The following is a 72,089-nucleotide window of genomic DNA, read 5'->3' on the forward strand; positions in this document are numbered from 1 at the left end:
CAGTTGACAGTCTTTTGTATTGAGTTTGTGCTTAAAATGTACTGTAAATTCTACAAACTGTTAATAAATATTTCAATCAATCAATGAGAGTAAGAATAAAACCTTTTAAACAGAGAGACTATATACAGGACAGGCGTACCCCCGTACTGCCTGGCGACAGTGTCCAGGACTCGGAGAAAGACCTCACCTTCGGGGCACGAGCGACGCCGAGCGACGCGCCAAAAATCCGTCCCAGCCAACCCGCCACTTGATGCGTATGCAAATAAAACAGCAGATTTGTGCCTGGTTTGCTGGGACCAGATTACATAAATGACCATAATTCTTAGGTCATCATTGAGAGCTAGTCATACATATACACACACCATGTACTCTGGTCCCAGCAAATCAGGCACAATTTGCTATTTTATTTTACAAATTACATATATATGTATATGTATGACTAGCTCTCAATGATGACGTAAGACATATGGTCATTTATGTAATCTGGTCCCAGCAAATCAGGCACAATTTTGCTGTTTTATTTGCATACGCATCAAAAGTGGCGGGTTGGCTGGGACGGTGCATATGGACCGGGCGAAAATATTACTTGCGCGCTCTGCTTGCGCAAGTAATTCAAATTCAGATAGCTGAAAAATCCAGCGTCTACTGGACCTATAGCATCCACAGAGTCTACAGAGTTAACACCATCAGCTGATCTAGGGCCTTTTCTAACACCATCAGCTGATCTAGGGCCTTTTCTACAGAGTTAACACCATCAGCTGATCTAGGCTAGGGCCTTTTCTACAGAGTTAACACCATCAGCTGATCTAGGGCCTTTTCTACAGAGTTAACACCATCAGCTGATCTAGGGCCTTGTACTGGGAGACACGTGCCATCTTTCCTCATACCGCTGTATTGTTGATATTCTAGAATAGATGATATGTAAGGATGCTTACATTTAGACTAAAAGGTTCTTTCAACGTTCTTTCCACAGATCACTACAGGTTGAGTTCTGTGGTATCAAGAGAGATGACCAGAAGTTATTCAATGCTGTCAGCTGAACCGCGAGAGATGGACCAGGGACTGATTGATGCAATGCTGCAACCCGTACTGAAGTTATGCAGGATAGGTATGTTTTAGTGGTGGTTATCACTGATGACTGCAGAGAGGGTTCTGTGTTAACAGACACACTGATACTGTATGTTTATGTTCATATTGTGATAAATGCAGGTTTTCTGCTTTTCTACTGATACTGCAGTTAAAACTCAGAACCTGGAATAACCCCAGACGACACAGTTAAGTACTTGCAAAGGAAAAGGCTTGCAAAGCAAACCCATTTAAACCCAATGTAGAACAGGTAAATGGAAACAGGAATGTTACATGGTGCAGCTTGAAGCGATTTGTAATCTACATAATGGCAGCATAGTAACAGAAGTGTTTTCTACTGGTGATTTTCACAGATCCCTACAGTAAGAGATTTACGGTATCAAAAGTCATTCAACGTTGTCAGAGGAACAGGGAGAGATGTTGATGATGATGTAATAATGAATGCGGAGGAATCACTTGAAAAAAGGAGTAGGATATGCACATCCATCCCCACAGACTTTTGAGGGGCGCCTCCTATGCACAGCTTTGTGTGTGTGTGTGTGTGTGTGTGTGTGTGTGTGTGTGTGTGTGTGTACCACATAATGTGATAATCTGAGCACGGAATGTGATTGTGTATGATGATGATAAGAGTGCCCCTCACTTAACAAAGGGTGATTTTTCAAGTAAAGAAAAAGGAAATGTCCACACAACATAGGTTGCTCTCCCGTAGACGACCATTCCATTCCGGTTTCCCATGTCTCCCTCCCTATACCTTTGAAAGTTAGAGACTTACCAGTTGGCAATAGAACACAGTTTGCATGTTATTTCAAAACAGTTTATACTAATATTTCATGATTAATTTCTTCTCTCATTCTGCACCCTAGATATCTGTTCTGCCCAACTACCACTGAAGAAACATGCCTACTGTGACCAGTGTGAGAAAAACTTCTTCACAAGGGCGAGACTCAAAATACACCAGAGAACACATACAGGAGAGAAGCCCTTCCACTGTGACGAGTGTGGGAAACGGTGTCTTACAAGTGGTGATCTCAAAGTTCACCAGAGAGTTCATACAGGGGAAAAACCCTACCAATGTGACCAATGTGGGAAACGGTTCACTAGATCAGACCATGCCAGGACACACCAGAGAATTCACACTAGAGAGTACTTAGAGAAGCCTTTCACTTGTGATCAATGTGGCAAGAGATTTAACCACTATGATTACCTAAAGTCTCACCAGCGCAGCATCCATAGTGGAAAGAAACCCTACCACTGTGGCCAGTGTGGGAAAAGGTTCATCAAAAACTGTTATCTCCAAAAGCACCAGAGAAGTCATGCAGGATATAAACCCTATTTCTGTGACCAGTGTGGGAAAGGGTTTTCTTGGTTAAACAGTTTAAAGCTACATGAGCTCACAATTCACACTGGAATGAAGTCTTTCGATTGTGATCAATGTGGGAAGTGTTTTAGCATATACGGCAGCTTAGTGTCTCATCAGCGCATCCATAGTGGAGAAAAACCGTACCACTGTAGCCAGTGTGGGAAAGGTTTCAGTCAATTATGCAACCTCAAAGCGCACCTCAGAATTCACACTGGAGAGCGACCCTACCCTTGCCAACAATGTGAGATGAGTTTTAAGAAGCTTGAGCACTTGAAAAATCATCAGCGTATCCATACAGGAGAGAAACCCTTTCAGTGCAAGGAGTGTGGGGCAAGCTTTCGTCAGCTAAGTATCTTTAAGAAACACCAGATGATTCACACGGGAGAGAAGCCATTCCATTGTGAATTGTGTGGCAAGAGTTTTCGAGAGGCTAAGACCTTAACATTTCATAAGCGTACTCATACAGGAGAGAAACCCTACGAGTGTGATCAATGTGGTAAACGATTCAGTCATTCTCAGACCTTAAAGGGCCACTACAGAATTCATACTGGAGAGAAACCTTTTAATTGTGAACAGTGTGGGAGGAGCTTTTCTCAGAGACACTCACTGAAGAATCATCAAAACACCCATACAGGAAAGAAATTCTACTGCACACAGTGTGGAAAATGGTTTGCTCATTTAAAAATACATAGCCGAATTCACACTGGTGAGAAACCTTTTAATTGTGAACAGTGTGGGAGGAGCTTTTCTCAGAGACAATCACTGAAGAGTCATCAAAACACCCATACAGGAAAGAAATTCTACTGCACACAGTGTGGAAAAGGGTTTTCTCGTTTAGATTATTTAAAAGTACATAGCAGAATTCACACTGGTGAGAAACCATATGAATGCAAACAATGTGGGAAGAGTTTCCGACAGATGAGTCCATTAAAGTCTCATCGTTGTAGATAAATGTAGTTAGTCTCATCGATGCACTTAATTATGAAGAAGCTATGTTGGGGAAAATGTCTATAAAGTGGTCAGCTGTGGAAATGGATATAGATCTGAAAGGAAGTCTTGAAAATCTGAGGAGCCGGTCACTCAATTAAAGGAGGCGTCAACATTAATTGTTCAACCACAACAGGTCTGAGGTCTTAATCAGGGCGAGTTGAAGTACTTTTGTACTGTCCTTGTAATTCATTAGAACATATGTTCTCACACAGTTAATCTTATTCATAATTGAATTAATTTATTATTTAACAAAGCAATTAATAAACGATTTCTATTTTGGGCATGCCTTTATAGATAAAAAGTAGAAAATGTATTCAAAAATGTAAAACACCCTTGTGCAACGAAGCATAAAACTATGCTTAGCACGAATGGCCAATCTTATATAATCTCATTATTATATAAGACTCCTTTAGTCGTTCACCTACATCTAGCTGTTCAAGATTCTCAATGAATCTTGAAACTTATACGTAAATGGCTACTCAACATGAAAGACACGCAGTTACAGCATCAGAAGGAGCTCCACTGATGTCTGTCCTTTTTTAGTCTCAAACGTGGGAAAAACTCTTTCTACTGCCATGCCACCAAAATGTACAATGTTCCAAGTTCCAACAGTCAATCAACCAACTACTATATACGGATGTAGTGGCCTTAGCTCCGTTTGGAACCTCATATCTACGCTTACGATTTGTATTGTTCATATTCATTTACTTTAGGCCTTTTTATTTCTACTTTATTATTGCTACAATCTTTACCTTTCTGTCTTAGTCTATAGTGTAAAATATTGTTTATATTTGTATTGCAATTTTGTTCATGCCATTATGTTGCTAAATCTGATTTCACTGCTTTAATTGCATTATAAGTTAAAATAAACACATTGACGGTTGAACATGAATCTCTCCGTGAGTCTCTGTGAGTCTCTCCCAAACCTAAAACAGGGTGAGGGTGGTGGTGAGAGTGGATGCAGGTGATGGAGTCATTCACATTGTTATGGATATCATGTGTTGCATAGACATTATGGTATGGTAGATATGGATGAAGTGACCATGACGTCACCCACTGGTTTCTAGTGAATTGACCGTAGCGATATCTTGGTAGAAATGGCTAGTGTGGTGGTGGTGGGTAGGGAAGCGAGGGCTGGTCTTTCTCTCCTCAGTAGAGCTACTTAAATGACTATTTTTATTGAAGCCAGGCTCGAGCCAGCCTTTATGTGTGCGGAGCTGGAGTACCAACTCATAGCAGACGCCTTCAAACTTAACAGAAAAATTTGGCTACTCATGGTTCTGCCTTTTTTCCTTTTTTTAATGTTTTTTTTTTGCGGCTTTCGCCTTTATTTTTTATTTTATTTTGTGCCCTATTGGTAGTTAGGGTATGAATGGTGCCAGGGGATGTAACTCTTTAAATGAAGTAGTGTCTTCATGTTGCATCAACACCTCCCAATGAATCCTTTCCACCCTAACAAAATTAGCCGATCTAAAAGCACACAGCATCATGCGTTGAGCTTGCAGAACTTCTATTTTCACCAAATGGTCGCTTAATATTGCCAAAAGTTCATTTATGACATGGCCTGTTCAGACGGACTGCTCAGTACTGTGTTTCACCAGTAGATGTCAGGTTTTGCACATATTTGGGTATAGTTTAGTTAGTTGCCCTTTTGCAATGAGCACTTATATTTGAAGAAATCATGACTGTGTGTTTGCTCAGAGTGCATTTATGCCATTTGGATACCATTTTGTCAACCTACTGTATAGCCTAAGTACTACTACAACACTTTGAACAGTAATAACATAGTTTGCTTAAGCTGTAATATAACTTGTTTGAATCAATAAAATGTTCTTTTAACCAATGCATGTATAGCAGATGTCATAGGTATGGTAGAGTTGCTATGTCTGCTGATAAGCGACTTTGGGCTTGTTATTTCTGTAAAGTCGCCTGTAAATGTTGGTCGTTTTGGGTTAAGTTTTTTTATTTGGGCTTATTGTTTCTAAATTGTAGTTGCTTACCAGGATTTCCTAATGTTGTTTAAACCAGTGGTTCTCAACTTCTCACACATTTTCATTTCAATGACCCCCAAATTAAATGGTAAATGGTGCATTTACATATATCGCTTTTATCCTTCGCGCTTTACATAGATTGTAAATTACATTCACGGAACACATTCACACACGGTGACGCACCGATGGAAACCATGCAAGGCACCAATAACCTGCACATGGGGAATGGGGAGCAATTTGGGCTTCACACTACTAGAGTCTTGCTCAAGGACACTTTGACACTAACTCTAAGCCATTAGTGTCGAAGTGTCCTTGAGCAAGACTCTAGTCTGGGGGAGCCCGGGATCGAACTTGGGACCTTGCGGTTCCCATCCAACTACTCACCCTGCAGCTACTCTGGCCCTGAGCCACTGCTATGAATTTGTTCACCGACTCCCCCAGATTTGTGTTGTTTCAAAATATATTCAAATGTTTAACTTTTTGAATATATTTTTCAAATTTTATTTAGTTGAAAATAGCAGATCTATAATAATAATAATAATAATAATAATAAAACTTTATTTGTATAGCACCTTTCATGACATGAAATGCAGCTCAAAGTGATTTACAGAGCAATGGAGGAAAAAAGAAAAGAAAAGCAAGGCATAAACATTAAAAAACAAGAGCAGCAATGCAATACAGTGAGGACATGAATAACAAAAAAATAAAATATCAATTAAAAGAAAGGGTGTAGAAGTGGGTCTTGAGCTGTGCTTTAAAAAGGTCTACAGAGGCTGCCTGTCGAAGGTACAGTGGGAGTTTGTTCCACACCGTCGGCCCGTAGAAGCAAAAAGCTGCATGCTTCCCCGTATTTTTTAGTTGCCATTTTTGTTAGGCAAAGCGAGTAGGCCAGCAGTGGAAGACCTTAGGGGCGGTTTGGGACATATTTAGGCAGGCAGTCATGTAGGTAGGAAGGTGCGAGACCATTGAGAGCTTTATAAACAAGTAAAATAAATTTAAAATCAATGCTGAAAACAACCGGAAGCCAGTGCAGTGAAGCCAAAACTGGAGTAACATGTTCTCTCATCTTAGTTCTAGTTAAAACTGGCTGCTGCATTTTGGACATGTTGTAATCTGTCAGTTGTTTTCTTAGGCAGTCCAAAAAAAGTGCATTGTAGTAATCTAGCCGAGAAAAAACAAAGGCGTGGATTAACGACAAATAGGCTCTGATTCGTGCAATATTTCTACGGTGAAACAAGGCAATCTTGGTAACATGATTAATGTGTGAATTAAAATTCAATTCAGAATCAATAATGACCCCCAAGTTCTTTACTGTACTGTTACTTTCTACAGTCAGGTTGCCAAGTCTGCTTATTATTGATTATTTCTGCTCACTAGAACCGATTATGAGAACTCCTCATTTAGCTTGAGAAAGTTCTCACTCATCCAGCATTTGATGCTAGACAGACAGAATAGATAAGCTCACAAAGCATCACACTGTGACCTGTTGTGGGCTTGTAGATCTGCTATGTTCAAGTAGCCAAATATGCTCTACTTTTGGTCTGGTTTTCATAGACCTGGTTGCTTATTTCTCAAAACCTGGCAACAATGCACTAGGCAAGGCTTCAGAATGTGGCTAGAGATGGAGAGAGAGATGATAGATCTCTGCCGTCTTCTTTGTCGAGTCAAGTCACATAAAACTGAACTGAGACGTTAAAATTTAAGCAAATTAATTCAGATCCCAGCTGGTAAAGCCAGTGAAATATCGACCATCGAATTCCACAGAAGAAGAGCTGTTTACTGTTAAAAAGTTAGGTTTTTAAAAACTTTCAACGGCGTCAGAGGAACAGCGAGAAATCTGCCAGAGCATGCAGAGACCGAGACCAACGGAAGCCATGTTGAACTTAAACCCTGTAATACAGTTACACAAAATAGGTATGTACAGTTTATTATATCACTTTAAAGTTTTATTCAAGTTTAAACTGTAATAAGTGTGTGTGACTGTGTGTGTGTGTGTGTGTGTGTGTGTGTGTGTGTGTGTGTGTGTGTGTGTGTGTGTGTGTGTGTGTGTGTGTGTGTGTGTGTGTGTGTGTGTGTTGTAAAAAAAAACCCAATGTAACAAGAACCAGTGTAACTGCCATGACCAAATCAGCCAAAAGTAACTTTATCAATGATAAAGCCGAGGAAAACATAAAAACAATCCTCGGGAGCTCTGGAAGTTACTAAACAACCAACTAGGCTGTGGTCAGAAACTAAAAAGCAGGTTTACTAACATAAACATCAAATCGAATAACACCCTCATCACTGACAAGCTTGATTAAACATCTTCTTTACAAACATTGCAACAATGCTGGTTAACAAACTGCCCTCCCACTCTGGGCGTTTTGGTGTAGAGCACATCAAAGCCTTCTACAAAAACCTAGGTGTTTGTAAAGATGATTTTAAAATGGCAATGGTAACAACTGAGGAGGTACTTAAAAAACTGAGTGCCCTCCAACCCCACAAGGCCACTAGCCATGACAATATTCACTCCAAATTTCTCAGAGACTCAGCCTTTTCCATAGCTCCAGTCATCACCCACATAGTAAACCTCTCCATCAAACAGGGACAGGTCCCCCAAGATTTTAAACTGGCCAAAGTAACCCCCCTGTACAAAAAAGGGAGTAAATTAGAACCCGGCAACTACCGCCCTATTTCTATTCTAAGCTCCATCTCGAAAGTGATGGAAAAAATAGTCTATGAACAGGTTGAAAAGTATCTTGCCACTAACAAATTAATGTACCAGTTCCAATCTGGTTTCAGAATGTGGTATCTGGTCTGATTAGAATGCCACCGTCGGTGAATGAAGCAGTCAGACAGGTTTCCGAAAGGTATAACATGGATTCATTTATTGCAAGAAGTTTAACATAAGTTTCAGACAAACAAAAAGGAGAAGAGGGGTACGGGTAGAGATGTTACACCAGGACTGAACAGGATAAGGGAAGAGGGAGAAAGGTGGGGTCCAGTTCTTCCTTTGTCCGGTATTATATACTCAGTTAATACATGGCTGTAAATGTACGTGCATACTATTCTGGTTCTCACTGTATGTGTGTTCACAATGTGTGTGTGTTTAGAACTTGGCCCCCGTCCAATCACACGTTGGGCTTCACCTAGTCACCGTCTCTTTTCGATCAGAGACTCTCCGTGCATGTTTTGTGCATGAGACGTGCGCGCGCGTGCGCGTATGTGATGTGCGCGTATGTGCGTGCATGGGCATGGTGTTCTGAGGCACTTTACTTAAGTGCATGTGAATCCTGTGCATGTGCGTGCATGTGTATGAGTTTGTATGTGTGTCAGTGTGTGTGTCAGAGTGTGTGTGTGTGTGTGTGTGTGTGTGTGTGTGTGTGTGTGTACGTCTCTTCCATTTAGACCCTAATGATACTGTCATGGAACTTTTCAGCATAAATCATAAATTAAGGAGAGAAAAGTCTGGTCTGATGATGTTCAATTTATTATAAAGTAATTAAAACGTGCACGAGTGATGAGATCACGACCTCTCTTAAGGAGAGATCGGGGTAACATGAGCCGGAAAGATGGGCTTTCATTTGTATATATAAAGACATGAAATCAGCAAAGGGGTGTGGCCTGACATGGCAAGTTCTGAGATACTAGGTAACAACTGGTTGAAACCAGTTACGTTGACTGGCTCATTTAATGACTGATCTCCAAGCAGTGTCTCGACCTTGGAGAAGGCAGGGTTAAGCAGAGGAGTGTACACAGCTGCGCAGCCTGTGCAGGCCTCTCACAATGTAACATGTTAAAATGAAAAATAAGGGGGATTGTATATGAACAGAGAATATAATTATTCCCTATCAATACCCAGATGTTACTTCCTGGGCTCTCTAGGCCTCTGACCTGTATGACCCAAACCTGGCGAAGTTGCTGGAATTCACCCCTTAGTATTGTCTCTTATTAGCTCTCAGCCACATGCATGCCCAAGCTTCACTACTAAACATGAAATATAAGACTACATCTGTGCTCACAACTAGAGCCCCCACCTCACTGATAACCTAATGGTGCTGATCATTGTGCTCACAACTAGAGCCCTAGCCTGGAACTCACCTATGCTTTTTATGGCATAGGCAGCTCCCGGCAGGATCCGCCGGGAGAAACTATGCGCAGCTGCGCGACATGAGACTAATTACTTAGAGCGACAGAGGGAGAGAGGAGCGTGAGTGTGTGCGTGTGTATGTCAATTTTACAAAGGTGCACACGATCAGAAATCAGCAGAGAGTGAGCAATGTTTGCGCTACTCTATGCCGAATTGAAGTGGACTCAGACCCAGACTTTCTTTTTCATCCCTGGAAATAAAAACGTCTGGGTTTCCGAGGCTACTAGAGCCCCCACCTCACTGATAACCCGGAAATGAAACGATGGCCCGTAGACTGAGACTGAATGGCTGGCACATGTTAGCTGTGCTTATGCTACCACCTAGCGGGCATAGAAAGAATTTAAGTACTTGCATATGAAAGGCTTGCAAAGGAAACCCATTTAAACCCAATGTAGAACAGGTAAATGGAAACAGGAAAGTTACATGGTGCAGCTTGAAGCGATTTGTAATCTACATAATGGCAGCATAGTAACAAAAGTGTTTTCTACTGGTGATTTTCACAGATCCCTACAGTAAGAGATTTACGGTATCAAAAGAGATGACCTTCAAAAGTCATTCAACGTTGTCAGAGGAACAGCGAGAGATGGACCACAGACTTCTGCTGCAACCTGTAGCGAAGTTGTACAGGACAGGTACTTTTTCTTTTTTACTTGTTATTTCCGCTGACGACTGTCGACTCGAGATCTATGTTAAAGGAGAATTCCATGCTAGAATGCTTTCTTACCTTTCTTAACTTTCTTTGTAGTCGTTACGTCCCCACCAAAGAGGTCCAGGTGGTTTTTTGTGCAAAAGCTCCTTATTGGCTATTTCCCCTACCATAAGCGCTCAATGAATTGCATTGAATGGAATGGGAATTGAATGGGGCTATGGGGTGTTGTGCTAATTTGCTTATTTCCATCTAAATAAGTAGTAAACTGTGCCGCTTGGGATATTATTTACATTATGAAGAGAGGATATATACAAAAAATATATAATTTTGAGCGATGGAAATAAGTGAATTAGCACAACACCCCATAGCCCCATTCAATTCAATGCAATTCATTTAAGGCTTATGGTAGGGGAAATAGCCAATAAGGAGCTTTTGCACAAAATAACACCTGGACCTCTTTGGTGGGGACGTAACAACTACAAATAAAGGAAAGAAAGCCTTTTAGCATGGAATTCTCCTTTAAGAGATGCACTTATAAAATGCACAGCATGACACATGATGAAAATATGGACATCTTTTCACCTCTTCCATTATGTTTTTGTTGCTTCTGAAGAGGTTTGTTGCAGATTGATGATGTAATAATGAATGCGGAAGATTCACTTGAAAAAAAGGAGTAGGATATGCACTTCCATCCCCACAGACTTTTGAGGGGCGCCTCCTATGCACAGCTTTGTGTGTGTGTGTGTGTGTGTGTGTGTGTGTGTGTGTGTGTGTACCACATAATGTGATGATCACACATGAAGCACGGAATGTGATTGTGTATGATGATGATAAGAGCGCCCCTCACTTAACAAAGAGTGATTTTTTTAAACACTGTGCTGGACCAAAAGAAAATGATCAAGTAAAGAAAAAGGAAATGTCCACACACCATAGGTTGCTCTCCCGTAGACAACCAAGACCGTTCCGGTTGACCATGTCTCCCTCCCTATACCTTTCAAAGTTAGAGCCTCACCAGTTGGCAATAGAACAATAGAACTGTTTGCATGTTATTTCAAAACAGTTTATGCTAATATTTCATGATTAATTTCTCCTCTCATTCTGCACCCTAGATATCTGTTCTGCCCAACTACCAGTGAAGAAACATACCTACTGTGACCAGTGTGGGAAAAACTTCTTCACAAGGACGAGACTCAAATTACACCAGAGAACACATACAGGAGAGAAGCCCTTCCACTGTGACCAGTGTGGGAGACGGTGTCTTACAAGTGGTGGTCTCAAAGTTCACCAGAGAGTTCATACAGGGGAAAAACCCTACCAATGTGACCAATGTGGGAAACGGTTCACTAGATCAGGCGATGCCAGGAGACACCAGAGAATTCACACTAGAGAGTACTTAGAGAAGCCTTTCACTTGTGATCAATGTGGCAAGAGATTTAACCACTATGATTACTTAAAGTCTCACCAGCGCAGCATCCATAGTGGAAAGAAACCCTACCACTGTGGCCAGTGTGGGAAAAGGTTCATCAAAAACTGTTATCTCCAAAAGCACCAGAGAAGTCATGCAGGATATAAACCCTATTTCTGTGACCAGTGTGGGAAAGGGTTTTCTTCGTTAACCGGTTTAAAGCTACATGAGCTCACAATTCACGCTGGAATGAAGTCTTTCGATTGTGATCAATGTGGGAAGTGTTTTAGCCAATACGGCACCTTAGTGTCTCATCAGCGCATCCATAGTGGAGAGAAACCGTACCACTGTAGCCAGTGTGGGAAAAGTTTCAGTCAATCATGCAGCCTCAAAGCGCACATCAGAATTCACACTGGAGAGCGACCCTACCCTTGCCAACAATGTGAGATGAGTTTTAAGAAGCTTGAGCACTTGAAAAATCATCAGCGTATCCATACAGGAGAGAAACCCTTTCATTGCAAGGAGTGTGGGGCAAGCTTTCGTCAGCTAAGTAGCTTGAAGAAACACCAGGTGATTCACACGGGAGAGAAGCCATTCCATTGTGAATCGTGTGGCAAGAGTTTTCGAGACGCGAATACCTTAGAACAACATAAGCGTACTCATACAGGAGAGAAACCCTACGAGTGTGATCAATGTGGTGAACGATTCAGTCATTCCCAGACCTTAAAGGGCCACTACAGAATTCATACTGGAGAGAAACCCTTTAATTGTGAAGAGTGTGGGAAGAGTTTTAGTCGGCGTGACACATTGCAGAATCATCAACTCACGCACACAGGAGTGAAATCCTTCAGCTGTACTCGATGTGGAAAATGTTTTGCTCAATTAGAATATTTGAAAGTACATAGCAGAATTCACACTGGTGAGAAACCATATGAATGCAAACAATGTGGGAAGAGTTTCCGACATATTAATTCATTAAAGTCTCATCGTTGTAAATAAATGTAGTTAGTCTCATCGATGCACTTAATTATGAAGAAGCTATGTTGGGGAAAATGTCTATAAAGTGATCAGCTGTGGAAATGGATATAGATCTGAAAGGAAGTCTTGAAAATCTGAGGAGCCGGTCACTCAATTAAAGGAGGCGTCAACATTACTTTTTCAACCACAACAGGTCTGAGGTCTTAATCAGGGCGAGTTGAAGTACTTTTGCACTGCACTTGTAATTCATTAGAACATATGTTCTCACACAGTTAATCTTGTTCATAATTGAATTAATTTATTATTTAACAAAGCAATTAATAACCGATTTCTATTTTGGGCATGCCTTTATAGATAAAAAGTAGAAAATTAATTCAAAAATGTAAAACACCCTTGTGCAACGAAGCATAAAACTATGCTTAGCACGAATGGCCAATCTTATATAATCTCATTATTATATAAGACTCCTTTAGTCGTTCACCTACATCTAGCTGTTCAAGATTCTCAATGAATCTTGAAACTTATACCTAAATGGCTACTCAACATGAAAGACACGCAGTTACAGCATCAGAAGGAGCTCCACTGATGTCTGTCCTTTTTTAGTCTCAAACGTGGGAAAAACTCTTTCTACTGCCATGCCACCAAAATGTAGAATGTTCCAAGTTCCAACAGTCAATCAGCCAACTACTATATACGGATGTAGTGGCCTTAGCTCCGTTTGGAACCTCATATCTACGCTTACGATTTGTATTGTTCATATTCATTTACTTTAGGCCTTTTTATTTCTACTTTATTATTGCTACAATCTTTACCTTTTTGTCTTAGTCTATACTGTAAAATATTGTTTATATGTTTGTATTGCAATTTTGTTCATGCCATTATATTGCTAAATCTGATTTCACCGCTTTAATTGCATTATAAGTTAAAATAAACACATTGACGGTTGAACATGAATCTCTCCGTGAGTCTCTGTGAGTCTCTCCCAAACCTAAAACAGGGTGAGGGTGGTGGTGAGAGTGGATGCAGGTGATGGAGTCATTCACATTGTTATGGATATCATGTGTTGCATAGACATTATGGTATGGTAGATATGGATGAAGTGACCGTGACGTCACCCACTGGTTTCTAGTGAATTGACCGTAGCGATATCTTGGTAGAAATGGCTAGTGTGGTGGTGGTGGGTAGGGAAGCGAGGGCTGGGCTTTCTCTCCTCAGTAGAACTACTTAAATGACTACTTTGATTGAAGCCAGGCCCGAGCTGGAGTACCAACTCATAGCAGACGCCTTCAAACTTAACAGAAAAATTAGGCTACTCATGGTTCTGCCTTTTTTCCTTTTTTTTATGTTTTTTTTTTTGTGGCTTTCGCCTTTATTTCTTATTTTATTTTGTGCCCTATTGGTACTACCAATAGGGCACCATTCGTACCCTAACTACCAATTTGGTAGTTAGGGTACGAATGGTGCCAGGGGATGTAACTCTTTAAATGAAGTAGTGTCTTCATGTTGCATCAACACCTCCCAATGAATCCTTTCCACCCTAACAAAATTAGCCGATCTAAAAGCACACAGCATCATGCGTTGAGCTTGCAGAACTTCTATTTTCACCAAATGGTCGCTTAATATTGCCAAAAGTTCATTTATGACATGGCCTGTTCAGACGGCCTGCTCAGTACTGTGTTTCACCAGTAGATGTCAGGTTTTGCACATATTTGGGTATAGTTTAGTTAGTTGCCCTTTTGCAATGAGCACTTATATTTGAAGAAATCATGTGTGTTTGCTCAGAGTGCATTTATGCCATTTGGATACCATTTTGTCAACCTACTGTATAGCCTAAGTACTACTACAACACTTTGAACAGTAATAACATAGTTTGCTTAAGCTGTAATATAACTTGTTTGAATCAATAAAATGTTCTTTTAACCAATGCATGTATAGCAGATGTCATAGGTATGGTAGAGTTGCTATGTCTGCTGATAAGCGACTTTGGGCTTGTTATTTCTGTAAAGTCGACTGTAAATGTTGGTTGTTTTGGGTTAAGATTTTTTATTTGGGCTTATTGTTTCTAAATTGTAGTTGCTTACCAGGATTTCCTTATGTTGTTTAAACCAGTGGTTCTCACACATTTTCATTTCAATGACCCCCAAATTAAATGGTAAATGGTGCATTTATATATCGCTTTTATCCTTCGCGCTTTACACAGATTGTAAATTACATTCACGCATTCACGGCACACATTCACACACGGTGACGCACCGATGGAAACCATGCAAGGCACCAATAACCTGCACATGGGGAATGGGGAGCAATTTGGGCTTCAGACTACTAGAGTCTTGCTCAAGGACACTTCGACACTAACTCTAAGCCATTAGTGTCGAAGTGTCCTTGAGCAAGACTCTAGTCTGGGGGAGCCCGGGATCGAACTTGGGACCTTGCGGTTCCCATCCAACCACTCACCGGGCTACTCTGGCCCTGAGACACTGCTATGAATTTGTTCACCGACTCCCCCAGATTTGTGTTGTTTCAAAATATATTCAAAATGTTTAACTTTTTGAATATATTTTTCAAATTTTATTTAGTTGAAAATAGCAGATCTATAATAATAATAATAATATAACTTTATATTTGTATAGCACCTTTCATGACATGAAATGCAGCTCAAAGTGATTTACAGAGCAATGGAGGAAAAAAGAAAAGAAAAGCAAGGCATAAACATTAAAAAACAAGAGCAGCAATGCAATACAGTGAGGACATGAATAACAAAAAAATAAAATATCAATTAAAAGAAAGGGTGTAGATTTTGTAGAAGTGGGTCTTGAGCTGTGCTTTAAAAATGTCTACAGAGGCTGCCTGTCGAAGGTACAGTGGGAGTTTGTTCCACGCTGTCAAAAAGCTGCTTCCCCGTATTTTTTAGTTGTCATTTGTTTAGGCAAAGCGAGCAGGCCAGCAGTGGAAGACCTTAGGGGGCGGTTTGGGACATATTTAGGCAGGCAGTCATGTAGGTAGGAAGGTGCGAGACCATTGAGAGCTTTATAGACAAGTAAAATAATTTTAAAATCAATCCTAAAAACAACCGGAAGCCAGTGCAGTGAAGCCAAAACTGGAATTTTGGACAAGTTGTAATCTGTCAGTTGTTTTCTTAGGCAGTCCTGAAAAAAGTGCATTGCAGTAATCAAGCCGAGAAAAAACAAAGGCGTGGATTAGCGTTTTTGCATCGTCCAACGACAAAATAGGCTCTGATTCATGCAATATTTCTAAGGTGAAAAAGGCAATCTTGGTAACATGATTAATGAGTGAATTAAATTTTAATTCAGAATCAATAATGACCCCCAAGTTCTTTACTGTACTGTTACTTTCTACAGTCAGGTTGCCAAGTCTGCTTATTATTGATTATTTCTGCTCACTATAGAACCGATTAGGCCTATGAGAACTTCTGTCTTATCCTCATTTAGCTTGAGAAAGTTTTCACTCATCCAGCATTTGATGCTAGACAGACCAGATAAGCTCACAAAGCATCACACTGTGACGGTGTGACCTGATGTGGGCTTGTAGATCTGCTATTTTCAAATATCCAAATATGCTCTAATTTTGGGCTGTTTTTCATAGACCTGGTTGCTTATTTCTCAAAACCTGGCAACAATGCACTAGGCGAGGCTTCAGAATGTGGCTAGAATTTGTTGAGTCAAGTCACATAAAGCTGAACTGAGATGTTAAAATTTAAGCAAATTAATTCAGATCCCAGCTGGTAAAGCCAGTGAAATATCGACCATCGAATCCCACAGAAGAAGAGCTGTTTACTGTTAAAAAGTTAGGGTTTTAAATCATTTTAAAAACTTTCAACGGCGTCAGAGGAACAGCGAGAAATCTGCCAGAGCATGCAGAGATCGACCGATCCAACGGAAGCCATGTTGAACTTAAACCCTGTAATAAAGTTACACAAAATAGGTATGTACAGTTTACTTTAATATCACTTTAACGTTTTATTCAAGTTTAAACTGTAATAAAGCTGTGTGTGTGTGTGTGTGTGTGTGTGTGTGTGTGTGTGTGTGTGTGTGTGTGTGTGTGTGTGTGTGTGTGTGTGTGTGTGTGTGTGCGTGCGTGCGTGCGTGTGTGTGTGTGTCTGGGGGGGGGGGGCATTGGGTGTTGTGTTGTGGGAGGAAGAGAGAGAGTCTGAGTTGTGCAAGTAGCCTACTGTATGTAGGAATACAAGAAGACTCACCCCGTTTGTGTTTGCCTCCCAGAATTTTCCCCAGTGAGGGGTGGGAGAGGCTGGATTTTTAATTTAACTATAAACTTTCATGACAGCAGACAGCTGTAGCCTATAATTTATGAAAAGCTACTACAGTGAAGTTTGTTCACAGAAGTTGTTGTAGGATATGTGGGGATTATCTGACGAGGTACCATTTGAGGGGGCAAAACCTTACATATACTAAATAATACTAAATTGTTTATAGGGTCAATAAATGTAATATTAAATAACCTTTCAACAGGAGTATCTTTTTATATTTTTCCAAAAAGAATACAAACAGCCAATAGCATATTACAAAGTTATCCCCCTCACTGGGGAAAATTCCGGGAGGAAAAACGGGCACACACCGGGGTGAGTCTTCTTGTTACCGTATGTAGCTACTTGGAAAAGACGAAACTGTATGTGGTTGTAACTGCATGTAAGCCTTGTAACTAGGAAAGTTGCTATGCAGGGAATAGGCAGGAAATTGCTGCTAGTGACCGAGAGAAACAGGATAATTTGAGGCAAGAGAATGAGTAAATGAAGAAGTGAAACAGAGAATGATGTTGTAAGAAAGTGAAGCCATGTAGGCATACTAACACATTTGGTGACTACACAGTGAGTGTTTAAATTGTTACTAAAGTTTAAAGGAACGAGCCTTATACGTACATGGTGGACCTAGAGTTATTGATCAGGCCGACTTTATGTTTCGTAGATGTAATAGCATGAGTCTGGGTCTGGCATAATGCCAAGGCTTGAGTAATGACTAGAGAAGCGCATCCATGGGACACAGAGTGAATTATGTAAACTGTTGTGTATACTGCGAGGGAGGAAAAGTATTTAATAGGGACAAGGTTGACTACAGCAGTAGATACTATAGTAACTGGGTTTTGATTGATTGATTGAAATATTTATTAACAGTTTGTAGAATTTACAGTACATTTTAAGCACAAACTCAATACAAAGACTGTTAACTGTGAGTGGACGACCCAATTAAGCATTACACTTGTTTACAACAGGGTCCACATTGTTCAATTCATCAAAACATTTAGAGACATACAAATAGACACTTCTATGTAGCTAAAGAACAGAACAGGAATTCATCATATAGGGTTACTATCCCCCCGCCCCCACCACACAGCCAACTGAGGGTGCTTTTCGACTGAGAACCAAGGCCGCCGAGTCCACAGCTAGCTGTGTTTACCTTCCACTATCTGGACTTTGAGACAACGCGACCCTGAGCCCCAGATCCGGGAGGGCCGCTCAGGATACGCAAACAATGAACTAACGCACCACACGCCGCCTTCATCCTACCCACCCCCGAACCCCCACCCGCACTATTCCGGCTGTGCTTAAATTATTTCCTAAGCGCACGCAGCCCCTCCATCCAGAAGGGTGGCGTGTGTAGTGGTTTTTTTGTTGCCCAGACCTACAACCCACCCTGCCCCCACCCCCCCCCCCCCCTCCCTCTCTGTCAACACCCCCACCCCCTCCCTCTCTGTCAACACCCCCACCCCCTCCCTCTCTGTCAACACCCCCACCCCAACCCTGCCTCCCTCCCCCGCATCCTCCCATTTCTTTCTTTTTTTTGCAAGGAAGAAACTAGTGGCGGCGCACTCAGTTGCAGCGGCTCAGTGCACTCTTTGTACACGCTTCATTTCATTGTATTTGTATACTCTGTACAGTGACAATACATTTAATCTAATCTAATGTGTTAGCTTAAATCTAGGCTCAATTCATTGAGAGTAAGAATAAAACCTTTTAAACAGAGAGACTATATACAGGACAGGCGTACCCCCGTACTGCCTGGCGACAGTGTCCAGGACTCGGAGAAAGACCTCACCTTCGGGGCACGAGCGACGCCGAGCGACGCGCCAAAAATCCGTCCCAGCCAACCCGCCACTTGATGCGTATGCAAATAAAACAGCAGATTTGTGCCTGGTTTGCTGGGACCAGATTACATAAATGACCATAATTCTTAGGTCATCATTGAGAGCTAGTCATACATATACACACACCATGTACTCTGGTCCCAGCAAATCAGGCACAATTTGCTATTTTATTTTACAAATTACATATATATGTATATGTATGACTAGCTCTCAATGATGACGTAAGACATATGGTCATTTATGTAATCTGGTCCCAGCAAATCAGGCACAATTTTGCTGTTTTATTTGCATACGCATCAAAAGTGGCGGGTTGGCTGGGACGGTGCATATGGACCGGGCGAAAATATTACTTGCGCGCTCTGCTTGCGCAAGTAATTCAAATTCAGATCCAGAATCCTATAGCATCCACAGAGTCTACAGAGTTAACACCATCAGCTGATCTAGGGCCTTTTCTAACACCATCAGCTGATCTAGGGCCTTTTCTACAGAGTTAACACCATCAGCTGATCTAGGCTAGGGCCTTTTCTACAGAGTTAACACCATCAGCTGATCTAGGGCCTTTTCTACAGAGTTAACACCATCAGCTGATCTAGGGCCTTGTACTGGGAGACACGTGCCATCTTTCCTCATACCGCTGTATTGTTGATATTCTAGAATAGATGATATGTAAGGATGCTTACATTTAGACTAAAAGGTTCTTTCAACGTTCTTTCCACAGATCACTACAGGTTGAGTTCTGTGGTATCAAGAGAGATGACCAGAAGTTATTCAATGCTGTCAGCTGAACCGCGAGAGATGGACCAGGGACTGATTGATGCAATGCTGCAACCCGTACTGAAGTTATGCAGGATAGGTATGTTTTCACCTTGTCTTTTTTAGTGGTGGTTATCACTGATGACTGCAGAGAGGGTTCTGTGTTAACAGACACACTGATACTGTATGTTTATGTTCATATTGTGATGAATGCAGGTTTTCGGCTTTTCTACTGACACTGTAGTTAAAACTCAGAACCTGGAATAACCCCAGACGACACAGTTAAAGGGACACTTCACCCTTTTTGCAAAACAATATATGTTAATGACGTTTAGAAGCTTTAGAACACTTTCCTGGGGGTCTTTATGTATGTAATATGAGGTTTTAGATATTTTAGATTGTAGCAGTGAGCCCGGTGTCTCTGATGTCATGGACACTGGGCTCACTTCCTTCCTGGACTACATTTTGTCTCAGTAAGACAGCTCTCCCCCTATCCACAAGGAGGAGCAGTGCACCAAAGAATTATGGGAATTGTAGTCCAGGAAGGTAGTGAGACCAGTGTCCATGACATCAGAGACACTGTGCTCACTGCTACAATCTAAAATATCTAAAACCACATATTACATACATAAAGACCCCCCGGAAAGTGTTCTAAAGCTTCTAAACGTCATTAACATATATTTTTTTGCAAAAAGGGTGAAGTGTCCCTTTAATTCTTTCTGCGCCATCTACAAACATATTCGGACCGGACCCCCTAGGCTAGGGTACGGCATCAGCCAACTACGAACATGTTCGTAGACAACCGTATACTCCATATATGAAATCGGCGACTGTCAATTTACCTTTTAGCATTGCTCCGGTTTCTATGGAGCGCCTCCGTCCCCACCAGCTATGGGATTTTTTATTCCAGCTCCATGGGGAGAACATCCGGAGCCCTGCGAGACAGTCTGTGCTAATGGTGCTGATCATTGTGCTGGGGGAGCCCCCACCTCACTGATAACCCTAACCCTAATAATGCTGCTCATTGTGCTCACAACTAGAGCCCCCACCTCACTGATAACCCGGAAATGAAACGATGGCCTGTAGACTGAGACTGAATGGCTGGCACATGTTAGCTGTGCTTATGCTACCACCTAGCGGGCATAGAAAGAATTAAGTACTTGCAAATGAAAGGCTTGCAAAGGAAACCCATTTAAACCCAATGTAGAACAGGAAAGTGGAAACAGGAAAGTTACATGGTGCAGCTTGAAGCGATTTGTAATCTACATAATGGCAGCATAGTAACAAAAGTGTTTTCTACTGGTGATTTTCACAGATCCCTACAGTAAGAGATTTACGGTATCAAAAGAGATGACCTTCAAAAGTCATTCAACGTTGTCAGCGATGGACCACAGACTGCTGCTGCAACCTGTAGTGAAGTTGTACAGGACAGGTACTTTTTATTTGATGATGTCAGAGGAACAGCGAGAGATGTTGATGATGATGTAATAATGAATGCGGAGGAATCACTTGAAAAAAGGAGTAGGATATGCACATCCATCCCCACAGACTTTTGAGGGGCTTTGTGTGTGTGTGTGTGTGTGTGTGTGTGTGTGTGTGTGTACCACATAATGTGATGAATCTGAGCACGGAATGTGATTGTGTATGATGATGATAAGAGCGCCCCTCACTTAACAAAGGGTGATTTTTCAAGTAAAGAAAAAGGAAATGTCCACACAACATAGGTTGCTCTCCCGTAGACGACCAAGACCGTTCCGGTTTCCCATGTCTCCCTCCCTATACCTTTGAAAGTTAGAGACTTACCAGTTGGCAATAGAACACAGTTTGCATGTTATTTCAAAACAGTTTATACTAATATTTCATGATTAATTTCTTCTCTCATTCTGCACCCTAGATATCTGTTCTGCCCAACTACCACTGAAGAAACATGCCTACTGTGACCAGTGTGGGAAAAACTTCTTCACAAGGGCGAGACTCAAAATACACCAGAGAACACATACAGGAGAGAAGCCCTTCCACTGTGACGAGTGTGGGAAACGGTGTCTTACAAGTGGTGAACTCAAAGTTCACCAGAGAGTTCATACAGGAGAAAAACCCTACCACTGTGACCAATGTGGGAAACGGTTCACTAGATCAGACCATGCCACGACACACCAGAGAATTCACACTAGAGAGCACTTAGAGAAGCCTTTCACTTGTGATCAATGTGGGAAGAGTTTTAACCACTATGATTACTTAAAGTCTCACCAGCGCAGCGTCCATAGTGGAAAGAAACCCTACCAATGTGGCCAGTGTGGGAAAAGGTTCAACAAAAACTGTTATCTCCAAACGCACCAGAGAAGTCATGCAGGATATAAACCCTATTTCTGTGACCAGTGTGGGAAAGGGTTTTCTTCGTTAACCGGTTTAAAGCTACATGAGCTCACAATTCACACTGGAATGAAGTCTTTCGATTGTGATCAATGTGGGAAGTGTTTTAGCACATACGGCACCTTAGTGATTCATCAGCGCATCCATAGTGGAGAAAAACCGTACCACTGTAGCCAGTGTGGGAAAGGTTTCAGTCACTCATGCAACCTCAAAGCGCACCTCAGAATTCACACTGGAGAGCGACCCTACCCTTGCCAACAATGTGAGATGAGTTTTAAGAAGCTTGAGCACTTGAAAAATCATCGGCGTATCCATACAGGAGAGAAACCCTTTCAGTGCAAGGAGTGTGGGGCAAGCTTTCGTCAGCTAAGTAGCTTTAAGAAACACCAGATGATTCACACGGGAGAGAAGCCATTCCATTGTGAATTGTGTGGCAAGAGTTTTCTTGAGGCTAAGACCTTAAGATTTCATAAGCGTACTCATACAGGAGAGAAACCCTACGAGTGTGATCAATGTGGTGAACGATTCAGTCATTCTCAGACCTTAAAGGGCCACTACAGAATTCATACTGGAGAGAAACCTTTTAATTGTGAACAGTGTGGGAGGAGCTTTTCTCAGAGACACTCACTGAAGAATCATCAAAACACCCATACAGGAAAGAAATTCTACTGCACACAGTGTGGAAAATGGTTTGCTCATTTAGATTATTTAAAAATACATAGCCGAATTCACACTGGTGAGAAACCTTTTAATTGTGAACAGTGTGGGAGGAGCTTTTCTCAGAGACAATCACTGAAGAGTCATCAAAACACCCATACAGGAAAGAAATTCTACTGCACACAGTGTGGAAAATGGTTTTCTCGTTTAGATTATTTAAAAATACATAGCAGAATTCACACTGGTGAGAAACCATATGAATGCAAACAATGTGGGAAGAGTTTCCGACAGATGAGTCCATTAAAGTCTCATCGTTGTAGATAAATGTAGTTAGTCTCATCGATGCACTTAATTATGAAGAAGCTATGTTGGGGAAAATGTCTATAAAGTGGTCAGCTGTGGAAATGGATATAGATCTGAAAGGAAGTCTTGAAAATCTGAGGAGCCGGTCACTCAATTAAAGGAGGCGTCAACATTAATTTTACAGGTCTGAGGTCTTAATCAGGTCGAGTTGAAGTACTTTTGCACTGTCCTTGTAATTAATTAGAACATATGTTCTCACACAGGTAATCTTATTCATAATTGAATTAATTTATTATTCAACAAAGCAATTAATAACCGATTTCTATTTTGGGCATGCCTTTATAGATAAAAAGTAGAAAATGTATTCAAAAATGTAAAACACCCTTGTGCAACGAAGCATAAAACTATGCTTAGCACGAATGGCCAATCTTATATAATCTCATTATTATATAAGACTCCTTAACTCGTTCACCTACATCTAGCTGTTCAAGATTCTCAATGAATCTTGAAACTTATACCTAAATGGCTACTCAACATGAAAGACACGCAGGTACAGCATCAGAAGGAGCTCCACTGATGTCTGTCCTTTTTTAGTCTCAAACGTGGGAAAAACTCTTTCTACTGCCATGCCACCAAAATGTAGAATGCCCTTCCAAGTTCCAACAGTCAATCAACCAACTACTATATACGGATGTAGTGGCCTTAGCTCCGTTTGGAACCTCATATCTACGCTTACGATTTGTATTGCTATTTGGTTTATTGTTCATCTCCGTATACTTCAGGCCTTTTTATTGCTACAATCTTTACCTTTTTGTCTTAGTCTATACTGTAAAATATTGTTTATATTTGTATTGCAATTTTGTTCATGCCATTATGTTGCTAAATCTGATTTCACTGCTTTAATTGCATTATAAGTTAATAAAATAAACACATTGACGGTTGAACATGAATCTCTCTGTGAGTCTCTGTGAGTCTCTCCCAAACCTAAAACAGGGTGAGGGTGGTGGTGAGAGTGGATGCAGGTGATGGAGTCATTCACATTGTTATGGATATCATGTGTTGCATAGATGATAGACATTATGTTATGGTAGATATGGATGAAGTGACCGTGACGTCACCCACTGGTTTCTAGTGAATTGACTGTAGTGATATCTTGGTAGAATTGGCTAGTGTGGTGGTGGGTAGGGAAGCGAGGGCTGGGCTTTCTCTCCTCAGTAGAGCTACTTAAATGACTACTTTGATTGAAGCCAGGCCCGAGCTGGAGTACCAACTCATAGCAGACGCCTTCAAACTTAACAGATAAATTAGGCTACTCATGGTTCTGCCTTTTTTTTATGTTTTTTTTTGTTGTGGCTTTCGCCTTTATTTCTTATTTTATTTTGTGCCCTATTGGTAGGCTAGTTAGGGTACGAATGGTGCCAGGGGATGTAACTCTTTAAATGAAGTAGTGTCTTCATGTTGCATCAACACCTCCCAATGAATCCTTTCCACCCTAACAAAATTAGCCGATCTAAAAGCACACAGCATCATGCGTTGAGCTTGCAGAACTTCTATTTTCACCAAATGGTCGCTTAATATTGCCAAAAGTTAATTTATGACATGGCCTGTTCAGACTGCTCAGTACTGTGTTTCACCAGTAGATGTCAGGTTTTGCACATATTTGGGTATAGTTTAGTTAGTTGCCCTTTTGCAATGAGCACTTATATTTGAAGAAATCATGACTGTGTGTTTGCTCAGAGTGCATTTATGCCATTTGGATACCATTTTGTCAACCTACTGTATAGCCTAAGTACTACTACAACACTTTGAACAGTAATAACATAGTTTGCTTAAGCTGTAATATAACTTGTTTGAATCAATAAAATGTTCTTTTAACCATGTATAGCAGATGTCATAGGTATGGTAGAGTTGCTATGTCTGCTGATAAGCGACTTTGGGCTTGTTATTTCTGTAAAGTCGCCTGTAAATGTTGGTCGTTTTGGGTTAAGTTTTTTTATTTGGGCTTATTGTTTCTAAATTGTAGTTGCTTACCAGGATTTCCTAATGTTGTTTAAACCAGTGGTTCTCAACTTCTCACACATTTTCATTTCAATGACCCCCAAGTTAAATGGTAAATGGTGCATTTACATATATCGCTTTTATCCTTCGCGCTTTACATAGATTGTAAATTACATTCACGGAACACATTCACACACGGTGACGCACCGATGGAAACCATGCAAGGCACCAATAACCTGCACATGGGGAATGGGGAGCAATTTGGGCTTCAGACTACTAGAGTCTTGCTCAAGGACACTTCGACACTAACTCTAAGCCATTAGTGTCGAAGTGTCCTTGAGCAAGACTCTAGTCTGGGGGAGCCCGGGATCAAACTTGCGGTTCCCATCCAACTACTCACCCTGCAGCTACTCTGGCCCTGAGCCACTGCTATGAATTTGTTCACCGACTCCCCCAGATTTGTGTTGTTTCAAAATATATTCAAATGTTTAACTTTTTGAATATATTTTTCAAATTTTATTTAGTTGAAAATAGAAGATCTATAATAATAATAATAATAATAAAACTTTATTTGTATAGCACCTTTCATGACATGAAATTCAGCTCAAAGTGATTTACAGAGCAATGGAGGAAAAAAGAAAAGAAAAGCAAGGCATAAACATTAAAAAACAAGAGCAGTAATGCAATACAGTGAGGACATGAATAACAAAAAAATAAAAGATCAATTAAAAGCAAGGGTGTAGAAGTGGGTCTTGAGCTGTGCTTTAAAAATGTCTACAGAGGCTGCCTGTCGAAGGTACAGTGGGAGTTTGTTCCATGCCGTCGGCCTGTAAGCAAAAAGCTGCTTCCCCGTTATTTTTTGTTGCCATTTTTTTAGGCAAAGCGAGTAGGCTAGCAGTGGAAGACCTTAGGGGCGGTTTGGGACATATTTAGGCAGGCAGTCATGTAGGTAGGAAGGTGCGAGACCATTGAGAGCTTTATAAACAAGTAAAATAATTTAAAAATCAATCCTAAAAACAACCGGAAGCCAGTGCAGTGAAACCAAAACTGGAATAATATGTTCTCTCATCTTAGTTATAGTTAAAACTCTGGCTGCTGCATTTTGGACAAGTTGTAATCTGTCAGTTGTTTTCTTAGGCAGTCCAAAAAAAGTGCATTGCAGTAATCAAGCCGAGAAAAAACAAAGGCGTGGATTAGCGTTTTTGCATCGTCCAAGGACACATAGGCTCTGATTCGTGCAATTATCTCTAAAATGAAAAAAGGCAATCTTGGTAACATGATTAATGTGTGAATTAAAATTCAGAATCAATAATGACCCCCAAATTCTTTACTGTACTTTCTACAGTCAGGTTGCGAAGTCTGCTTATTATTTATTCTTTCTGCTCACTAGAACCGATTATGAGAACTTCTGTCTTATCCTCATTTAGCTTGAGAAAGTTCTCACTCATCCAGCATTTGATGCTAGACAGACCAGATAAGCTCACAAAGCATCACACTGTGACCTGTTGTGGGCTTGTAGATCTGCTATTTTCAAATAGCCAAATATGCTCTACTTTTGGGCTGGTTTTCATAGACCTGGTTGCTTATTTCTCAAAACCTGGCAACAATGCACTAGGCGAGGCTTCAGAATGTGGCTAGAGATGGAGAGAGAGATGAATGATAGATCTCTGCCGTCTTCTTTGTCGAGTCAAGTCACATGAACTGAGACGTTAAAATTTAAGCAAATTCATTCAGATCACAGCTGGTTAAGCCAGTGAAATATCGACCATCGAATTCCACAGAAGAAGAGCTGTTTACTATTAAAAACTTAGGGTTTTAAAAACTTTCAAAGGCGTCAGAGGAACAGCGAGAAATCTGCCAGAGCATGCAGAGACCGAGACCAACGGAAGCCATGTTGAACCCTGTAGTAAAGTTACACAAAATAGGTATGTACAGTTTATTATATCACTTTAAAGTTTTATTCAAGTTTAAACTGTAATAAGTGTGTGTGACTGTGTGTGTGTGTGTGTGTGTGTGTGTGTGTGTGTGTGTGTGCGTGTGTGTGCGTGTGTGTGTGTGTGTGTGTGTGTGTTGTAAAAAAAACCCCCAATGTAACAAGAACCAGTGTAACTGCCATGACCAAATCAGCCAAAAGTAACTTTATCAATGATAAAGCCGAGGAAAACAAAAACAATCCTCGGGAGCTCTGGAAGCTACTAAACAACCAACTAGGCTGTGGTCAGAAACTAAAAACCAGGTTTACAAACATAAACATCAAATCGAATAACACCCTCATCACTGACAAGCTTGATGTAGCCAACCACTTAAACATCTTCTTTACAAACATTGCAACAATGCTGGTTAACAAACTGCCCTCCCACTCTGGGCGTTTTGGTGTAGAGCACATCAAAGACTTCTACAAAAACCTAGGTGTTTGTAAAGATGATTTTAAAATGGCAATGGTAACAACTGAGGAGGTACTTAAAAAACTGAGTGCCCTCCAACCCCACAAGGCCACTGGCCATTTCTCAGAGACTCAGCCATTTCCATAGCTCCAGTCATCACCCACATAGTAAACCTCTCCATCAAACAGGGACAGGTCCCCCAAGATTTTAAACTGGCCAAAGTAACCCCCCTGTACAAAAAAGGGAGTAAATTAGAACCCGGCAACTACCGCCCTATTTCTATTCTAAGCTCCATCTCGAAAGTGATGGAAAAAATTGTCTATGAACAGGTTGAAAAGTATCTTGCCACTAACAAATTAATGTACGAGTTCCAATCTGGTTTCAGAATGTGGTATCTGGTCTGATTAGAATGCCACCGTCGGTGAATGAAGCAGTCAGACAGGTTTCCGAAAGGTATAACATGGATTCATTTATTGCAAGAAGTTTAACATAAGTTTCAGACAAACAAAAAGGAGAAGAGGGGTAAGGGTAGGGGAGATGTTACACCAGGACTGAACAGGATAAGGGAAGAGGGAGAAAGGTGGGGTCCAGTTCTTCCTTTGTCCGGTATTATATACTCAGCTAATACATGGCTGTAAATGTACGTGCATACTATTCTGGTTCTCACTGTATGTGTGCGTTCACAATGTGTGTGTCTCTTTTCGATCAGAGAGACTCCGTGCATGTTTTGTGCATGAGACGTGTGTGTGTGTGTGTGTGTGTGTGTGTGTGTGTGTGTGTGTGTGTGTGTGTGTGTGTGTGTGTGTGTGTGTGTGTGTGTGTGTGTGTGTGTGTGTGTGTGTGTGTGTGTGATGTGCGCGTGTGTGCGTGCATGGTGTTCTGAGGCACTTTACTTAAGTGCATGTGAATCCTGTGCATGTGCGTGCATGTGTATGAGTTTGTATGTGTGTCAGTGTGTGTGTCAGAGTGTGTGTGTGTACGTCTCTTCCATTTAGACCCTAATGATACTGTCATGGAACTTTTCAGCATAGTGTGAGCATCATAAATGAAGGAGAGAAAAGTCTGGTCTGATGATGTTACATTTATTATAAAGTAATTAAAACGTGTACGAGTGATGAGATCACGACCTCTCTTAAGGAGAGATCGGGGTAACATGAGGAAAGATGGGCTTTCATTTGTATAAAGACATGAAATCAGCAAAGGGGTGTGGCCTGACATGGCAAGTTCTGAGATACTGGGTAGCAACTGGTTGAAACCAGTTACGTTGACTGGCTCATTTAATGACTGTAGCAGTGATGTCTCCAAGCAGTGTCTCGACCTTGGAGAAGGCAGGGTTAAGCAGAGGAGTGTGCACAGCTGCGCAGCCTGTGCAGGCCTCTCACAATGTAACATGTTAAAATGAAAAATAAGGGGGATTGTATATGAACAGAGAATATAATTATTCCCTATCAATACCCAGATGTTACTTCCTGGGCTCTAGGCCTCTGACCTGTATGACCCAAACCTGGCGAAGTTGATGGAATTCACCCCTTAGTATTGGCTCTTATTAGCTCTCAGCCACATGCATGCCCAAGCTTCACTACTAAACATGAAATATAAGACATCTAACCCACAGCTCCTTATATCGCAATGTGTAAGTTATCTAATTTCAACGTTCTTTCCACAGATCACTACAGGTTGAGTTCTGTGGAACTCAACCTGTGGAATAACCCCAGACGATACAGTTAATTCTTTCTGCGCCATCTACGAACATATTCGGACCCTTTAGGCTAGGGTACGGCATCAGCCAACTACGAACATGTTCGTAGACAACCGTATACTCCATTATATGTCAATTTACCTTTTAGCATTGCTCCGGTTGCTATGGAGCGCCTCCGTCCCCACAAGCTATGGGATTTTTTATTCCAGCTCCATGGGGAGCACATCTGGAGCTAATGGTGCTGATCTGTGCTCACAACTAGAGCCCCCACCTCACTGATAACCTAATGGTGCTGATCTGTGCTCACAACTAGAGCCCCCACCTCACTGATAACCTAATGGTGCTGATCATTGTGCTCACAACTAGAGCCCCCACCTCACTGATAACCACAGTCTGTGCTAATGGTGCTGATCATTGTGCTCACAACTAGAGCCCCCACCTCACTGATAACCACAGTCTGTGCTAATGGTGCTGATCATTGTGCTCACAACTAGAGCCCCCACCTCACTGATAACCACAGTCTGTGCTAATGGTGCTGATCATTGTGCTCACAACTAGTGCCCCCACCTCACTGATAACCCGGAAATGAAACGATGGCCTGTAGACTGAGACTGAATGGCTGGCACATGTTAGCTGTGCTTATGCTACCACCTAGCGGGCATAGAAAGAATTTAAGTACTTGCATATGAAAGGCTTGCAAAGGAAACCCATTTAAACCCAATGTAGAACAGGTAAATGGAAACAGGAAAGTTACATGGTGCAGCTTGAAGCGATTTGTAATCTACATAATGGCAGCATAGTAACAAAGGTGTTTTCTACTGGTGATTTTCACAGATCCCTACAGTAAGAGATTTACGGTATCAAAAGAGATGACCTTCAAAAGTCATTCAACGTTGTCAGAGGAACAGCGAGAGATGGACCACAGACTTCTGCTGCAACCTGTAGCGAAGTTGTACAGGACAGGTACTTTTTCTTTTTTACTTGTTATTTCCGCTGACGACTGTCGACTCGAGATCTATGTTAAAGGAGAATTCCATGCTAGAATGCTTTCTTACCTTTCTTAACTTTCTTTGTAGTCGTTACGTCCCCACCAAAGAGGTCCAGGTGTTTTTTTGTGCAAAAGCTCCTTATTGGCTATTTCCCCTACCATAAGCGCTCAATGAATTGCATTGAATGGAATGGGAATTGAATGGGGCTATGGGGTGTTGTGCTAATTTGCTTATTTCCATCGAAATAAGTAGTAAACTGTGCCGCTTGGGATATTATTTACATTATGAAGAGAGGATATATACAAAAAATATATAATTTTGAGCGATGGAAATAAGTGAATTAGCACAACACCCCATAGCCCCATTCAATTCAATGCAATTCATTTAAGGCTTATGGTAGGGGAAATAGCCAATAAGGAGCTTTTGCACAAAATAACACCTGGACCTCTTTGGTGGGGACGTAACAACTACAAATAAAGGAAAGAAAGCCTTTTAGCATGGAATTCTCCTTTAAGAGATGCACTTATAAAATGCACAGCATGACGCATGATGAAAATATGGAAATCTTTTCACCTCTTCCATTATGTTTTTGTTGCTTCTGAAGAGGTCTGTTGCAGATTGATGATGTAATAATGAATGTGGAAGATTCACTTGAAAAAAAGGAGTAGGATATGCACTTCCATCCCCACAGACTTTTGAGGGGCGCCTCCTATGCACAGCTGTGTGTGTGTGTGTGTGTGTGTGTGTGTGTGTGTGTGTGTGTGTGTGTGTGTGTGTGTGTGTGTGTGTGTGTGTGTGTGTGTGTGTACCACATAATGTGATGATCACACATGAAGCACGGAATGAGATTGTGTATGATGATGATAAGAGCGCCCCTCACTTAACAAAGAGTGATTTTTTTAAACACTGTGCTGGACCAAAAGAAAATGATCAAGTAAAGAAAAAGGAAATGTCCACACACCATAGGTTGCTCTCCCGTAGACGACCAAGACCGTTCCGGTTGCCCATGTCTCCCTCCCTATACCTTTGAAAGTTAGAGCCTCACCAGTTGGCAATAGAACAATAGAACTGTTTGCATGTTCAAAACAGTTTTTACTAATATTTCATGATTAATTTCTCCTCTCATTCTGCACCCTAGATATCTGTTCTGCCCAACTACCAGTGAAGAAACATACCTACTGTGACCAGTGTGGGAAAAACTTCTTCACAAGGGCGAGACTCAAATTACACCAGAGAACACATACAGGAGAGAAGCCCTTCCACTGTGACCAGTGTGGGACACGGTGTCTTACAAGTGGTCATCTCAAAGTTCACCAGAGAGTTCATACAGGGGAAAAACCCTACCAATGTGACCAATGTGGGAAACGGTTCACTAGATCAGGCGATGCCAGGAGACACCAGAGAATTCACACTAGAGAGTACTTAGAGAAGCCTTTCACTTGTGATCAATGTGGCAAGAGATTTAACCACTATGATTACTTAAAGTCTCACCAGCGCAGCATCCATAGTGGAAAGAAACCCTACCAATGTGGCCAGTGTGGGAAAAGGTTCATCAAAAACTGTTATCTCCAAAAGCACCAGAGAAGTCATGCAGGATATAAACCCTATTTCTGTGACCAGTGTGGGAAAGGGTTTTCTTCGTTAAACGGTTTAAAGCTACATGAGCTCACAATTCACACTGGAATGAAGTCTTTCGATTGTGATCAATGTGGGAAGTGTTTTAGCCAATACGGCACCTTAGTGTCTCATCAGCGCATCCATAGTGGAGAGAAACCGTACCACTGTAGCCAGTGTGGGAAAAGTTTCAGTCAATCATGCAGCCTCAAAGCGCACATCAGAATTCACACTGGAGAGCGACCCTACCCTTGCCAACAATGTGAGATGAGTTTTAAGAAGCTTGAGCACTTGAAAAATCATCAGCGTATCCATACAGGAGAGAAACCCTTTCATTGCAAGGAGTGTGGGGCAAGCTTTCGTCAGCTAAGTAGCTTGAAGAAACACCAGGTGATTCACACGGGAGAGAAGCCATTCCATTGTGAATCGTGTGGCAAGAGTTTTCGAGACGCGAATACCTTAGAACAACATAAGCGTACTCATACAGGAGAGAAACCCTACGAGTGTGATCAATGTGGTGAACGATTCAGTCATTCCCAGACCTTAAAGGGCCACTACAGAATTCATACTGGAGAGAAACCCTTTAATTGTGAAGAGTGTGGGAAGAGTTTTAGTCGGCGTGACTCATTGCAGAAACATCAACTCACGCACACAGGAGTGAAATCCTTCAGCTGTACTCGATGTGGAAAATGTTTTGCTCAATTAGAATATTTGAAAGTACATAGCAGAATTCACACTGGTGAGAAACCATATGAATGCAAACAATGTGGGAAGAGTTTCCGACATATTAATTCATTAAAGTCTCATCGTTGTGAATAAATGTAGTTAGTCTCATCGATGCACTTAATTATGAAGAAGCTATGTTGGGGAAAATGTCTATAAAGTGATCAGCTGTGGAAATGGATATAGATCTGAAAGGAAGTCTTGAAAATCTGAGGAGCCGGTCACTCAATTAAAGGAGGCGTCAACATTAATTTTTCAACCACAACAGGTCTGAGGTCTTAATCAGGGCGAGTTGAAGTACTTTTGCACTGCCCTTGTAATTCATTAGAACATATGTTCTCACACAGTTAATCTTATTCATAATTGAATTAATTTATTATTTAACAAAGCAATTAATAACCGATTTCTATTTTGGGCATGCCTTTATAGATAAAAAGTATAAAATTAATTCAAAAATGTAAAACACCCTTGTGCAACGAAGCATAAAACTATGCTTAGCACGAATGGCCAATCTTATATAATCTTATTATTATATAAGACTCCTTTAGTCGTTCACCTACATCTAGCTGTTCAAGATTCTCAATGAATCTTGAAACTTATACCTAAATGGCTACTCAACATGAAAGACACGCAGTTACAGCATCAGAAGGAGCTCCACTGATGTCTGTCCTTTTTTAGTCTCAAACGTGGGAAAAACTCTTTCTACTGCCATGCCACCAAAATGTAGAATGTTCCAAGTTCCAACAGTCAATCAACCAACTACTATATACCGATGTAGTGGCCTTAGCTCCGTTTGGAACCTCATGTCTACGCTTACGATTTGTATTGCTATTTGGTTTATTGTTCATCTCCGTTTACTTCAGGCCTTTTTATTGCTACAATCTTTACCTTTTTGTCTTAGTTTATACTGTAAAATATTGTTTATATTTGTATTGCAATTTTGTTCATGCCATTATATTGCTAAATCTGATTTCACCGCTTTAATTGCATTATAAGTTAATAAAATAAACACATTGACGGTTGAACATGAATCTCTCCGTGAGTCTCTGTGAGTCTCTCCCAAACCTAAAACAGGGTGAGGGTGGTGGTGAGAGTGGATGCAGGTGATGGAGTCATTCACATTGTTATGGATATCATGTGTTGCATAGACATTATGGTATGGTAGATATGGATGAAGTGACCATGATGTCACCCACTGGTTTCTAGTGAATTGACCGTAGCGATATCTTGGTAGAAATGGCTAGTGTGGTGGTGGTGGGTAGGGAAGCGAGGGCTGGGCTTTCTCTCCTCAGTAGAGCTACTTAAATGACTACTTTTATTGAAGCCAGGCCCGAGCTGGAGTACCAACTCATAGCAGACGCCTTCAAACTTAACAGAAAAATTAGGCTACTCATGGTTCTGCCTTTTTTTCCTTTTTTTAATGTTTTTTTTTTGCGGCTTTCGCCTTCATTTTTTATTTTATTTTGTGGTAGTTTATTGGTAGTTAAGCTACTAATGGTGCCAGGGGATGTAACTCTTTAAATTAAGTAGTGTTTTCATGTTGCATCAACACCTCCCAATGAATCCTTTCCACCCTAACAAAATTAGCCGATCTAAAATCACACAGCATCATGCGTTGAGCTTGCAGAACTTATATTTTCACCAAATGATTGCCAAATGCTTGCGTAATATTGCCAAAGGTTAATTTATGACATGGCCTGTTCAGACGGCCTGTTCAGTACTGTGTTTCACCAGTAGATGTCAGGTTTTGCACATATTTGGGTATAGTTTAGTTAGTTGCCCTTTTGCAATGAGCACTTATATTTGAAGAAATCATGACTGTGTGTTTGCTCAGAGTGCATTTATGCCATTTGGATACCATTTTGTCAACCTACTGTATAGCCTATGTACTACTACAACACTTTGAACAGTAATAACATAGTTTGCTTAAGCTGTAATAGAACTTGTTTGAATTAATAAAATGTTCTTTAACCAACGCATGTAGCAGATGTCATAGGTATGGTAGAGTTGCCATGTCTGCTGATAGGATTTCCTAATGTTGTTTAAACCAGTTCTCACACATTTTCATTTCAATGACCCCCAAATTAAATGGTGAATTTATGTATCGCTTTTATCCTTTGCGCTTTACATAGATTGTAAATTACATTCACGGAACACATTCACACACGGTGACGCACCGATGGAAACCATGCAAGGCACCAATAACCTGCACATGGGGAATGGGGAGCAATTTGGGCTTCAGACTACTAGAGTCTTGCTCAAGGACACTTGACACTAACTCTGGGGCCCAGAGTTAGTGTCAAAGTCTCATTGAGCAAGACTCTAGTCTGGGGGAGTACCGGGATCAAACTTGCGGTTCCCATCCAACCACTCACCGGGCTACTCTGGCCCTGAGCCACTGCTATGAATTTGTTCACCGACTCCCCCAGATTTGTGTTGTTTCAAAATATATTCAAAATGTTTAACTTTTTGAATATATTTTTCAAATTTTATTTAGTTGAAAATAGCAGATCTATAATAATAATAATAATAATAAAACTTTATTTGTATAGCACCTTTCATGATATGAAATGCAGCTCAAAGTGATTTACAGAGCAATGGAGGAAAAAAGAAAAGAAAAGCAAGGCATAAACATTAAAAACAAGAGCAGCAATGCAATACAGTGAGGACATGAATAACAAAGAAATAAAATATCAATTAAAAGAAAGGGTGTAGATTTTGTAGAAGTGGGTCTTGAGCTGTGCTTTAAAAATGTCTACAGAGGCTGCCTGTCGAAGGTACAGTGGGAGTTTGTTCCACGCTGTCAAAAAGCTCCTTCCCCGTATTTTTTTGTTGTCATTTGTTTAGGCAAAGCGAGCAGGCCAGCAGTGGAAGACCTTAGGGGGCGGTTTGGGACATATTTAGGCAGGCAGTCATGTAGGTAGGAAGGTGCGAGACCATTGAGAGCTTTATAAACAATTAAAATAAATTTAAAATCAATCCTAAAAACAACCGGAAGCCAGTGCAGTGAAGCCAAAACTGGAATTTTGGACAAGTTGTAATCTGTCAGTTGTTTTCTTAGGCAGTCCTGAAAAAAGTGCATTGCAGTAATCAAGCCGAGAAAAAACGAAGGCGTGGATTAGCGTTTTTGCATCGTCCAACGACAAAATAGGCTCTGATTCGTGCAATATTTCTAAGGTGAAAAAGGCAATCTTGGTAACATGATTAATGTGTGAATTAAATTTTAATTCAGAATCAATAATGACCCCCAAGTTCTTTACTGTACTGTTACTTTCTACAGTCAGGTTGCCAAGTCTGCTTATTATTGATTATTTCTGCTCACTATAGAACCGATTATGAGAACTTCTGTCTTATCCTCATTTAGCTTGAGAAAGTTCTCACTCATCCAGCATTTGATGCTAGACAGACCAGATAAGCTCACAAAGCATCACACTGTGACCTGATGTGGGCTTGTAGATCTGCTATTTTCAAATATCCAAATATGCTCTAATTTTGGGCTGGTTTTCATAGACCTGGTTGCTTATTTCTCAAAACCTGGCAACAATGCACTATAGGCGAGGCTTCAGAATGTGGCTAGAATGTGTTGAGTCAAGTCACATAAAGCTGAACTGAGATGTTAAAATTTAAGCAAATTAATTCAGATCACAGCTGTTAAAGCCAGTGAAATATCGACCATCGAATTCCACAGAAGAAGAGCTGTTTACTGTTAAAAAGTTAGGGTTTTAAATAATTTTAAAAACTTTCAACGGCGTCAGAGGAACAGCGAGAAATCTGCCAGAGCATGCAGAGACCGAGACCAACGGAAGCCATGTTGAACTTAAACCCTGTAATAAAGTTACACAAAATAGGTATGTACAGTTTACTTTAATATCACTTTAACGTTTTATTCAAGTTTAAACTGTAATAAAGCCGTGTGTGTGTGTGTGTGTGTGTGTGTGTGTGTGTGTGTGTGTGTGTGTGTGTGTGTGTGTGTGTGTGTGTGTGTGTGTGTGTGTGTGTGTGTGTGTGTGTGTGTGTGTGTGTGTGTGTGTCTGGGGGGGGGGCATTGGGTGTTGTGTTGTGGGAGGAAGAGAGAGAGTCTGAGTTGTGCAAGTAGCCTACTGTATGTAGGAATACAAGAAGACTCGCCCCGTTTCTTTTTTCCTCCCAGAATTGCCCCCAGTGAGGGGTGGGAGAGGCTGGACAGCAGACGGCTGGACTTTGAATTTCTTTAACTATAAACTTTCATGACAGCAGACAGCCTAAGTACAAATATAATTTATGAAAAGCTACTACAGTGAAGTTTGTTCACAGAAGTTGTTGTAGGATATGTGGGGATTATCTGACGAGGTACCATTTGAGGGGGGCAAAACCTTACAATACTAAATAATACTAAATTGTTTATAGGGTCAATAAATGTAATATTAAATAACCTTTCCACAGGAGTATCTTTTTATATTTTTCCAAAAAGAATACAAGCAGCCAATAGCATATTACAAAGTTATCCCCCTCACTGGGGAAAATTCCGGGAGGAAAAACGGGCACGCACCGGGGTGAGTCTTCTTGTTACCGTATGTAGCTACTTGGAAAAGACGAAACTGTATGTGGTTGTAACTGCATGTAAGCCTTGTAACTAGGAAAGTTGCTATGCAGGGAATAGGCAGGAAATTGCTGCTAGTGACGGAGAGAAACAGGATCATTTGAGGCAAGAGAATGAGTAAATGAAGAAGTGAAACAGAGAATGATGTTGTAAGAAAGTGAAGCCATGTAGGCATACTAACACAGAGTTATTGATCAGGCCGACTTTATGTTTCGTAGATGTAATAGCATGAGTCTGGGTCTGGCATAATGCCAAGGCTTGAGTAATGACTAGAGAAGCGCATCCATGGGACACAGAGTGAATTATGTAAACTGTTGTGTATACTGCGAGGGAGGAAAATTATTTAATAGGGACAAGGTTGACTACAGCAGTAGATACTATAGTAACTGGGTAGGGTTACTATCCCCCCGCCGGGCCCGCCCCCACCACACAGCCAACTGAGGGTGCTTTTCGACTGAGAACCAAGGCCGCCGAGTCCACAGCTAGCTGTGTTTACCTTCCACTATCTGGACTTTGAGACAACGCGACCCTGAGCCCCAGATCCGGGAGGGCCGCTCAGGATACGCAAACAATGAACTAACGCACCACACGCCGCCTTCATCCTACCCACCCCCGAACCCCCACCCGCACTATTCCGGCTGTGCTTAAATTATTTCCTAAGCGCACGCAGCCCCTCCATCCAGAAGGGTGGCGTGTGTAGTGGTTTTTTTGTTGCCCAGACCTACAACCCACCCTGCCCCCACCCCCCCCCCCCCCTCCTTCTCTGTCAACACCCCCACCCCCTCCCTCTCTGTCAACACCCCAACCCTGCCTCCCTCCCCCGCATCCTCCCATTTCTTTCTTTTTTTTGCAAGGAAGAAACTAGTGGCGGCGCACTCAGTTGCAGCGGCTCAGTGCACTCTTTGTACACCCTTCATTTCATTGTATTTGTATACTCTGTACAGTGACAATACATTTAATCTAATCTAATGTGTTAGCTTAAATCTAGGCTCAATTCATTGAGAGTAAGAATAAAACCTTTTAAACAGAGAGACTATATACAGGACAGGCGTACCCCCGTACTGCCTGGCGACAGTGTCCAGGACTCGGAGAAAGACCTCACCTTCGGGGCACGAGCGACGCCGAGCGACGCGCCAAAAATCCGTCCCAGCCAACCCGCCACTTGATGCGTATGCAAATAAAACAGCAGATTTGTGCCTGGTTTGCTGGGACCAGATTACATAAATGACCATAATTCTTAGGTCATCATTGAGAGCTAGTCATACATATACACACACCATGTACTCTGGTCCCAGCAAATCAGGCACAATTTGCTATTTTATTTTACAAATTACATATATATGTATATGTATGACTAGCTCTCAATGATGACGTAAGACATATGGTCATTTATGTAATCTGGTCCCAGCAAATCAGGCACAATTTTGCTGTTTTATTTGCATACGCATCAAAAGTGGCGGGTTGGCTGGGACGGTGCATATGGACCGGGCGAAAATATTACTTGCGCGCTCTGCTTGCGCAAGTAATTCAAATTCAGATAGCTGAAAAATCCAGCTACTGGACCTATAGCATCCACAGAGTCTACAGAGTTAACACCATCAGCTGATCTAGGGCCTTTTCTAACACCATCAGCTGATCTAGGGCCTTTTCTACAGAGTTAACACCATCAGCTGATTCTAGGGCCTTTTCTACACAGTTAACACCATCAGCTGATCTAGGGCCTTTTCTACAGAGTTAACACCATCAGCTGATCTAGGGCCTTGTACTGGGAGACACGTGCCATCTTTCCTCATACCGCTGTATTGTTGATATTCTAGAATAGATGATATGTAAGGATGCTTACATTTTGACTAAAAGGTTCTTTCAACGTTCTTTCCACAGATCACTACAGGTTGAGTTCTGTGGTATCAAGAGAGATGACCAGAAGTTATTCAATGCTGTCAGCTGAACCGCGAGAGATGGACCAGGGACTGATTGATGCAATGCTGCAACCCGTACTGAAGTTATGCAGGATAGGTATGTTTTCACCTTGTCTTTTTTAGTGGTGGTTATCACTGATGACTGCAGAGAGGGTTCTGTGTTAACAGACACACTGATACTGTATGTTTATGTTCATATTGTGATAAATGCAGGTTTTCTACTTTTCTACTGATACTGCAGTTAAAACTCAGAACCTGGAATAACCCCAGACGACACAGTTAATTCTTTCTGCGCCATCTACGAACATATTCGGACCGGACCCCCTAGGCTAGGGTACGGCATCAGCCAACTACGAACATGTTCGTAGACAACCGTGTACTCCATATATGAAATCGGCGACTGTCAATTTACCTTTTAGCATTGCTCCGGTTTCTATGGAGCGCCTCCATCCCCACCAGCTATGGGATTTTTAATTCCAGCTCCATGGGGAGAACATCCGGAGCCCTGCGAGACAGTCTGTGCTAATGGTGCTGATCATTGTGCTGGGGGAGCCCCCACCTCACTGATAACCCTAACCCTAATAATGCTGATCATTGTGCTCACAACAAGAGCCCCCAACTCACTGATAACCCGGAAATGAAACGATGGCCTGTAGACTGAGACTGAATGGCTGGCACATGTTAGCTGTGCTTATGCTGCCACCTAGCGGGCATAGAAAGAATTAAGTACTTGCATATGAAAGGCTTGCAAAGCAAACCCATTTAAACCCAATGTAGAACAGGTAAATGGAAACAGGAAAGTTACATGGTGCAGCTTGAAGCGATTTGTAATCTACATAATGGCAGCATAGTAACAAAGGTGTTTTCTACTGGTGATTTTCACAGATCCATACAGTAAGAGATTTACGGTATCAAAAGAGATGACCTTCAAAAGTCATTCAAAGTTGTCAGAGGAACAGCGAGCGATGTTGATGATGATGTAATATTGAATGCGGAGGAATCACTTGAAAAAAGGAGTAGGATATGCACATCCATCCCCACAGACTTTTGAGGGGCGCCTCCTATGCACAGCTTTGTGTGTGTGTGTGTGTGTGTGTGTGTGTGTGTGTGTGTGTGTGTGTGTGTGTGTGTGTGTGTGTGTGTGTGTGTGTGTGTGTGTGTGTGTGTGTGTGTGTGTGTGTGTGTGTGTGTGTGTGTGTATGTGTACCACATAATGTGATGAATCTGAGCACGGAATGTGATTGTGTATGATGATGATAAGAGCGCCCCTCACTTAACAAAGGGTAAACCACCAAGACCGTTCCGGTTGCCCATGTCTCCCTCCCTATACCTTTGAAAGTTAGAGCCTTACCAGTTGGCAATAGAACACAGTTTGCATGTTATTTCAAAACAGTTTATGCTAATATTTCATGATTAATTTCTCCTCTCATTCTGCACCCTAGATATCTGTTCTGCCCAACTACCAGTGAAGAAACATACCTACTGTGACCAGTGTGGGAAAAACTTCTTCACAAGGGCGAGACTCAAATTACACCAGAGAACACATACAGGAGAGAAGCCCTTCCACTGTGACCAGTGTGGGAGACGGTGTCTTACAAGTGGTGGTCTCAAAGTTCACCAGAGAGTTCATACAGGGGAAAAACCCTACCAATGTGACCAATGTGGGAAACGGTTCACTAGATCAGACCATGCCAGGACACACCAGAGAATGCACACTAGAGAGCACTTAGAGAAGCCTTTCACTTGTGATCAATGTGGGAAGAGTTTTAACCACTATGATTACTTAAAGTCTCACCAGCGCAGCGTCCATAGTGGAAAGAAACCCTACCAATGTGGCCAGTGTGGGAAAAGGTTCAACAAAAACTGTTATCTCCAAACGCACCAGAGAAGTCATGCAGGATATAAACCCTATTTCTGTGACCAGTGTGGGAAAGGGTTTTCTTCGTTAACCGGTTTAAAGCTACATGAGCTCACAATTCACACTGGAATGAAGTCTTTCGATTGTGATCAATGTGGGAAGTGTTTTAGCACATACGGCACCTTAGTGATTCATCAGCGCATCCATAGTGGAGAAAAACCGTACCACTGTAGCCAGTGTGGGAAAGGTTTCAGTCACTCATGCAACCTCAAAGCGCACCTCAGAATTCACACTGGAGAGCGACCCTACCCTTGCCAACAATGTGAGATGAGTTTTAAGAAGCTTGAGCACTTGAAAAATCATCGGCGTATCCATACAGGAGAGAAACCCTTTCAGTGCAAGGAGTGTGGGGCAAGCTTTCGTCAGCTAAGTAGCTTTAAGAAACACCAGATGATTCACACGGGAGAGAAGCCATTCCATTGTGAATTGTGTGGCAAGAGTTTTCTTGAGGCTAAGACCTTAAGATTTCATAAGCGTACTCATACAGGAGAGAAACCCTACGAGTGTGATCAATGTGGTGAACGATTCAGTCATTCTCAGACCTTAAAGGGCCACTACAGAATTCATACTGGAGAGAAACCTTTTAATTGTGAACAGTGTGGGAGGAGCTTTTCTCAGAGACACTCACTGAAGAATCATCAAAACACCCATACAGGAAAGAAATTCTACTGCACACAGTGTGGGAAATGGTTTGCTCATTTAGATTATTTAAAAATACATAGCCGAATTCACACTGGTGAGAAACCTTTTAATTGTGAACAGTGTGGGAGGAGCTTTTCTCAGAGACAATCACTGAAGAGTCATCAAAACACCCATACAGGAAAGAAATTCTACTGCACACAGTGTGGAAAATGGTTTTCTCGTTTAGATTATTTAAAAATACATAGCAGAATTCACACTGGTGAGAAACCATATGAATGCAAACAATGTGGGAAGAGTTTCCGACAGATGAGTCCATTAAAGTCTCATCGTTGTAGATAAATGTAGTTAGTCTCATCGATGCACTTAATTATGAAGAAGCTATGTTGGGGAAAATGTCTATAAAGTGGTCAGCTGTGGAAATGGATATAGATCTGAAAGGAAGTCTTGAAAATCTGAGGAGCCGGTCACTCAAGTAAAGGAAGCGTCAACATTAATTTTACAGGTCTGAGGTCTTAATCAGGGCGAGTTGAAGTACTTTTGTACTGTCCTTGTAATTCATTAGAACATATGTTCTCACACAGTTAATCTTATTCATAATTGAATTAATTTATTATTTAACAAAGCAATTAATAACCAATTTCTATTTTGGGCATGCCTTTATAGATAAAAAGTTGAAAATTAATTCAAAAATGTAAAACACCCTTGTGCAACGAAGCATAAAACTATGCTTAGCACGAATGGCCAATCTTATATAATCTCATTATTATATAAGACTCCTTAACTCGTTCACCTACATCTAGCTGTTCAAGATTCTCAATGAATCTTGAAACTTATACCTAAATGGCTACTCAACATGAAAGACACGCAGGTACAGCATCAGAAGGAGCTCCACTGATGTCTGTCCTTTTTTAGTCTCAAACGTGGGAAAAACTCTTTCTACTGCCATGCCACCAAAATGTAGAATGCCCTTCCAAGTTCCAACAGTCAATCAGCCAACTACTATATACGGATGTAGTGGCCTTAGCTCCGTTTGGAACCTCATATCTACGCTTACGATTTGCATTGCTATTTGGTTTATTGTTCATCTCCGTATACTTCAGGCCTTTTTATTGCTACAATCTTTACCTTTTTGTCTTAGTTTATACTGTAAAATATTGTTTATATTTGTATTGCAATTTTGTTCATGCCATTATGTTGCTAAATCTGATTTCACTGCTTTAATTGCATTATAAGTTAAAATAAACGCATTGATGGTTGAACATGAATCTCTCTGTGAGTCTCTGTGAGTCTCTCCCAAACCTAAAACAGGGTGAGGGTGGTGGTGAGAGTGGATGCAGGTGATGGAGTCATTCACATTGTTATGGATATCATGTGTTGCATAGACATTATGGTATGGTAGATATGGATGAAGTGACCATGATGTCACCCACTGGTTTCTACAGTCCTACTTTGAAGCCTCTAGTGAATTGACCGTAGCGATATCTTGGTAGAAATGGCTAGTGTGGTGGTGGAGCGAGGGCTGGGCTTTCTCTCCTCAGTAGAGCTACTTAAATGACTACTTTGATTGAAGCCAGGCCAGAGCCAGCCTTTATGTGTGCGGAGCTGGAGTACCAACTCATAGCAGACGCCTTCAAACTTAACAGAGAAATTGGCTACTCATGGTTCTGCCTTTTTTCCTTTTTTTAATGTTTTTTTTTTGCGGCTTTCGCCTTTATTTTTATATATTTTTTGTGCCCTATTGGTAGTTAGGGTACGAATGGTGCCAGGGGATGTAACTCTTTAAATGAAGTAGTGTCTTCATGTTGCATCAACACCTCCCAATGAATCCTTTCCACCCTAACAAAATTAGCCGATCTAAAAGCACACAGCATCATGCGTTGAGCTTGCAGAACTTCTATTTTCACCAAATGGTCGCTTAATATTGCCAAAAGTTCATTTATGACATGGCCTGTTCAGACGGCCTGTTCAGTACTGTGTTTCACCAGTAGATGTCAGGTTTTGCACATATTTGGGTATAGTTTAGTTAGTTGCCCTTTTGCAATGAGCACTTATATTTGAAGAAATCATGACTGTGTGTTTGCTCAAGAGTGCATTTATGCCATTTGGATATCATTTTGTCAACCTACTGTATAGCCTAAGTACTACTACAACACTTTGAACAGTAATAACATAGTTTGCTTAAGCTGTAATATAACTTGTTTGAATCAATAAAATGTTCTTTTAACCAATGCATGTATAGCAGATGTCATAGGTATGGTAGAGTTGCTATGTCTGCTGATAAGCGACTTTGGGCTTGTTATTTCTGTAAAGTCGCCTGTAAATGTTGGTCGTTTTGGGTTATGTTTTTTTTATTTGGGCTTATTGTTTCTAAATTGTAGTTGCTTACCAGGATTTCCTAATGTTGTTTAAACCAGTGGTTCTCAACTTCTCACACATTTTCATTTCAATGACCCCCAAATTAAATGGTAAATGGTGCATTTACATATATCGCTTTTATCCTTCGCGCTTTACATAGATTGTAAATTACATTCACGCATTCACGGCACACATTCACACACGGTGACGCACCGATGGAAACCATGCAAGGCACCAATAACCTGCACATGGGGAATGGGGAGCAATTTGGGCTTCACACTACTAGAGTCTTGCTCAAGGACACTTTGACACTAATTCTAAGCCATTAGTGTCGAAGTGTCCTTGAGCAAGACTCTAGTCTGGGGGAGCCCGGGGTCAAACTTGCGGTTCCCATCCAACCACTCACCGGGCTACTCTGGCCCTGAGCCACTGCTATGAATTTGTTCACTGACTCCCCCAGATTTGTGTTGTTTCAAAATATATTCAAATGTTTAACTTTTTGAATATATTTTTCAAAATTTATTTAGTTGAAAATAGCAGATCTATAATAATAATAATAATAATAATAAAACTTTATTTGTATAGCACCTTTCATGACATGAAATGCAGCTCAAAGTGATTTACAGAGCAATGGAGGAAAAAAAAGAAAATCAAGGCATAAACATTAAAAAACAAGAGCAGCAATGCAATACAGTGAGGACATGAATAACAAAAAAATAAAATATCAATTAAAAGAAAGGGTGTAGAAGTGGGTCTTGAGCTGTGCTTTAAAAAGGTCTACAGAGAGAGAATAAAGCTCCATTTGTATGGAAGGGATGGGTGAATAAGGGAATTCTCACTCTGGGCCACTTATATAAAGAAGAGACTTTAAAATCGTTTGATGACCTTGTTACAGAATTTGACCTTCCCAGATCTACATTCTGGCAATACTTGCAATTAAGGCACCTACTATGTGGAATATTTGGTTCACCCAGAACTCCGCCTCAGCATTCTGAGTTGTTGCATGGCATCACCATGGTGTTTGGTACAGGTCACGAGGCCTCATTTTACTATTCTAACATCTTCATTGAAAACGCCAGGTTACCTGGCGTGTCAAAAACTGTGTGGGAGAGGGATTTGAATATTGATATTGAAGAGGAGGAGTGGGATGAAATCTGCAGAAATTCAACAAAGATGTCTAAAGATACTAGAATCAAATTGATTCAATTTAAAATTCTCAACCGCTTCTATTGGACACCCACACGGTTGCACAGACTGGGTCTTAAGGACACAGCTGAGTGCTGGAAGTGCAAGGATCCATCTTCGGTGGGCACCCTGGTTCACGCTTTGTGGGACTGTCCTGTAATTGAGAGTTATTGGAAACAAATTCATAATTGTATCTTAGAAATGACAACGGTTGATTTTCCCTTCTGCCCTAGGCTTTACATACTGGGTGACCCAAAGCAGGTTGCTCACTGTGATTATGTCGATTTCATCCTCACGGCTATCATGATTGGTAGACAGGTGCTAATGAGAGGTTGGAAAGCGTCAGGGAGTCCCTCGTTTCATGACTGGTTTGTGGAATTAGGCAAGGTTGCAGCATACGAAGAAATGGCATATAGGAGGTCCGACAGACTGGACAAATATATACGGAAATGGGGAGGATACATAATGCATATTACTGTCAATCCCACTGTGGTGTGAGCGCAACGTCTGTTTTTCTTTCTTGTTTTCCGTGAAAGTGTAAATTGATATTACCCAGGTGTGTTGGCATTTATTTATTTTTATTTATTATTAATTTGTTTTATTATCATTTTATTGTATTGTATTGTATTGTGTATTGTTTTATCTTTTCTGTAAAGATTTCGTTGTGTGATGTATTTATTATTTTATTGTCTAGTTTTGTTTCGTTTGTTGTCTTAACTGTTTGTGAAACTAAATTGAAAAAGCAATAAAATTTTGAATCATAAAAAAAAAAAAAGGTCTACAGAGGCTGCCTGTCGAAGGTACAGTGGGAGTTTGTTCCACACCGTCGGCCCGTAGAAGCAAAAAGCTGCTTCCCCGTATTTTTTAGTTGCCATTTTTGTTAGGCAAAGCGAGCAGGCCAGCAGTGGAAGACCTTAGGGGGCGGTTTGGGACATATTTAGGCAGGCAGTCATGTAGGTAGGAAGGTGCGAGACCATTGAGAGCTTTATAAACAAGTAAAATAATTTTAAAATCAATGCTGAAAACAACCGGAAGCCAGTGCAGTGAAACCAAAACTGGAGTAATATGTTCTCTCATCTTAGTTCTAGTTAAAACTGGCTGCTGCATTTTGGACAAGTTGTAATCTGTCAGTTGTTTTCTTAGGCAGTCCAAAAAAAGTGCATTGCAGTAATCAAGCCGAGAAAAAACAAAGGCGTGGATTAACGACAAATAGGCTCTGATTCGTGCAATATTTCTACGGTGAAAAAAGGCAATCTTGGTAACATGATTATTGTGTGAATTAAAATTCAATTCAGAATCAATAATGACCCCCAAGTTCTTTACTGTAGCCTACTGTTACTTTCTACAGTCAGGTTGCCAAGTCTGCTTATTATTGATTCTTTCTGCTCACTAGAACCGATTATGAGAACTTCTGTCTTATCCTCATTTAGCTTGAGAAAGTTCTCACTCATCCAGCATTTGATGCTAGACAGACCAGATAAGCTCACAAAGCATCACACTGTGACCTGTTGTGGGCTTGTAGATATGCTATTTTCAAATAGCCATATATGCTCTACTTTTGGTTTGGTTTTCATAGACCTGGTTGCTTATTTCTCAAAACCTGGCAACAATGCACTAGGCGAGGCTTCAGAATGTGGCTAGAGATGGAGAGAGAGATGATAGATCTCTGCCGTCTTCTTTGTCGAGTCAAGTCACATAAAACTGAACTGAGACGTTAAAATTTAAGCAAATTAATTCAGATCCCAGCTGGTAAAGCCAGTGAAATATCGACCATCGAATTCCACAGAAGAAGAGCTGTTTACTGTTAAAAAGTTAGGGTTTTAAAAACTTTCAACGGCGTCAGAGGAACAGCGAGAAATCTGCCAGAGCATGCAGAGACCGAGACCAACGGAAGCCATGTTGAACCCTGTAGTAAAGTTACACAAAATAGGTATGTACAGTTTATTATATCACTTTAAAGTTTTATTCAAGTTTAAACTGTAGTAAGTGTGTGTGTGTGTGTGTGTGTGTGTGTGTGTGTGTGTGTGTGTGTGTGTGTGTGTGTGTGTGTGTGTGTGTGTGTGTGTGTGTGTGTGTGTGTGTGTGTAGCCAACCACTTAAACATCTTCTTTACAAACATTGCAACAATGCTGGTTAACAAACTGCCCTCCCACTCTGGGCGTTTTGGTGTAGAGCACATCAAAGACTTCTACAAAAACCTAGGTGTTTGTAAAGATGATTTTAAAATGGCAATGGTAACAACTGAGGAGGTACTTAAAAAACTGAGTGCCCTCCAACCCCACAAGGCCACTGGCCATGACAATATTCCCTCCAAATTTCTCAGAGACTCAGCCATTTCCATAGCTCCAGTCATCACCCACATAGTTAACCTCTCCATCAAACAGGGACAGGTCCCCAAAGATTTTAAACTGGCCAAAGTAACCCCCCTGTACAAAAAAGGGAGTAAATTAGAACCCGGCAACTACCGCCCTATTTCTATTCTGAGCTCCATCTCGAAAGTGATGGAAAAAATAGTCTATGAACAGGTTGAAAAGTATCTTGCCACTAATAAATTAATGTACCAGTTCCAATCTGGTTTCAGAATGTGGTATCTGGTCTGATTAGAATGCCACTGTCGGTGAATGAAGCAGTCAGACAGGTTTCCGAAAGGTATAACATGGATTCATTTATTGCAAGAAGTTTAACATAAGTTTCAGACAAACAAAAAGGAGAAGAGGGGTACGGGTAGGGGAGATGTTACACCAGGACTGAACAGGATAAGGGAAGAGGGAGAAAGGTGGGGTCCAGTTCTTCCTTTGTCCGGTATTATATACTCAGTTAATACATGGCTGTAAATGTACGTGCATACTATTCTGTTTCTCACTGTATGTGTGCGTTCACAATGTGTGTGTCTCTTTTCGATCAGAGACTCTCCGTGCATGTTTTGTGCATGAGACGTGTGTGTGTGTGTGTGTGTGTGTGTGTGTGTGTGTGTGTGTGTGTGTGTGTGATGTGCGCGTGTGTGCGTGCATGGTGTTCTGAGGCACTTTACTTAAGTGCATGTGAATCCTGTGCATGTGCGTGCATGTGTATGAGTTTGTATGTGTGTCAGTGTGTGTGTCAGAGTGTGTGTGTGTACGTCTCTTCCATTTAGACCCTAATGATACTGTCATGGAACTTTTCAGCATAGTGTGAGCCTCATAAATTAAGGAGAGAAAAGTCTGGTCTGATGATGTTAAATTTATTATAAAGTAATTAAAACGTGCACGAGTGATGAGATCACGACCTCTCTTAAGGAGAGATCGGGGTAACATGAGCCGGAAAGATGGGCTTTCATTTGTATAAAGACATGATATCAGCAAAGGGGTGTGGCCTGACATGGCAAGTTCTGAGATACTGGGTAACAACTGGTTGAAACCAGTTACGTTGACTGGCCCATTTAATGACTGTAGCAGTGATATCTCCAAGCAGTGTCTCGACCTTGGAGAAGGCAGGGTTAAGCAGAGGAGTGTACACAGCTGCGCAGCCTGTGCAGGCCTCTCACAATGTAACATGTTAAAATGAAAAATAAGGGGGATTGTATATGAACAGAGAATATAATTATTCCCTATCAATACCCAGATGTTACTTCCTGGGCTCTCTAGGCCTCTGACCTTATGACCCAAACCTGGCGAAGTTGCTGGGATTCACCCCTTAGTATTGTCTCTTATTAGCTCTCAGCCACATGCATGCCCAAGCTTCACTACTAAACATGAAATATAAGACTACATCTGTGCTCACAACTAGAGCCCCCACCTCACTGATAACCTAATGGTGCTGATCATTGTGCTCACAACTAGAGCCCCCACCTCACTGATAACCTAATGGTGCTGATCATTGTGCTCACAACTAGAGCCCCCACCTCACTGATAACCACAGTCTGTGCTAATGGTGCTGATCATTGTGCTCACAACTAGAGCCCCCACCTCACTGATAACCACAGTCTGTGCTAATGGTGCTGATCATTGTGCTCACAACTAGAGCCCCCACCTCACTGATAACCCGGAAATGAAACGATGGCCCGTAGACTGAGACTGAATGGCTGGTACATGTTAGCTGTGCTTATGCTACCACCTAGCGGGCATAGAAAGAATTAAGTACTTGCATATGAAAGGCTTGCAAAGGAAACCCATTTAAACCCAATGTAGGAACAGGTAAATGGAAACAGGAAACTTACATGGTGCAGCTTGAAGCGATTTGTAATCTACATAATGGCAGCATAGTAACAAAGGTGTTTTCTACTGGTGATTTTCACAGATCCCTACAGTAAGAGATTTACGGTATCAAAAGAGATGACCTTCAAAAGTCATTCAACGTTGTCAGAGGAACAGCGAGAGATGGACCACAGACTTCTGCTGCAACCTGTAGTGAAGTTGTACAGGACAGGTACTTTTTCTTTTTTACTTGTTATTTCCGCTGACGACTGTCGACTCGAGATCTATGTTAAAGGAGAATTCCATGCTAGAATGCTTTCTTACCTTTCTTAACTTTCTTTGTAGTCGTTACGTCCCCACCAAAGAGGTCCAGGTGGTTTTTTGTTCAAAAGCTCCTTATTGGCTATTTCCCCTACCATAAGCGCTCAATGAATTGCATTGAATGGAATGGGAATTGAATGGGGCTATGGGGTGTTTGCTTATTTCCATCGAAATAAGTAGTAAACTGTGCCGCTTGGGATATTATTTACATTATGAAGAGAGGATATATACAAAAAATATATAATTTTGAGCGATGGAAATAAGTGAATTAGCACAACACCCCATAACCCCATTCAATTCCCATTCAATGCAATTCATTTAAGGCTTATGGTAGGGGAAATAGCCAATAAGGAGCTTTTGCACAAAATAACACCTGGACCTCTTTGGTGGGGACGTAACAACTACAAATAAAGGGAAGAAAGCCTTTTAGCATGGAATTCTCCTTTAAGAGATGCACTTATAAAATGCACAGCATGATGAAAATATGGACATCTTTTCACCTCTTCCATTATGTTTTTGTTGCTTCTGAAGAGGTCTGTTGCAGATTGATGATGTAATAATGAATGCGGAAGATTCACTTGAAAAAAAGGAGTAGGATATGCACTTCCATCCCCACAGACTTTTGAGGGGCGCCTCCTATGCACAGCTTTGTGTGTGTGTGTGTGTGTGTGTGTGTGTGTGTGTGTGTGTGTGTGTGTGTGTGTGTGTGTGTGTGTGTGTGTGTGTGTGTGTGTGTGTGTGTGTGTGTGTGTGTGTGTGTGTGTGTGTGTGTGTGTACCACATAATGTGATGAATCTGAGCACGGAATGTGATTGTGTATGATGATGATAAGAGCGCCCCTCACTTAACAAAGAGTGATTTTTTTAAACACTGTGCTGGACCAAAAGAAAATGATCAAGTAAAGAAAAAGGAAATGTCCACACACCATAGGTTGCTCTCCCGTAGACGACCAAGACCGTTCCGGTTGCCCATGTCTCCCTCCCTATACCTTTGAAAGTTAGAGCCTTACCAGTTGGCAATAGAACAATAGAACTGTTTGCATGTTATTTCAAAACAGTTTTTACTAATATTTCATGATTAATTTCTCCTCTCATTCTGCACCCTAGACTGTTCTGCCCAACTACCAGTGAAGAAACATACCTACTGTGACCAGTGTGGGAAAAACTTCTTCACAAGGACGAGACTCAAAATCCACCAGAGAACACATACAGGAGAGAAGCCCTTCCACTGTGACCAGTGTGGGACACGGTGTCTTACAAGTGGTGGTCTCAAAGTTCACCAGAGAGTTCATACAGGGGAAAAACCATACCAATGTGACCAATGTGGGAAAGGGTTCACTAGATCAGGCGATGCCAGGAGACACCAGAGAATTCACACTAGAGAGTACTTAGAGAAGCCTTTCACTTGTGATCAATGTGGGAAGATTTTTAACCACTATGATTACTTAAAGTCTCACCAGCGCAGCGTCCATAGTGGAAAGAAACCCTACCACTGTGGCCAGTGTGGGAAAAGGTTCATCAAAAACTGTTATCTCCAAAAGCACCAGAGAAGTCATGCAGGATATAAACCCTATTTCTGTGACCAGTGTGGGAAAGGGTTTTCTTTGTTAAACAGTTTAAAGCTACATGAGCTCACAATTCACACTGGAATGAAGTCTTTCGATTGTGATCAATGTGGGAAGTGTTTTAGCCAATACGGCACCTTAGTGTCTCATCAGCGCATCCATAGTGGAGAGAAACCGTACCACTGTAGCCAGTGTGGGAAAAGTTTCAGTCATTCATGCAGCCTCAAAGCGCACATCAGAATTCACACTGGAGAGCGACCCTACCCTTGCCAACAATGTGAGATGAGTTTTAAGAAGCTTGAGCACTTGAAAAATCATCAGCGTATCCATACAGGAGAGAAACCCTTTCATTGCAAGGAGTGTGCGGCAAGCTTTCGTCAGCTTAGTAGCTTGAAGAAACACCAGATGATTCACACGGGAGAGAAGCCATTCCATTGTGAATCGTGTGGCAAGAGTTTTCGAGAGGCGAAGACCTTAAAACAACATAAGCGTACTCATACAGGAGAGAAACCCTACGAGTGTGATCAATGTGGTGAACGATTCAGTCATTCCCAGACCTTAAAGGGCCACTACAGAATTCATACTGGAGAGAAACCTTTTAATTGTGAAGAGTGTGGGAGGAGTTTTAGTCGGCGTGACTCATTGCAGAATCATCAACTCACGCACACAGGATTGAAATCCTTCAGCTGTACTCATTGTGGAAAAAGCTTTGCTGATTTTCATTATTTGAATCAACATGAGAGAATTCACACTGGAGAGAAACCCTTTAAATGTGAACAGTGTGGGAAGAGCTTTTGTTTTAGGAACTCACTGAAGAGTCATCAAAACACCCATACCGGAAAGAAATTCTACTGCACACAGTGTGGAAAATGGTTTTCTCGTTTAGATTATTTAAAAATACATAGCAGAATTCACACTGGTGAGAAACCATATGAATGCAAACAATGTGGGAAGAGTTTCCGACAGATGAGTCCATTAAAGTCTCATCGTTGTAGATAAATGTAGTTAGTCTCATCGATGCACTTAATTATGAAGAAGCTATGTTGGGGAAAATGTCTATAAAGTGGTCAGCTGTGGAAATGGATATAGATCTGAAAGGAAGTCTGGAAACTCTGAGGATCCGGTCACTGAATTAAAGGAGGCGTCAACATTTTTCAACCACAACAGGTCTGAGGTCTTAATCAGGGCGAGTTGAAGAACTTTTGCACTGCCTTTGTAATTCATTAGAACATATGTTCTCACACAGTTAATCTTGTTTATAATTTCTATTTCTACTTTGGGCATGCCTTTATAGATAAAAATTTGAAAATCTATTCAAAAATGTAAAATAATAATACAAATTGTGTACAACACCCTTGTGCAATGAAGCATAAGACTATGTTTAGCACGATTGGCCAATCTTATATAATCTTATTATATAAGACTCCTTTACTCGTTCACCTACATCTAGCTGTTCAAGATTCTTAAAGAATCTTGAAACTTATACGTAAATGGCTACTCAACATGAAAGACACTCAGTTACAGCATCAGAAGGAGCTCCACTGATGTCTGTCCTTTTTTAGTCTCAAACATGAGACAAACTCTTTCTACTGCCATGCCACCAAAATGTAGAATGCCCTTCCAAGTTCCAACAGTCAATCAACCAACTACTATATACGGATGTAGTGGCCTTAGCTCCGTTTGGAACCTCATATCTACGCTTACGATTTGTATTGCTATTTGGTTTATTGTTTATATTCATTTACTTTAGGCCTTTTTATTTCTACTTTATTATTGCTACAATCTTTACCTTTCTGTCTTAGTCTATAGTGTAAAATATTGTTTATATGTTTGTATTGCAATTTTGTTCATGCCATTATATTGCTAAATCTGATTTCACCGCTTTAATTGCATTATAAGTTAAAATAAACACATTGACGGTTGAACATGAATCTCTCTGTGAGTCTCTGTGAGTCTCTCCCAAACCTAAAACAGGGTGAGGGTGGTGGTGAGAGTGGATGCAGGTGATGGAGTCATTCACATTGTTATGGATATCATGTGTTGCATAGATGATAGACATTATGGTATGGTAGATATGGATGAAGTGACCATGACGTCACCCACTGGTTTCTAGTGAATTGACCGTAGCGATATCTTGGTAGAAATGGCTAGTGTGGTGGTGGTGGGTAGGGAAGCGAGGGCTGGGCTTTCTCTCCTCAGTAGAACTACTTAAATGACTACTTTGATTGAAGCCAGGCCCGAGCCAGCCTTTATGTGTGCGGAGCTGGAGTACCAACTCATAGCAGACGCCTTCAAACTTAACAGAAAAATTTGGCTACTCATGGTTCTGCCTTTTTTTCCTTTTTTTATGTTTCTTTTTTTGCGGCTTTCGCCTTTATTTATTTTTTTATTTTGTGGTAGTTTATTGGTAGTTAAGCTACTAATGGTGCCAGGGGATGTAACTCTTTAAATTAAGTAGTGTCTTCACGTTGCATCAACACCTCCCAATGAATCCTTTCCACCCTAACAAAATTTGCTGATCTAAAATCACACAGCATCATGCGTTGAGCTTGCAGAACTTCTATTTTCACCAAATGCTTGCAATATTGCCAAAAGTTCATTTATGACATGGCCTGTTCAGACGGCCTGCTCAGTACTGTGTTTCACCAGTAGATGTCAGGTTTTGCACATATTTGGGTATAGTTTAGTTAGTTGCCCTTTTGCAATGAGCACTTATATTTGAAGAAATCATGTGTGTTTGCTCAGAGTGCATTTATGCCATTTGGATACCATTTTGTCAACCTACTGTAGGCTATAGCCTATGTACTACTACAACACTTTGAACAGTAATAACAGTTTGCTTAAGCTGTAATAGAACTTGTTTGAATTAATAAAATTCGTTTTGGGTTACGTTTTTTTATTTGGGCTTATTGTTTCTAAATTGTAGTTGCTTAGTTACCAGGATTTCCTAATGTTGTTTAAACCAGTGGTTTGCATTCATATATCGCTTTTATCCTTCACACTTTACATAGTTTGTAAATTACATTCACACATTCACGGAACACATTCACACACGGTGACTCACCGATGGAAACCATGCAAGGCACCAATAACCTGCACATGGGGAATGGGGAGCAATTTGGGCTTCAGACTAGAGTCTTGCTCTGTAGTTGAAAATAGCAGATCTATAATAATAATAATAATAATAATATAACTTTATATTTGTACAGCACCTTTCATGACATGAAATGCAGCTCAAAGTGCTTTACAGAGCAATGGAGAAAAAAAGAAAAGAAAAGCAAGGCATAAACATTAAAAAACAAGAGCAGCAATGCAATACAGTGAGGACATGAATAACAATTTTTTTTTAATATCAATTAAAAGCAAGGGTGTAGAAGTGGGTCTTGAGCTGTGCTTTAAAAATGTCTACAGAGGCTGCCTGTCGAAGGTACAGTGGGAGTTTGTTCCATGCCGTCGGCCTGTAAGCAAAAAGCTGCTTCCCCGTTATTTTTTGTTGCCATTTTTTTTTGGCAAAGCGAGCAGGCCAGCAGTGGAAGACCTTAGGGGCGGTTTGGGACATATTTAGGCAGGCAGTCATGTAGGTAGGAAGGTGCGAGACCATTGAGAGCTTTATAAACAAGTAAAATAATTTAAAAATCAATCCTAAAAACAACCGGAAGCCAGTGCAGTGAAACCAAAACTGGAGTAATATGTTCTCTCATCTTAGTTCTAGTTAAAACTGGCTGCTGCATTTTGGACAAGTTGTAATCTGTCAGTTGTTTTCTTAGGCAGTCCAAAAAAAGTGCATTGCAGTAATCAAGCCGAGAAAAAACAAAGGCGTGGATTAACGACAAATAGGCTCTGATTCGTGCAATATTTCTACGGTGAAAAAAGGCAATCTTGGTAACATGATTATTGTGTGAATTAAAATTCAATTCAGAATCAATAATGACCCCCAAGTTCTTTACTGTAGCCTACTGTTACTTTCTACAGTCAGGTTGCCAAGTCTGCTTATTATTGATTCTTTCTGCTCACTAGAACCGATTATGAGAACTTCTGTCTTATCCTCATTTAGCTTGAGAAAGTTCTCACTCATCCAGCATTTGATGCTAGACAGACCAGATAAGCTCACAAAGCATCACACTGTGACCTGTTGTGGGCTTGTAGATCTGCTATTTTCAAATAGCCAAATATGCTCTACTTTTGGTCTGGTTTTCATAGACCTGGTTGCTTATTTCTCAAAACCTGGCAACAATGCACTAGGCGAGGCTTCAGAAAGTGGCTAGAGATGGAGAGAGAGATGATAGATCTCTGCCGTCTTCCTTGTCGAGTCAAGTCACATAAAGCTGAACTGAGACGTTAACATTTAAGCAAATTAATTCAGATCCCAGCTGGTAAAGCCAGTGAAAAATCGACCATCGAATTCCACAGAAGAAGAGCTGTTTACTGTTAAAAAGTTAGGGTTTTAAAAACTTTCAACGGCGTCAGAGGAACAGCGAGAAATCTGCCAGAGCATGCAGAGACCGAGACCAACGGAAGCCATGTTGAACTTAAACCCTGTAATAAAGTTACACAAAATAGGTATGTACAGTTTATTATATCACTTTAAAGTTTTATTCAAGTTTAAACCTGTAATAAGGTCGTGTGTGTGTGTGTGTGTGTGTGTGTGTGTGTGTGTGTGTGTGTGTGTGTGTGTGTGTGTGTGTGTGTGTGTGTGTGTGTGTGTGTGTGTGTGTGTGTGTGTGTGTGTGTGTGTGTGTGTGTGTGTAAAAACCCAATGTAACAAGCTAAGAAACAGTGTTACTGCTGTGGTATCCATTTTAGTCCATATTTGCAATATTCTATGTCAAGACTACATTTCTGTGCTAAGTCAGTTCGTCTCCAAGGCCAGCTGTCTTTGTTCGTGCACACACACGCACGCTTCCGGATCCGTCTATCAGCACCCGCCCATAGTCCATCAAGTCACAGGTTGGAGGTATTCTAAACAAAACTATACTGAGACACACAGACCAGCTAATGATGCCTGGACATCACTAAATGCCATGTGCACATGCACACACACACACACACACACACACACACACACACACACACACACACACACACACACACACACACACACACACGCGTGCGCATGCACATGGACACATAAGGCGGGGGGGTGCTATTGAATAACACAGGGAGGCCCTGGACGCCAGAACAGCGTGCACGTGCATTTACAGTAATGTATGGACTTGAGTATATAAGGCCAGACAAAGAACGATCTGGGCAGCCGGTTTCCCCCATTCCTCCTTCTCCTTCTCTCCCCAATGTAACTGGGTCATTCTCCCCGGCGGCGTAAGGCCGTCGGACCTATGCTGTGCTGTGTACTCTGAAATAAACATCAAGGAACATCATCTCGTCGTCTGTCTGCCGTGCACATTTACTCTCCTGTATGGTATTTTAATATACTACACTGCCATGACCAAATGGCCAAAAGTAACTTTATCAATGATAAAGCCGAGGAAAACAAAAACAATCATCGGGAGCTCTGGAAGCTACTAAACAACCAACTAGGCTGTGGTCAGAAACTAAAAAGCAGGTTTACTAACATAAACATCAAATCGAATAACACCCTCATCACTGACAAGCTTGATGTAGCCAACCACTTAAACATCTTCTTTACAAACATTGCAACAATGCTGGTTAACAAACTGCCCTCCCACTCTGGGCGTTTTGGTGTAGAGCACATCAAAGACTTCTACAAAAACCTAGGTGTTTGTAAAGATGATTTTAAAATGGCAATGGTAACAACTGAGGAGGTACTTAAAAAACTGAGTGCCCTCCAACCCCACAAGGCCACTAGCCATGACAATATTCCCTCCAAATTTCTCAGAGACTCAGCCATTTCCATAGCTCCAGTCATCACCCACATAGTAAACCTCTCCATCAAACAGGGACAGGTCCCCCAAGATTTTAAACTGGCCAAAGTAACCCCCCTGTACAAAAAAGGGAGTAAATTAGAACCCGGCAACTACCGCCCTATTTCTATTCTAAGCTCCATCTCGAAAGTGATGGAAAAAATAGTCTATGAACAGGTTGAAAAGTATCTTGCCACTAACAAATTAATGTACCAGTTCCAATCTGGTTTCAGAATGTGGTATCTGGTCTGATTAGAATGCCACTGTCGGTGAATGAAGCAGTCAGACAGGTTTCCGAAAGGTATAACATGGATTCATTTATTGCAAGAAGTTTAACATAAGTTTCAGACAAACAAAAAGGAGAAGAGGGGTACGGGTAGGGGAGATGTTACACCAGGACTGAACAGGATAAGGGAAGAGGGAGAAAGGTGGGGTCCAGTTCTTCCTTTGTCCGGTATTATTGGGCTTCACCTAGTCACCGCCTTATATGTCTCTTTTCGATCAGAGCCTCTGTGTGTGTGTGTGTGTGTGTGTGTGTGTGTGTGTGTGTGTGTGTGTGTGTGTGTGTGTGTGTGTGGTGTGCGCGCGTATGTGCGTGCATGGGCATGGTGTTCTGAGGCACTTTACTTAAGTGCATGTGAATCCCGTGCATGTGCGTGCATGTGTATGAGTTTGTATGTGTGTCAGTGTGTGTGTCAGTGTGTGTGTGTGTGTGTGTACGTCTCTTCCATTTAGACCCTAATGATACCCAGATGTTACTTCCTGGGCTCTCTAGGCCTCTGACCTTATGACCCAAACCTGGCGAAGTTGCTGGAATTCACCCCTTAGTATTGGCTCTCAGCCACATGCATGCCCAAGCTTCACTACTGAACATGAAATATAAGACATCTAACCCACAGGGCCACAGCTCCTTATATCGCAATGTGTAAGTTATCTAATTTCTTTCCACAGATCACTACAGGTTGAGTTCTGTGGTATCAAGAGAGATGACCAGAAGTTATTCAATGCTGTCAGCTGAACCGCGAGAGATGGACCAGGGACTGATTGATGCAATGCTGCAACCCGTACTGAAGTTATGCAGGATAGGTATGTTTTCACCTTGTCTTTTTTAGTGGTGGTTATCACTGATGACTGCAGAGAGGGTTCTGTGTTAACAGACACACTGATACTGTATGTTTATGTTCATATTGTGATGAATGCAGGTTTTCGGCTTTTCTACTGACACTGTAGTTAAATCTCAGAACCTGGAATAACCCCAGACGATACAGTTAATTCTTTCTGCGCCATCTACGAACATATTCGGACCCTTTAGGCTAGGGTACGGCATCAGCCAACTATGAACATGTTCGTAGACAACCGTATACTCCATATATGAAAGCGGCAACTGTCAATTTACCTTTTAGCATTGCTCCGGTTGCTATGGAGCGCCTCCGTCCCTATGGGCTATTTGGATTTAGCTATGGGATTTTTAATTCCAGCTCCATGGGGAGCACATCTGGAGCTAATGGTGCTGATCTGTGCTCACAACTAGAGCCCCCACCTCACTGATAACCCGGAAATGAAACGATGGCCCGTAGACTGAGACTGAATGGCTGGTACATGTTAGCTGTGCTTATGCTACCACCTAGCGGGCATAGAAAGAATTTAAGTACTTGCATATGAAAGGCTTGCAAAGGAAACCCATTTAAAGGTACATTCAGTGATTTCACTCAAAAAACCATAGGTTTCGTTTTTGGCTGTGGGACCCAGCCTTTCGTCCAATCAGGATAGAGAGTCAAAAACAAAACCTAAGGTTTTTTGACCCCCAGGGGTTAACTGGGGACAGGGAGGAACTCCTTATATGGCCAGCACACTCTATAGTAGGGAGGATTATCATAACAAAACAAAAAAATAAGTGATATTTGAATTAAGTGAAATCACTGAATATACCTTTAAACCCAATGTAGAACAGGTAAATGGAAACAGGAAAGTTACATGGTGCAGCTTGAAGCGATTTGTAATCTACATAATGGCAGCATAGTAACAAAAGTGTTTTCTACTGGTGATTTTCACAGATCCCTACAGTAAGAGATTTACGGTATCAAAAGAGATGACCTTCAAAAGTCATTCAACGTTGTCAGAGGAACAGCGAGCGATGGACCGCAGACTGCTGCTGCAACCTGTAGTGAAGTTGTACAGGACAGGTACTTTTTCTTTTTTACTGGTTATTTCCGCTGACGACTGTCGATATCTATGTTAATTAAGAGATGCACTTATAAAATGCACAGCATGACGCATGATGAAAATATGGACATCTTTTCACCTCTTCCATTATGTTTTTGTTGCTTCTGAAGAGGTTTGTTGCAGATTGATGATGTAATAATGAATGTGGAAGATTCACTTGAAAAAAAGGAGTAGGATATGCACTTCCATCCCCACAGACTTTTGAGGGGCGCCTCCTATGCACAGCTTTGTGTGTGTGTACCACATAATGTGATGATCACACATGAAGCACGGAATGTGATTGTGTATGATGATGATAAGAGCGCCCCTCACTTAACAAAGGTTGATTTTTTTAAACACTGTGCTGGACCAAAAGAAAATGATCAAGTAAAGAAAAAGGAAATGTCCACACACCATAGGTTGCTCTCCCGTAGACGACCAAGACCGTTCCGGTTGCCCATGTCTCCCTCCCTATACCTTTGAAAGTTAGAGCCTTACCAGTTAGCAATAGAACACAGTTTGCATGTTATTTCAAAACAGTTTATACTAATATTTCATGATTAATTTCTTCTCTCATTCTGCACCCTAGATATCTGTTCTGCCCAACTACCAGTGAAGAAACATGCCTACTGTGACCAGTGTGGGAAAAACTTCTTCACAAGGGCGAGACTCAAATTACACCAGAGAACACATACAGGAGAGAAGCCCTTCCACTGTGACCAGTGTGGGACACGGTGTCTTACAAGTGGTGATCTCAAAGTTCACCAGAGAGTTCATACAGGGGAAAAACCCTACCAATGTGACCAATGTGGGAAACGGTTCACTAGATCAGGCGATGCCAGGAGACACCAGAGAATTCACACTAGAGAGCACTTAGGGAAGCCTTTCACTTGTGATCAATGTGGGAAGAGTTTTAACCACTATGATTACTTAAAGTCTCACCAGCGCAGCATCCATAGTGGAAAGAAACCCTACCAATGTGGCCAGTGTGGGAAAAGGTTCATCAAAAACTGTTATCTCCAAAAGCACCAGAGAAGTCATGCAGGATATAAACCCTATTTCTGTGACCAGTGTGGGAAAGGGTTTTCTTTGTTAACCGGTTTAAAGCGACATGAGCTCACAATTCACACTGGAATGAAGTCTTTCGATTGTGATCAATGTGGGAAGTGTTTTAGCATATACGGCAGCTTAGTGTCTCATCAGCGCATCCATAGTGGAGAGAAACCGTACCACTGTAGCCAGTGTGGGAAAAGTTTCAGTCAATCATGCAGCCTCAAAGAGCACCTCAGAATTCACACTGGAGAGCGACCCTACGCTTGCCAACAATGTGTGATGAGTTTTAAGAAGCTTGAGCACTTGAATAATCATCGGGGTATCCATACAGGAGAGAAACCCTTTCAGTGCAAGGAGTGTGGGGCAAGCTTTCGTCAGCTAAGTAGCTTGAAGAAACACCAGATGATTCACACGGGAGAGAAGCCATTCCATTGTGAATCGTGTGGCAAAAGTTTTCGAGAGGCTAAGACCTTAAAACAACATAAGCGTACTCATACAGGAGAGAAACCCTACGAGTGTGATCAATGTGGTGAACGATTCAGTCTTGCCCAGACCTTAAAGGGCCACTACAGAATTCATACTGGAGAGAAACCCTTTAATTGTGAAGAGTGTGGGAAGAGTTTTAGTCGGCGTGACTCATTGCAGAATCATCAACTCACGCACACAGGAGTGAAATCCTTCAGCTGTACTCAGTGTGGAAAATGGTTTGCTCATTTAGATAATTTAAAAATACATAGCAGAATTCACACTGGTGAGAAACCTTTTAATTGTGAACAGTGTGGGAGGAGCTTTTCTCAGAGACAATCACTGAAGAGTCATCAAAACACCCATACAGGAAAGAAATTCTACTGCACACAGTGTGGAAAATGGTTTGCTCAATTAAATTATTTCAAAGTACATAACAGAATTCACACTGGTGAGAAACCATATGAATGCAAACAATGTGGGAAGAGTTTCCGACAGATTAATGCATTAAAGTCTCATCGTTGTAGATAAATGTAGATCTGAAAGGAAGTCTGGAAAATCTGAGGATCCGGTCACTGAATTAAAGGAGGCGTCAACATTTTTCAACCACAACAGGTCTGAGGTCTTAATCAGGGCGAGTTGAAGAACTTTTGCACTGCCTTTGTAATTCATTAGAACATAATGTTCTCAGACAGTTAATCTTGTTCATAATTTCTATTTCTATTTCTACTTTGGGCATGCCTTTATAGATAAAATGTTGAAAATGTATTCAAAAATGTAAAATAATAATACAAAATGTGTACAACACCCTTGTGCAATGAAGCATAATACTATGTTTAGCACGAATGGCCAATCTTATATAATCTTATTATTATATAAGACTCCTTTAGTCGTTCACCTACATCTAGCTGTTCAATATTCTCAATTAATCTTGAAACTTATACCTAAATGGCTACTCAACATGAAAGACACGCAGTTACAGCATCAGAAGGAGCTCCACTGATGTCTGTCCTTTTTTAGTCTCAAACGTGGGAAAAACTCTTTCTACTGTCATGCCACCAAAATGTAGAATGTTCCAAGTTCCAACAGTCAATCAACCAACTACTATATACGGATGTAGTGGCCTTAGCTCCGTTTGGAACCTCATATCTACGCTTACGATTTGTATTGCTATTTTGTTTATTGTTCATATTCATTTACTTTAGGCCTTTTTATTTCTACTTTATTATTGCTACAATCTTTACCTTTCTGTCTTAGTCTATACTGTAAAATATTGTTTATATGTTTGTAATGCAATTTTGTTCATGCCATTATGTGGCTAAATCTGATTTCACCGCTTTAATTGCATTATAAGTTAAAATAAACGCATTGAAGGTTGAACATAAATCTTTCTGAGTCTCTCCCCAACCTAAAACAGGGTGAGTGTGGTGGTGAGAGTGGATACAGGTGATGATGAGTCATTACTTGTGAGAGTGGATACAGGTGATGAGTCATCACTTGTGAGAGTGGATACAGGTGATGAGTCATCACTTGCGCAAGCAGAGCGTGCAAGTACTGTAATCGGCTGTGTATGTCTGTGGTGTCCGTCGGCCAATCAGGGATTGGCTGATGACGTAACTAAGGTATGTTTGGTGATTGGCTATGTATGTATTGTATTGTATGTATGTATGTATGTATCTATGTATGTATGTATGTATGTATGTATGTATCTATGTATCTATGTATGTATGTATGTATGTATGTATCTATGTATGTATGTATGTATGTGATTAAAATGGGTGAGGTTTAAAAAAGGCAAAAGCACTGGCCTAAAAAGGGTCCTTAAAAACTGCTTAATCATTCTGAAATTTGTCTTCGGTCTATTGGCCACCAAATGGCATTCCTTGTAAAATCCAAGCGTTACCGTATGTATGTGTATGTATGTATGTCGGGGTAAGAGGTGGTCCCTTATTGGCTGTTGATGATGACGTAACTAAGGTACGTTTCAAGGTTGGTATACTGTAAGGTCAGTAACGAGTCTAAAGGATTTAGAACAGCAGTTGTAATAGACATTAGTTAGTAGCCGTAGGCTACTTGCACGCTTGCGCACAAGTAGACCATAGGCCATGTATGGCCTATACTTGTTGGATAGATGTGTTGCATAGACTGTAACCAAAATATAGCTGATAAACCATTGGTTTCTACAGTCCTATTTTGAAGCCTCTAGTGAATTGACCGTAGCGATATCTTGGTAGAAATAGCTAGTGTGGTGGTGGTGGGTAGGGAAGCGAGGGCTGGGCCTTTCTCTCCTCAGTAGAACCTCTTAAATGACTACTTTGATTGAAGCCAGGCCCGAGCCAGCCTTTATGTGTGCGGAGCTGGAGTACCAACTCATAGCAGACGCCTTCAAACTTGACAGAAAAAATAGGCTACTCATGGTTCTGCCTTTTTTTTTTTTTAATGTTTCTATTTTTGCGGCTTTCACCTTTTTTTTTTATAGAGAAACAGACAGTAGGCTGACAGGAAATGGGGGAGTGACATGCAGTAAAGGCCGTCGGGATCGGGAGTCGAGCCACTGCCAGTCTCTGGCTACCGGCCATGGTGCCTGGACCGCTGAGCCACGGCCCAGCTAGGCCATGGTTCTGCCTTTTAAACCGTTTTCTTGTCCACCTGTACATGTGTCTCCACTTCTAATAATCACTAAATGTTTTCCATTTCCCCCCATGTTTCCCTCCCTCCCCCTGCCCCTTTGATGATGCAGTTGGCCCTTTCACTGTTGTCAAATAAAATACAATAGGCTATATGATTATTACACTAGAGAACCATGACAGATTTCTGTTAGGTGGTGTAACACTTTTGTGAAGTGAGGGGCACCTGCCGCCTGGTAAGGTTTGTTTAAAGTCCATAGACTTGGCTGCCACATGACGGTATGTTTACTGCTCTAAACAGACAAAGAAATCATGCAGCTGTTCCAAGTGCCCATGGAGTTTCACCAATAAGATCTTCTCTGGCTGTTGATATCTTCACGTCAATTAAGTCTCACACTGAATCCAGACCTGCTAGTTGGCTTTGTCCAGACAAAGTCTGGATACACACATGTCTCTTCAGGGTGCTTATCTGAGTGTAACTCTTTTCACACAGTTGACAGTGGAAAGGTCTTTCTCCAGTGTGGACACGCTGGTGTTTCTGTAGAGTAGCGAACTCTGTGAAACTCTTCTCACACTGTTTACAACTGAAGGGTTTTTCTCCGGCGTGCACACGTTGGTGTGTCCTCTTGCTGCTCAAGTGTTTGAAACTCTTGTCACATTGTTTACAGTAGAAAGGTTTTTCTCCAGTGTGGACACGCTGGTGGGCATTAAGACTACCTAACTGATTGAAACTCTTGTCGCACTGTTTGCAGCTAAACGGTCTTTCTCCAGTGTGGATACGCTGATGTGCCTTCAGATTACCCGAATGAAGGAAACTCTTGTCGCACTGTTTGCAGATGTAGGTTTTCTTCTTTTGCGTGTAACTCAGCTGACGACGCGTCTTTGCTTCTCCCGCCATGGCTAAATTCTTGGTAAACTGTTGGTCACTGTCAGCTTTTGGTTCATCTGTTCCTCGTTGTTTGGGGCTGGCTACAGATCGGTTTATTATTTGCTGAAACGGCTCATCCCTGCTCTGCATTTGACAGTAGAGGTCGTTGTGGCTCCTCTTCGCGGGTTCACGGAGGAATGTAGAGGCACAGGCATTTGGACACTCTGAACCGGAGACCTGAGCCTGGAAATTCCGAGACTCACTTCTTACTTCCATCTGCTATAAATGGACCGTGACGGGGACGACCATATGTCCTATATATTGCTCTCTCTCCCTTTTTTCTCTGTGTCTCTTAGGAAACTCTCAGGATGAATTACTACACGTCGCACTGAGATTAAATTAAAGTCCAACTACAGTTCATACCATATGTAGGCTCGGCTAAGAGCTCTGACATCACAGAAAACAAACCGTCACAGTGCAAGCCTATACGCAACCATTTGCAGGCCGTCCATATCTGATCATCCCTATGACATCAATATGACACCTTAACCCATTTTGGTGTTTTAAACATTATGTTATACTTTAACTATTGAAAAATAGCAGATCTACAAGCTCATAGCACGGCACTTGGTGCTAGATACTAGTACTTAGTATAACACTGATGTGCTTGCTTGTTGAACCATACGTTATAGATAGTATAACAGGATACTTTACTTTTTTGATACAATACAGAAAAAGGAAAGAATTGATTTGCACTGATCGTCCAGTCTCAACAACAGTTTGAACACAGAGCGAGAATAGCCCTGCTGCTGCTCCTAGGCAGAGGGGATATGCCACAGACACAGCTCATGTGAGGGAAGAAAAATATCATATTTTTTGCCCTTGAATAAGACAGAATTATTAAAAGTTTGAAAATGTACTTGAGTAATATAGTATCAAAAAAATCGTATACTCAAGTAGATTACAAATCCTCAGTATCTGTACTTAAATACAGATTCACCATAAACGTCATCACAAATTGACCAGGGAAGCACTCATTTTTGGGGCACACAATTATTGACAGGTGCGTTTCGAATGGTATACGTGCTGGGTAATTGATCACACCACCTGCCAATTGTGTGCCCCATACATTTGGTCTTCCCAGGACAATTTGTGATGACGTTTGTGTACTTAACCCATTCTGACCGGGCACCCATTTTGGTGTCGGCATCATGTTATGCTTTAGCTATTTAAAAATAGCAGATCTACAAGCTCATATCGCGCCACCGAGTGGCGCGATACGAGCTTGTAGGTCTGCTATTTTTGAAAAATCGAATAGCGACTGACATTTTTAGAATCTGATCTCAGGTCAGAATGGGTTCATCAGACCAGTGTGTGTCCGGCGGAAACCTCGTATGAATCTGATCTCAGGTCAGAATGGGTTAAAAAATAAATTCAGCCCATCAGTCATTCTGGCCGGGCCCCTCGCCCAGGGATAATGCCGGCCATGTGAAGCGTGTGGCCAAGGAGAGATTTTTGACTATTAAGCACACGTTTTCTGCCAGGACTTTCACATGGATATGAAACAGGAGGACCATCTGAATCCAAGTCTTAGGAGTTATTTATTGGAGTGAGTACACACGGCACACCGACCACATTTATGCATGTCCCACTGATCTCTATGGCTGTGTATTGGTTGGTGGCTGTGGCTCAGGAGGTAGAGCAGGTCGTCCGATGATCCCTGGGTCGGCGGTTCGAATCCCGGCTCCTCCTCCTCTCCACATGTTGAAGTGTCCCCACGGGCAACACTATGAACCCTACACTGCCTCCAATGAGTCGGTCGGTGTGAGCTCGCCACCATTGGTGTGTGAATGTGGGAAGTGAAGACTCTGGTGTCGACTGTTCGCCGCTTCACCTCCCAATGAATGAACCATTGTAAAGCGCTTTGAGTACTTGGAAAAGCGCTATGAGAATGCAATTCATTATTATTATTATTATTATGTATTGTCACAGACAGTGTTCTGCTTCTGGGTCCTCACATGACTCTCTCTCTCTCTCTCTCTCTCTCTCTCTCTCTCTCTCTCTCTCTCTCTCTCTCTCTATATATATATATATATATATATATATATATATAGATGTAGATCTACAGTGGGGGGGACGTGCAACAGCCCAACAACACACACACACACTCGATCATGATTGGAGGAAGGCCCCTCTCATCCTGATTGGATGAAGACTGGGCCTTCTAGCCAAAAAAGTTTTTTTGACCCTAGGGGTTAACTGGGGACAGGGAGGAACTCCTTATATGGTCAGCAGCACACTCTACAGTAGGGAGGATTATCAAAAACAAAACAAAAAAAGTGATATTGGAGTGAAATCACTGAATATATAGGCTATACCTTTTGAATATATTTTGTGATGGGAAAATGCCAAACGGATGACACCTTGGGTCGGTGGATAAGTGGATTTCAGGAGGTGTGGTTCCACCCTGTAGACCTGGAAGATTGTTGAATAATTATTTGGTAAGTACATGCACGCGCACACGCGCAAGGTGTCATTAGCTGTAGCCTGTATAATATACTGTATATAGCCTATAGTTTGTATCAGAGATTGTAATGACCATTAATGACCACAGGGGGTCGCCAAAGGCTATGGTCTGAAATGGTCTGGTTGGGTTGAAACGATGCAGGCTATAATATTGAACCTGCTGGTCGAAAAGATGAAAGAAATAACATTAGATTTAATAGAATTATCAATCAACTTTATTGTCACAGCACACTTACAGGTAACAGTGAGCTGAACCACTTGTTTATGCAAGCTTTCGTATAGAGTCTAGGAGTGAAATAAACAATGAAATATGAAGTGAGCACAGAAAGCCTGAAAATAGAAACATGTTAAAGGACCACTTCACCAATTTTCAACATATGTTCATATAATTCGTCCTCACTAATGTTCATGATAAAATACCACAATTGTTTTCAACTCTGTGACTGTCTGTGTCTCATAGAAGGGCTGTGGGCATAGTTCAGTCCACCAGTGACACCATCGTTAGGCAGATGTTTTTTTTTAAACACATTTTTAAATATATATATTTAGATATTTATTATCTAATAAATGGCTTCCATTATCACATTGCAACTTTCCAGGAATAGAAAGCCTGCCGTTTCTATAGCTTGGATTCACCTTCGATGATGTCACTGGTGAACGGGTTTCTGAACTGCCCGCAAGCCCTTCCATGAGACACAGGTCGAGTAGGAAATAAATTGTGGCATTTAATATCATGAACATTAGTTAGGACCAATTAGGCCTATATGAAGGTAGGTTGAAAAGTTGTGAAGTGGTCCTTTAACATAGACTCATGGCATATAAAGATGTCTTGAATTGAATCACATGCAGTACATTATAAATAGGCCTACGTTGGGTTATTTTGAGGGGCGCTATATACTGTTTAATGTTTGTTTTTAGTTCAATGTTTGTTTTAAAAAACGCCATTGACAATGAAGAGAAATGAATGTTTGTTTTGTCCCCAACACAAACATTAAATCCCATTAACAATAAAGAGAAATGTTTTGACACCGTTTGTTTTACATCATCATTACATCACCTAATCATAGCACCCATATAAGATGATAAGAGCGCCCCTCACTTCACACGGGTGTGATTTTTATCATTATGCCGCTAATTAGAACCTTTTCATGCCAAAGACCCCCAAATTGACACTCATTAGCCCGGCCACGGACACCCCCCCCCCATATGCCAAGGACCCCCATGCATAACAGAAGATTTTTACGGCTCTTAACAGTGATTTTCAACCATTTTCATTTCAAGGACCCCCAGTTTGATATGCAACAGGCTACGGACCCCCATTTAATGGCATTTCTATCTCTGAGACCCCGATTTATATTGTAAAATCAATGTTAATGTAACTCTGAGTTATGGACCTGTATACACTCTCAGAGTTACAGACCCATAAGGGTCCATTTGGTTCCAAACGATCATTTAGCTGGGGACCCCCTGGTACTCCCTCAAGGACCTCTAGGGGTCCCTGGACCCCACTTTGGGAACCACTGGCTTAGAAAGCCCTAAAGCACTGTAGTCTGTTGCCCATCTTTGAGTCCCAGTATACAGTTTTACTTTACTGTTTTTATTGCAGTTATATTGATACTTTTTTACTCTTACTTAAGTAAGAGTATTTTCTTCCAAGCAATAGAAGGTAGGTATAATATAATAAGCTACAACCGGCCATTGTGATGGCATGGCAACGGTAACCATGACAACAACCCGTATAAGGGGAGGGTGTAGCGATAGTAACAACAACATGAATGAAGAGCTTGCCGCACGCGCAGTGCCGCCGAGCTGCGCATGCGCCTCAGCTCATGCACGGGGCTGCTCTGCAGCTGCTGCGAGAGGAGGCTCATCAAGCGTCGCAGCGCGAGACGCTAGAGGGAAACTAACCGTTAAACCGGTTGGTTGGACCGTTACTGTATAACCGCCGTTACCGCCGGTTCGGTTCTTTCTACTACGATACAAAACGTGCTCACGCACGGCACGGCACGTTGACGGACGTAGCCTATACGTGATGAAGATGATGATGATGATCCCGTGACGCTCGCGCAGTCTGCAGGAATCATACCGAGAGAGAGAGAGAGAGAGAGAGAGAGAGAGAGAGAGAGAGAGAGAGAGAGAGAGAGAGAGAGAGAGAGAGAGAGAGAGAGAGCGAGAGAGAGAGAGAGAGAGAGAGCGTGAGAGAGATGCGCGCGCGTGCGTGCGTACGGTGCGAGCGGCCGGTTTCAACGGAGGAGGAAGAAGACGCGCCGTAGTGAAGAAGAAGATGCTGATGATGGATGGATGAGAGAGTGTCGCGCGCGGCGGCGGCGGCGGCGGCGCGAGACACGGCCCCGATAATAATAATAATAATAACGGCGGTTGTTTGTAACGAACAGACGCGAGAACAAACGAGAGAGGAGGAGAGGAGAGGAGGTGGGGGAAGGGGAGGAGGAGGAGGAGAGGAGGAGGAGGCCCGGTGGTCCACAGAGGGTCCTCCTTCTTACGGATTACGGACGGACGGACGGACGGACCGAGCGAGCGACTGACTGACTGACTGACTGACGTGCGCGTGCACGAGGAGGAGGCGTGCTAATACCGGACAGAATGAACGCCGCCGACGGAGAGCAAGACACAGCTGCAGGTAATACATGTCGTGTGTGTGTTTGTGTGTGTGTGTGTGTGTGTGGTGGTGGGGGGGCTTCACCGCAGCCCCGTGCTAGCGGTGTGTGTGTGTGTGTGTGTGTGTGTGTGTGTGTGTGTGCGGGCGGGTGGGCCGGCCGTGCGTGAGGCGTGTGTCTCTAGTATAGTCTCCAGTCAGTGTGTGTGTGTGTGTGTGTGTGTGTGTGTGTGTGTGGTGGTCGTAGTGGGTGTGTGCGCGCGTGCGTGTGACCATCCGCCCGTCACTCCGTCCCGTCCTACTATGACACCCTGCGCGTGCATTATCCCCCCCCCCCACCCCCACCCCCTTCAGCTTGCACTGTGTTTTTATGCCATCGTGTGTGTGTGTGTGTGTGTGTGTGTGTGTGTGTGTGTGTGTGTGTGTGTGTGTGTGTGTGTGTGTGTGTGTGTGTGTGTGAGAGGGAGAGAGATATGATGTATCATATCATGTGTGTTCATGTAGACAGACATGTACTAGTAGGCTACCACAGGGCAGGCGTTTCTCTCTCTCACTCTCTCTCTCTCTCTCTCTCTCTCTCTCTCTCTCTCTCTCTCTCTCTCTCACTGTGTGTGTGTGTGTGTGTGTGTGTGTGTGTGTGTGTGTGTGTGTGTGTGTGTGTGTGTGTGTGTGTGTGTGTGTGTGTGTGAGAGAATCTGTCTGTCAGTCTGTCTCTCTCTCTACAACAGGAAGTGATGTGAACCAACCTGTGCATGAGGTCATTTTCTGTTAGCTTGACAGACAGACAGACAGACAGACAGACAGACAGTCAGACAGACAGACAGACAGACAGACAGACAGACAGACAGACAGACAGTCAGACAGACAGACAGACAGACAGACAGACAGACAGACAGACTGTAATTCAAATCTACACTAGAGGTTCTTCTTAAATTAAACCTTTTGATATGGAGGAGCCCTACATTTATGTATAGCCTCATCCAGGGTCCTCGGACCCCCTCACCCAGGGTCCTCGGACATCCAGGGTCCTCGGACCCCCTCATCCAGGGTTCACCACCTTAAAGGACCACTTCACCATTTCTTCATATAATTGGTCCTCACTATTGTTCATGATAAAACAGTAAACACCACCATGTTTCCTACTCAGTCTGTGTCTCATAGCAGGGCTTTGGGCAGTTCGGACACCCGTCCACCAGTGACATCATCATTAGGCAGATTTGTTTTAAAATATATTTTGATTTTTATTATCGTGAGAACGATGGCTTCAACTTTTGCATTGCAACCTTTCAGGAAAAGAAAGCCTGCCGTTTCTATTAGCTTGGATTCACCATCGATGATGTCACTGGTGGACGGGTTTCTGAACTGCCCACAGCCTTCCTATGAGACAGACTGAGTAGGAAGAAATGGTGGTATTTTATCATGAACATTAGTTAGGACCAATTCTAGGAAGAGAAGTGGAAAAGTGGTGAAGTGGTCTGCAACTCTGAGTGTTCAAATGGAAAACAACTGAGCCGTAAAGCGTTATTCATAGTCTGGTTTTTCGGTGGTGAGGTGACCACCGAACTATACACCATGACGTCACTGAGCCGCGGTGAAGAGCAAACCACCGCCACCGCCCCAGCCCTTCTCTCTGTTTTTACTCACCACCGCTCAACGTTATTTCAGCTCCGGTGGTCACCTCACCACCGGAGCGGTGGTCACCTCACCACCGGAGCGGTGGTCACCTCACCACCGGAGCGGTGGTCACCTCACCACCGGAGCGGTGGTCACCTCACCACCGGAGCGGTGGTCACCTCACCACCGGAGCGGTGGTCACCTCACCACCGGAGCGGTGGTCACCTCACCACCAAAAATCCAGACTATGAATGAGCCTTAAAGGGACACTTCACCCTTTTTGCTAAAAAATATATGTTAATGACATTTAGGAGCTTTAGAACACTTTCCTGGGGGTCTTTATGTGTGTAATATGTGGTTTTAGATATTTTAGATTTTAGCAGTGAGCACAGTGTCTCTGATGTCATGGACAGTGGGCTCACTTACTTCCTGGACTACATTGTGGTCTCAGTAAGACAGACCTCCCCTATCCACAAGGAGGAGCAGAGCACCAAAGTATTATGGGAATTGTGGTCCAGGAAGTAAGTGAGCCCAGTGTCCATGACATCAGAGACACTAGGCTCACTGCTACAATCTAAAATATCTAAAACCACATATTATACACATAAAGACCCCCAGGAAAGTGTTCTAAAGCTTCTAAACGTCATTAACATATTTTTTTTGCAAAAAGGGTGAAGTGTGCCTTTAAGGGTCCATTTGTTTCTCTTTGTACTCGCCCTGTACTTAACGGTCTGACTCCTGCCTAGGGCTTAAAGCTTAAAAGTTCACCCAAAAAAATGAATTCATTTTTCTATCAATTTCACACACCATGATCCAATAATCTGATGGCCGGCGGAAGTGTCCTACTGACCGGCGATGACACGGCCATAAAACTATTGTCTCAGAGTCAGGAATCTAAAGTGACAACGAAAGAAAACAGATCTCTATGAATTGAAGGCTTCATGGGTGAACTCACCCCTGCCCACATTGACAGGCTGGAATGGCTTAGGGTCGATCAACAAACCAGTTCAACAAACCATGTGCAACCCAGATTCGGCACAAACAAGGGACAATTCATTTCGCTCCTATGCCACAAAATTGTGGAACGCCCTACCAATGTTACTATGTATTGTACAGTATAGCAAGCAACATGCATAAAAAATATTGTCATTTTTCTGAAAACTAAGGTCAGGGCAGTCGGTAGTGTCTCACAGCTAGAAGGTCCTGGGTTCGATTCCCGCTGTGGGCGCTGGGAGGGGCGTGTTCTCTCCTCCACGTCATCACTGCCCATAGCCTAGGCGTGGTTGGCAAAAGGGCCTTTCTGTGTCTCTCCCGCTGTAGGGTAATAGGTACCCTCATAAAAAAGTAATCCTGGTCACTATACTGCCTCCGCCTGGCCAGCTGGGGTC

The sequence above is a fragment of the Protomyctophum parallelum genome (assembly GCF_964188405.1).
Source record: "Protomyctophum parallelum genome assembly, chromosome: 23".
In the NCBI taxonomy this organism is placed as follows: Eukaryota; Metazoa; Chordata; class Actinopteri; order Myctophiformes; family Myctophidae; genus Protomyctophum; species Protomyctophum parallelum.